We start from the raw sequence: 72089 nt of genomic DNA, 5'->3' as shown, positions 1-72089 counted from the left end.
AAGGACTAGTTTATTCTGCTGTTATTCCACTGTTAGTCCAGCATTATTTTGTTAAAACTATTCATTTGTATCCAAGTGTAAATTTAGTCAAGTGTAAAAGCAGTGGTTTAGACTGCTTTTTATTCCACTGTTATTCTGCAATTATTCTACTGTTATTGCAGATTTATTCTGCATAATTAGCGATTATTATCTTTGTTATTGCACTATTATTAATGCAAAGACTTCATTATTCCAACATTACTTAAACATAGTAGTAAATAGTAGTTAAAGATAGTAATTACATAATAAACATTAACGATCTAAAATATTAAAGTCATTTTTTTAAAAGCAATAAATATTTTAAACATATTTAAAAGCAGCAGTCATGGCCCATCATCGTTAGATTTTTATATCTTTATTCTATTCTCTGACGCCTGCGCGCCGGTCCTTGGACAGTGCTCTCAACTTCCACCGACTCATCCTCAAAAGGGTTTTTGTATGCTTCCATAAGTTCCATGGCTTTCAGAACTGGTGTCCAATCGCCAGAGATTGAAATATCGGCTTCAGTGTAATACTTCCTCAGAGCATTCACACCAGCAATGAATTGATTGTCCATGTCGGCTTCCGTGTAGTTCGTATTTTTCTTTTCCTTCAACTGTCTACGCATACGTTCATTTTGAAGTTCAGCAACCTTCAATTGTGCCTTAACACTGTCGACCTCTCTTATTAAGGCCTCTTCATGGTTTTCTGCTGCCTCTAAATTTGTCCTTGTGTCGATCAACTCTATTGTGAGGGACTCTATCGTCCGTTTGGCTTCATCGATTTCCTCCTTTGTCGGGGACCTTCGGCTATCGTCGATTCGTCACTCATCCTGCAAAGATTGGAAGTATGAAACTTTTTGCATTATAAAAAAATGTTTAAAATATTTCAACCAAATTAAAAGCAAACCAAAGCAGAAGAAAGAGAATTACCTTTTCTGCAGCATCGAGTATATTGTTGACAGATAAGAAAAATAAACATCAAAGAAAAATAAAGAATAGAAAGATAAGAAATTACCTTTTTTGCAGAGGAGATAAAGTTTTTTTTTGGAATGGACTTTTTCAGTGTGTGTGTTTGTTTTTTTACTCGAAGTAGTAGTATTTATAGGGGCTTGGGGAATAGAAACAGTTTTTCTGTAATAAAGTATAGAAAGATAAGAAATTACCTGTCTACCAACAAAAAAAAAAAGATAAGAAATTACCTTTTGCAGAGGAGATGCAGAGTTTTTCCTGGAATACAAACAGTTTTTCTGTACTTATTTAGTGTGTGTGTGTTTTTTTTTTAAAACCACGCAATAGCAGTATTTATAGGGGCTTGGAGAATACAAACAGTTTTCCTGTAATTATATTAGATTAGGTTAGGTAACTGTTTTTAATAAAAACTGAAAAGTGGAACTGCTTTTTATAAATATTACTAATCTGTTATTATTCAACTATTATTGTAGTGTGTAATTGCAGTTTTATTTTTGTGGGTGGTTTGTGAAAAAACAGTCAGATAATATTAACAAAAAAAAGTAAAGTAACTAGTATTAATTCTCATATAATGTAGGTCTCACTTTATTATCTAGAAGATACATTTTTAGGTTAAAATGTAATTCAAACAATGACAAATAGTAAAAGTTTTTGACATTTTTAGGCGAGGTCTTCATGGTACCCGCTGTCTTTTGCGTCTCTTTTGTCTTTGTTAGTTCATGCATCTGATTCATATTCCTGCAATTTTTGCTTAGTATTTAGCAGCTACATTAATAGCAGAATAGCAGTAGAATAACATTAATAGCAGTAGAATAACAACACATTAATAGCGGAATAGCAAGAAATCTAAATTTAGCGACTACTCTGCTGTTATTGCAGACACTATCCATTTCCACAAAGAATATCCATTTTCTATTCAAAAATAACAACACATTAATAGCAGAATAGCAGTAGAATAACACAACAGCAGCAGAATAGCAGAGTTACACAGGAATAATAGGGGAATAACAGTAGAATAAGAGGATAACATATTCCTGCAATTTTTGTTAGTTCATGCATCTGATTCATATTGCAGCAATTTTTGCTTAGTATTTAGCAGCTACATTAATAGCAGAATAGCAGTAGAATAACATTAATAGCAGTAAAATAAAAACACTTTAATAGCAGAATAGCAGTAGACTAAATTTAGCAGCTACTCTGCTGTTATTGCAGACACTATCCATTTCCACAAAGAATATTCATTTTCTATTCAAAAATAACAACACATTAATAGCAGAATAGCAGTAGAATAACACAACAGCAGCAGAATAGCAGAGTAACACAAGAATAATAGAGGAATAATAGTAGAATAATAGGAGAGTATTAGTCCAGATTCATACCTCTTCAGTTTCTGATTCTTCTTCATCATCGTCATCAGAAGGGGGACTTTCAGCAAATGGAAGATTACAAGTTCTACTGTTGTGGTTCACCCACTTCTTGCAGTTACCGCATCTTCGCTTCCTCTTTTGTGGCTTGCTCTTGGCCTTTTCTTTCGACGACCTTAATCTTTTACCACTGCCCTTATTCTTGGCCTTGTTTGGCGGTCGAAGGTCAATATCATTTGAAGCTGTGATGCCGAGAAGAGCCTTGATTTCCTGGTTTTTAGTTTTCGGTTCAGTTGGTCCTTTGATGTTCTCCCTGAACTGTGTCAGGGTTTTCTGCAGTTGCTTCATCTGTTTAACCGTAGTATAACTGTCCATCACCCCGACAGTTGCATAAATCTCAGACCAAACCTTTGACATCTCAGCTTTCTTGATGTCAGCTTCATCAATCTCTTCTATCACCTTTCCATTTTCATCTCGGACAATTGGCCTGTAGGATTTCTTTGTCCATCGAGCAAGGATATAAGGGTCAGGTATCCTGTGGACCTGCCTACCATTCCACACCCACAATATATGGCGACAGACAATGCCATGCCTCTCAAACAGCTTACATGCACATTTTCTCTCGTTAGTTTTGGTGTTAAATTCAACTCGGAAGCTCCTGTGCTTCAGTCCATCACGAACGTCATGGTACTCCACTGCCCCTACTGTTGTCAACCCCCCGACCCCCATGCTGCATATCGCATGTTTGACTTCATTCTGAAAGTCCCCATGGTACATGAGATGGTAGGGCAGATTAAGCTGATCAGGGAGAGGATGAGAGCGGCCCAGGATAGACAAAAGAGTTATGCAGATCTACATCGACGGGATATAGAGTTTCAGGTTAGGGACAAGATTCTTTTGAAAGTGTCTCCTATGCGTGAGGTCATGAGATTTGGTAAGAAAGGGAAGCTGAGTCGGAAGTTCATAGGGCCGATCTTAGACCGTGTTGGAGAGGTTGCTTATCGGTTGGCTTTACCGTCTGCTTTGGATAGGGTACATAATGTGTTTCATGTGTCTCAGCTGCGGAAGTATGTTAGTGATCCGTCATATATGTTAGAGGTGGAGAACATAGAGCTGGATGAGTCTTTATCCTATCTTGAGGTGCCTAAACAGATCCTTGACCGGAAGGTTAGGAATGTGACACCCCCATATACCAAGAAGCCTTAATTAGACCTTCCCTAGCATATAAGGATCTCACCATCTCGGTTGCCCGAGGAAAGTAATCATCAAAGGTCAATAAAAGAACATTTATAAATATTTTACAAGTGATATAACCCAACTAATAAAGCAAAAGATACAACTCGTCAAAACTATATAAACTACTCCTATCATTACTCGTGAAGACTCAACCCGCCAAGACTCCAGCTACCATCCAAGACAGCACCTGCTAAGACAGACTGCTCACCATAAGGGATCACGACAGACACAACAGAAACAAACAAAAGACAAACCACACAAGGTCAGCAACTGAGGTAAGACACAACATCAACTACCAATAGATTACAAACACAACCAATCACACACACCAGATACAACCACTCCAACCAATCACCGTCCGCGACTGTCCACTGGATCAGCCCTGCCAGTGGGGGACCGCGGCCGTTCCCACCTAAGCCCCACTCATCATACTGAGCGATAACCCTGTCCCATTAATATACACATCCCCTCCCGTGGCAGGTTCCACGGAGGGCGAAACTAGGGCGTGATGCCACTCCCGCAAGTGACTCCACTCAGCCGAGGACGCACCTCGAGAACCAAAGACAATCAATCACAGACAGCTTCACCATAACAACAACCAATAAAACAACACACACCAACCACTTACTATACACAACCAGCCACACGGTCACAACAACGATACGACAACGATACAACAACCGACACACTAGACAACCAACAGAAACCGAGTAGGCGAACCTACCTTTAGCCAACCGCAGCAATTCCTCGATCAACCACAAGACATCAACCAAGCAAGCAACCCCTATACAAACAGCATACAAGTCTATTACTACCACTACAACCCTACAAGGAACGACAAGGACAAAGACGATGATGATGACATACCTACAAATCTCACAACGGTGTTAAGACCGCTACCCGACTCAAGCAACTCCTCCTCAAGGCACTAGCATCCTCAAAGGCTCCCATGGAAGGTATTTGGTGAAGGGAAAGGAGGGAGGCGACATCTAGGTCTGAAGGAAGGAGGCGGAAATGATTTGCGGTTTTAACAAAACACGATTATAAACCCTCGCTTTAAAGAAGCTACTCGATCGAGTAACTAACTTACTCGTTCGAGTGGCCCCTACTCGATCGAGTACCCAAGCTACTCGATCGAGTAGCCTCAACTCTATCGAGTACCACTCATCCACACACTCTAACAAGACACTAGGCATCTCTGGCACGCATTCCTAAAGACCATCACCTGCCCCCAAAGGTCGGTCAACGGGTCCCTAAAAGGGCGGGTATTACAGTCTTCCCTCCTTAAAAAGAACTTCGTCCCCGAAGTTCGACTCATCCTCCCCCAAACGACACGACAAGAAACCCAAGGTCGACACCCCCGTTCTCCCGACACAGGTCCACTACTCTCTAGAGGCATTATCCCACTATGTCATCATCACCAACTGTCCAACACACACCACATACACAAGCTTCTGCAAACCACTACTTGAATTACCAAACTTACAACATGCACTAACACGACCAACTCGACTAACGATTATACTACTACGCCGAACTCCTCAGACACGCATTAACGCAACTACGAGACAATACTTTCACTAGCCAACAACTACCAACACAAAACATGTCACACAAACAACTACCAACACAAAACATGTCACACAATGATCCTATTACAGATTCACACAATGCATGATTCATAGTCGCACAACTCCGCTACTGTTCTTGACACCCTTACCACTTTATGACTATCTTCTCATAGTAAATTACTCAACTTTTACTTAAACATACAAATTACTCATCAAAATTGTAAAACAATTATAGCTCCGTGCTTGAAATGTAACAGAGACCATATAAAACATTACAAACATACGGTAAAACATTACAAACATACGGTAAGAATTATTATAATTTCGGCTTTTTCTTTTGCGACATTACTCTTCCCTCTAAAAAGGAACTTCGTCCCCGAAATTCACCATCAAACAATTTTCCTGCCACTTAACCTAACACATATTGTACCTTGTCGACATTACTCACTAATCACGACTAACATTAACTTATATACACCTGCTACCTTATGATAATGATTATCAACAACTATAAAAGACGTGCATGTACCAATTTGTATATAATGGAATTATGGAAATTCCGTGAAATAAGTAACGAGTCTTTTCGACAATAAATAAGTTAGGCTTTCTTGTAGACGTTGAGGATGTAAAATGAATGCAATAAAATAAACCTTTGTGTCACATCTATTCCCACAAAATGTCATTTATAAGTCAAGCACGGACCCAAGTATAACTAATAAGTCGACCCAAACATGTTGATAATCTTTAATAACCATGATAATGATCGAAATATGCAAAAATAGAAACATTCGAACAATTTAATCCTCGAAAAGTACCTGTAACAGTGCTACTCGATCGAGTGGGTTGGGCACTCGATCGAGCTGGCTCTACTCGATCGAGTATCTTAGCTACTCGATCGAGTAGCCCGAGATCAGAATACCCCCTAATTGTCACACCTGCAGCTACTCGATCGAGTGAGGGGCACTCGGTCGAGTGGCCACAGGTCAAAATACCTCCATATCAACGAAACACAAAATAGATGATCACATAACTGTGAGTCGGGATGAATATCCGACCCCAAATTCTGTAGAACAAGTTCTAGATAAAGCAAATACGGCCTTATGGCCACCAATACAAACCAAATATGATAAGTACGAATCAAAATAACTAATATCCAACACAACCGATAAACATAACAAGAGAAAAAGGAGTATCACTTCTGCTGCTGCTGCTCATCCATCACCTCATCCTCACCTCCTCCGCCACCTGACGTGCCTGCTCCTGATGTGCCAACACCCGCATCACCACCGGCTCCAGCATCCGGCCTCACATACCAAGGGGTCAAGCCGCCGTAAGGGTAGGACCGAGGTACTCCCCAAGTGGACTCATCCACCCCGTAGCAGTGGAAAACCCCGCTGTAATCCCCAACTCCCCTCCACCAAACTGGATGTGGTCCTGCGGTCCCAATGCCTTGAGTATACGCCATATCATGCATGTTCCGGAGCATCAAGGTATAGGACACTCTCACTGCCAGGTAGCTCTCACGTGTCGCCGGGGTATCAAGGTAAGGGTAACAAGGAAACGGGTGCTGTGGTGGTGCTGGCGGCTGTGGCTGTGTCTCAGCCACCCTCTCTCTCAAACGGCGCGGCCCTCTCCCTAGCCTGGGTCGGTCCTCCTCGGCTCTCACGTTCTCCCCCTTCCTTGGCTCAGGCATAGTTCGGAGGATCTCCGGGGCGATGAAGTACGTCTGCCTCGCAGGACGCGCCTCCTCATCCTCCTCCTCATCAGAATCGGCAGCCACCACTGCTTCGGCTAACGGCTCTGTCGGTGGGAGGTTCTCAGGAGCTAGTATCTTCATCCAACTCATCCCCCACACCCTCCATGCTAAACTACCATCCTCCAAAGTTCTCAACCATTTCAGGTCGAGGAAGTAATCTCTGTCCATGGTAGGGACCGGGGTGGTTAGAGGGGTGTACTCCGAGGAAACCTCAAAAGAAGTTAGCTTCTCAGCTAAACGGGCGGCAATAGCACCACAACTCAGAAACCTAGTGCTAGAGGAGGCCATCAAAGCAAGACTGACACATACCATAGCGGGAGCATTAAAGGTCACTCTCTCAGTCCTCTCGAGGTTGAGGTACGCCATCAAAAGCAACAACTCGTGGGAGTTCAACTTGCTCATATCCGACCTCTCGTAAAGGAGACACGACACAATACGGAGAAAGATCCTTAAGGTGACATGTTGCACATCATTGATCAACATGTTGCTGGCGGTGGAAGCTGATTTCCCGGTGATACAGGGCATGACGCGACAAACTCCACACTCAGACGGTATGTCACGAAGGGATCCCTTGGGAGGCTTAGCCAAGCCAAGGTGAGAGGCAAACAGGTCCATGGTCAAAACAAAACTGGTGTTCATGAGGCGGAACTGCACAGTCTGCTCCACCGGCTCGTATTTAAACGAGCTCATGAACTCAAGGGTCAGAAAAGCATACGAATGCTTCCGTAAACGGTATAGCCCGGTGAACCCCAAGGTCTCAAAAATGTGACGGACATCCGTCTCAATACCCAGATCCTCTAAGATGGTCGTGTCCACACAACGGGTCGGTCTCATTTTACGGGACTGTAAGGCCACAAAATTATCCCGTTGGGTGTAGTCTACAAAGACCACGGACGGATACTTTGGTACAGCTGGAACTACCGGGCCACTCCCCTCCCCAACTTCGGGTTGGGCGGCCCTATCCCTCTTACTTTGCCTGCTTCATAGGTTCAGTCTCGGCATCTGTTTCAACATACAATTTAAATATACCAACACACATATGCACCGAAACGTACAAAGTACACATATTTGATCATAGAAGAGTCATCTAAGTACACACTATCACTAATAATTCCCAAATTACAATTAAAATTCCAATTCTTATAGCTCAGACGGTCTCTACAGCTATGAAAATTTTGACACAATCAACATGAATTAACTCAACCACAACTATTTTTAGAACTCAAACTTTCAAAACATATTCGCATACCACCCCAAATTTGCAATTATATGAGACGAATTTCAGTTTGGGGCACTTTTAGGACGGAGTTTTAAGACAAATTTTGGGGTGAAAATCACAAAATCAACTCCCCACATGATACATACAACATACATTACTCAATTTTCGTCCTTATATATGTAATAGACAACCAAAAATCAATTCAATTTATCAAACCCTAAGAATTTCGGTCACTTTATGCCCAATTTTAATTCGATTTTTACATCATTAACAACAATAATCGTAAAAGGGAAGCATCTAGATCATATAGCAACAATTAAAAGCAAGTTTTCTCACATACAAATCAACTTTTCAGATTTTTCTATCACCCTAGCGCTATGTGACTCTAATTGATTAAAACCATTGAAATAGAAAGAAAATTCATACCTTTAGCAATAAAGAAGCAAGAAGAACGAAATTAGGCAAGAAAAATCACCAATTGGAATACCACAAACACAAGAATTAAAGGGTTTGAGAGGGATTGAGGGATTAGGGTTAGCGAAATTAGGAGGGAGAATAAGAAGAATGAATTAAGAAGGGGTTTATGAACTCGCGGAATTGTCCGGTACTGTAGCCTTACTCGATCGAGTAAGTAGGGTACTCGATCGAGTGGCCTCTACTCGATCGAGTAGGCGCTATTCGGTCGAGTTTCCGTAGGAAATTCCTCCTTCCTCGACGTCATAGCTTCCTAACTAGATCGAATGAGGTCTACTCGGTCTAGTAGGCACTCATACTCGGTCAAGTAAGGTTAGGTACATGATCGGAACTGCGAGATTAACTAAAGGTTCCTGCAAAACAACATTACGTGTCGACTCCAAACCAAGTTCGGAAGTCGTCACAGGTTACCATAATCATTCACATCACGCTATTACTACTCAAATATAACGTAACGGTTTCACCCAACCAAGATACATACCATATCATTCTATAGCGAACTTCACACAACACAAATTACCATGTCATTAAATCATTTACGCATACCATTAACACATTATTTCGTGTCTAATCCTTTGTCTATAACTTCACTAATGAAACTTACAATTACATTACTCTAAACATTCATCTAAAATTGAATTCCCGTGTATCATCCGAGTCTACTAGCAATGCAACTATATTCTCAAAATAAACAAATTAGTCTATTCAAATTAATCATGTCACAAGCGGAAGCTTTCAACCATTCATATATCACGTTCATCTATTACTATTTTGATAATTATCATCACAAATTCACAACTTTTAACTATTATTATTACTATTATAATACTTATAAACTCTTATAGGAATTACCACTACTAACAACTTGAAGCAATCACGACCATCACCACATTCTATACACTACTCCGCACTCCTAAACTTTCACACACCTTTCTTGTCGTGTCCAAACTTTCACATTTTCCATTATCATTACACACACATATTAGCTCCATTAGGAACTTTATCATATATGATTCTAACATAATCATCACACACATGCTAACTTCAGCAGAAACTTTACCACAGATATTTCTAGTACGACCACTATACACATTAGACACATAATTGCCGACTCAACATTCCCATACCTAGTGACTGGCTTAAGCACAATGGGGCCATAATTTTGAAATGAGGGCGCCTACTCACCCAAAATCTAGCATCAGCCGGGGCTCCCAATATACATACACCAGGTTCATTTTATTAGACTCACTACGTTCATTAGGCTCATTTGTTACAGGTTCCAAAATCGTCGCTCTGATACTACTTTGTGACACCCCCATATACCAAGGAGCCTTAATAAGACCTTCCCTAGCATATAAAGACCTCACCATATCGGTTGCCCGAGGAAAGTAATCATCAAAGGTCAATAAAAGAACATTTATAAATATTTTACAAGTGATATAACCCAACTAATAAAGCAAAAGATACAACTCGTCAAAACTATATAAACTACTCCTGTCATTACTCGTGAAGACTCAACCCGTCAACCCATCAAGACTCCAGCTACCATTCAAGACAGCACCTGCTAAGACAGACTGCTCACCATAAGGGATCACGACAGACACAACAGAAACAAATAAAAGACAAACCACACAAGGTCAGCAACTGAGGTAAGACACAACATCAACTACCAATAGATTACAAACAAAACCAAGCATACACACCAGATACAGCCACTCCAACCAATCACCGTCACCGACTGTCCACTGGACCAGCCCTGCCAGTGGGGGACCGCAGCCGTTCCCACCTAAGTCCCGCTCATCATACTGAGCGCTAACCCTGTCCCATTAATGTGCACATCCCCTCCCGTGGCGGGTTCCATGGAGGGCGAAACTAGGGCGTGAAGCCACTCCCGCAAGTGACTCCACTCAGCCGAGGACGCACCTCGAGAACCAAAGACAATCAATCACAGACAGCTGCACCACAACAACAACCAATAAAACAACACACACCAACCACTTACTATACACAACCAGCCACACAGTTACAACAACAATACGACAAGGATACAACAACCGACACACTAGACAACCAACAGAAACTGAGTAGGCGAACCTACCTTTAGCCAACCGTAGCAATTCCTCGATCAATCACAAGGCATCAACTAAGTAAGCAACCCCTATACGAACAACATACAAGTCTATTACTACCACTACAACCCTACAAGGAACGACAAGGATAAAGACGATGATGATGACATACCTACGCATCTCACAACGGTGTTAAGACTGCTACCCGACTCAAGCAACTCCTCCTCAAGGCACTAGCATCCTCAAAGGCTCCCATGGAAGGTATTTGGTGAAGGGAAAGAAGGGAGGCGACATCTAGGTCTGAAGGAAGGAGGCGAAAATGATTTGCGATTTTAACAAAACACGATTATAAACCCTCGCTGTAAAGACGCTACTCGATCGAGTAACTAACTTACTCGATCGAGTGGCCCCTACTCGATCGAGTACCCAAGCTACTCGATCGAGTAGCCTCAACTCTATCGGGTACCACTCATCCACACACTCTAACAAGACACTAGGCATCTCTGGCACGCATTCCTAAAGACCATCACCTGCCCCCAAAGGTCGGTCAATGTCGGTCAACGGGTCCCTAAAAGGGCGGGTATTACAAGGAAGACTAGACATGGTGAGACAGTCTTGCTTAAGATTCTTTGGTCTAATCATGAGGTTGAGGAAGCCACATGGGAGGCGGAGGAAGCCATGAGAGAGCGTTACCCGTTTCTTTTTGATCAGGTATGTATGGTTATGAGGACGTAACCTTGTTTCTTTTAGGGGGGTAGGAGATGGTCGCGAAGAGTTTTTGCATCTTTTATGTTGATTTTAATATAGTTAGTAGTTGTTTGAGTCGGGTTGAGTTTGGTTTGGTACGTATGTTTTGGAGTTTTATGTTGAGTTTTGTTTTGTTGTTGTGTCGGGAGTGTGTTAGTATGTTTTTGTTTTGTTGTGGTTTGAACTTTGGGGATGAAGTTCTTTTTAAGGAGGGAAGACTGTAATACTACGGTTTTATGAGTCTCTGAGTACTCTATCGAGTGGGGCTTACTCTGTCGAGTAAGTATGTTTTGGTTTACGAAACAGTAGTCTGCCTGTAGGGTACTCAATCGAGTAGCTTTGGCACTCGATCGAGTATGTTACTTACTCGATCGAGTAAGTCGGTTATCGGGTAATGTTTGATGGGTTTTGTTAATAATGCGGGATTAATATATATAATAATACTCCGTTATCTTTTCTAAACACTTTTTACAAACCTAATTCACAAAAAGAGAGATTGCAACTACGTTGTTTGATTCATCCGCATTATTGGCAAATCCCGGAGCTAGAGGAGTCGGTTTCAGTTGTTCTTGATATCATTGTGATCCTTGCGTCAAGGGTAAGTCCTACATACTGTTTTTGTAGCATTTGATTGAGATTGGTTAAACCCTAATTTTGGGATTGGGGGTTTTTATGATTATGTTGTATTAGTAGTGATTGTATGATTATGTGTATAGGAGGAGGGTTCGTAGAAGAAAGATTTTGAGACAGCTGCTAGATCGTCTGCTTTTGTGTTTGCATTCCAGGTAGGGTTTCCCTACTCAGTATTAGTCACATGATGTGGTTGGTGATTTGATTATGATTGTTGTTAAAGTATAATGTTGGTGTTGTGACGGTTGCTGTATATTATCATTGTTGTTGTATATGTATGAGTTCTTCGGGGTGCGTCCCTGGCTGAGTTGAGTCACTTGCGGGAGTGGCTTCACGCCCTTGATTCGCCTTCTGTGGAACCCGCCACAGAAGGGATGTGCACATTAATGGACTTGGGTTTATCGCTCGATGAAGATGAGCGGGGCTTAGGTGGGAACGGCTGCGGTCCCTCACTGGCGGTGTGGAGTACCTGTTGCGATGGGTACTCTGGCAGGACTACACACTTTAGTGTGTAGTCAGTGATGTGGAGATTGATTGTGGAGTTTGGGATTGATGTGCGATTGAGCTGTTTGATAATTGTCCTATTGTGATTGTGTTGTGTGATTAGTACTGACCCTGTTGTTTGTTTTGTAAAACTGTGGTGATCCATTCGAGGATAGTGAGCAGTTGTTGAGCAGGTTTGATTTGAGGCAATTGGGCTAGCTGGGATGAGTCACGACGAGCAGTTTAGAGTCTTCCGCTGTCATACTTTAGTTGTTGAGACATTTGGTTTTTGAGAACATGTATCGTATTTTTAACAGCTTTGGATTTGGATATGTAATCACTTTAAACCTTATTGCTATTTAAATAATGTTTCTTTATTGTCATTTGATTATCATTGCCTCGGGAAACCGAGATGGTGACGTTCCTACACCGGAGTGGTCCTGGTAAGGCACTTGGAGTATGGGGGTGTCACAAGGGGAAATAGGTTCTGATATTCAGTTTCTAGAGGAAGACAACCACACATCTCATCCTAGCTTAATCAAACAAGTCAACATTTACGGATGAAGAAATACAACAAATAAAAAAATATCAAACGGTTCAATAATTTAAGCTTACTGAGACAGACTGAGAACAGTAATTGAAAAAATTAACAATAAAATTGCAATCTTAACCTTATCATTTTTTCTCACACACATTTTCTCACACATGTGCTTTTTATGATGTTAACCTTGTCATTTTTTCCCATCTCTCTCCCTCCAAACCAATTACGCACCCCTTCCCTCCGCACCCACCACCCACTGGCCTACCCTGCCCCCGTCTTACACCACCCTCCAACCTCGCCCCTTTACTCTGGCATCCTCTCACCTAGTCCAGCCTCCCTTGCTGGATAGTATCGTAGGCCATTGATCTAGGAACCTCTTGGTTGTTCAACTCTTTAGAGTATGTCATCTAATTTTATCAAATACTCCCTCTATCCCAAAAAAAAGTAAACAACTCTTCCAATCTAATTAGGATTTCTAATATATTCTAATCAAATTAGAATCAATACAATCATTGTAGATTTCAATCAAATTGAATAAATCCCAAAAACCAATTTAAAAAGTCAAAAATCACAATTTTTAACATAAAATGACCTAAAAGTCAATCAAAACGTTCCAATTTGGCTTAAAAATGTCAACCATGCTATTCATTCTTGTTTAAAACGTTGTTTACACTAGAAAACCACTATTTTTGTTTAAAAATCTGAAACCTAGGCCTGATTAGGAAAATTTACGTCTTACGCGTGAACAGTACCCGCAGAACAGTACTAACGCCGGTACTATTTACATGAACAATTTTTTTTATTGTTGATTAATTCAATCCAAATTTAAAAAACGTAATTTATTTTCGCAGTACATTTTTTACTCATTAGAGTAAATTTTGTACAATTATTTCCATTTGATAAAAACACACCAAATCAACTCTCTCAAATTTCAACGATAATTAAACCTCAAATCAACCAAATTCCTTCAACGTGATTCTTAATTTGTATGTAAAACAAAATTTTCAATATGATATTAATTAATTGGTAAAATTTCAACGATAATTAAACCTCAAACCAACCAAATTTTCTAATCTAAAGAAAATTTACCAATCAATTAATATCACTATATTAATTATGCAAAGTATTCCATGTTTAAAGTCTATCCCATAATTGAATTAAAAATAATAATCTAGCATATGACTATGATTATAAAATCTTATGCAAGTGGCTTTGATAGCGCTGTAGGATTATATAGATGTGAAAGCGAAATTTCAGGAAACAATTTCCTAACATCTATCCTAGGAACACATGTATAAGATAATATGCATCATAATAAAAGGCGAAAAGAATATTTATCTCTTGAAGCGTAAATTCGACAAATAGCTTATATATAGGAGAGATCTGAGAGCCCCACTTGTTGGCTTGTTGCCCTCTACCCGATCCACAAGTACAACCCGGAAAACGGAAGAGAAGGATAAATATCACTCTTTTACTTTTTTGGGTGTTTGAGACAGACGGTATATAGGAAGAATAATATGTTTTCTTCCTTATGGTTTATTATTTAAAAGCTTCATCATCCTTTCCCATCACCCTAGAACCCTTTCCTTTCCCATCACCCTAGAACTCTTTACCTTTATATATATACTAGTTTTAAACCCGTGCAAAATTGCACGGGTTTGTATTTAGGACGATATGAATGTTTTTTGATAAATATTTTATTTTTACATTTCTATTGTAATTATCTAATTGTTTTATATCAGTGATCAGTGATCTAACTGGAAATGAACATTCTTCACGTAAATATGATGCGTTAAAACCACAACTACCGAGTGAATGTTCATTTCCAGTTACAGACGGATTAACATCAGTAAGAGTTTCACCATATTCGGCATATAGATCTCTCACTAAGCGCTCAACAACATCGTACTATCTAGTTTTAAAAAATATTTAAGTTATTTAATTTATTCTACTTACCTTATCGTGTTTTTATTATTTAAACAATATTTGTTATAACAATTGTGAATTATTTATTAAAAAAATTATTAAAAAAATTTTACTAAATTTTTTTTAATCACTTGTAAATTAAAATAAAATTTATTTATTTGTTTTTTAGAGTAAAAAAAAAATTAAAAATAGCTTTAAATGCTTGTTGAAGACTGTATTAACTCGGTTTCCTATCATTGTCATCTACCAATTTCGGTGTGCGCGGCTGATAATTAAGATGCCGAGTTTTATATTCCAAGTACATATGCCGTCATTATTGTTTTTTGAAAAAAAAAAAATTTGTACCCTGTAGTTTTAAAAAATTATGTTGTGAATTTGTGGTACAATAATATTAACAAAAATACATGTAATTCATTTTTGTAATTCATTTCCGTTGTGGGTTCGATCCCGTATATAACTGTAATTCCTTCCTGAAATTATGTAATTTTATTGTGTAATTTTGTTTTAAAAATTATGTAATTTAATCACATTTACTCGCATTTGTAATTAATTCTGCGTAAATGTTATGCATTTTCTTTACACGGAATGTATAAAATTTTATCATAATATTAATTCGAAGAAGTATTCCATAAGATTATTTTATATAATCTGTTGCGACACGGAATTTAGCGCATGTTCGAAAAGACGGATATCTGAATAATCAAATACATTGCACACTCATGGGTCCCACCATAACCTGGATTTTCCAAAAAAAAAATGCATTTATGACGTGGCGCGCTGTACAATGAGTATTGTCTTCTGAATTTATATAGATAAGATTATCACCTACCATGATGAAGTGTAGATAGAATAAGAAAACAATTCATATTCCTTTCCTAAAACTGATGCCTCATACGGAGTATTTGTTTTCTTATTGTGATTATTAGACCTGGCAAACAAATCAGGTCATGTCGTGTTCGTGTTCGTGTTCGTGTCAACTTTAAACGGGTCATCACTATCCCAACCCTAACCCGACCCAATTACATAAACGGGTCATTTGTCTCAACCATAACCCAACCCATTTAATTTTTCTATAACCCAACCCGACCTATTTAACCCATTTATCTTTTAGCAGGTCATGTTTAACCCATTTATCTTTTAGCGGGTCATTTTTAACCCACTTAACCCGTTTAACCCAATAAACTAATAAAATAAACTAATCTTTATAAGCCTATTATCCCACAAATGAGAATGAAAATACTTATTTTTAAGTTGTTTTGGTGGATTATTGATTTAACCCAAATATATCATGACACTTTTAAATAAGCGGGTTATTTGTGTCGGGTTCGTGTCAAAAGAGTTCAACCCTAACCCGACCCATTTAAGTTTCGTGTCGTGTCCGTGTCAACCCAATTACTTAAATGGGTCACAACGTCTTGACCGTAACCCGCTAACTTCGTGTCGGGTTCGTGTCGTGTTTTCGGGTCGTGTTAATAATTGCCACCTCTAGTGATTATAGGACTAATATTTCCTAATTGTACGTATATGTGTGATCTCGTAAGATTATATTATTTTAGTCATTAATTCAATCTTATTGTGATTAATTACCATAATTATTCTATAGTAAGCAATTTCATTTACGGAATAATAAAATAACATAATAATTATCTCTATAAAATATTCTATATTATATTTAGTAATTGTCGAAAATGTATTAGGACATATTCCTTCACCAGCATTTCCATGAGCGGCAGCATTATCAATGCATCATCGTCAGCATGATCATGATCATGGGCATGAGTACCAGCATCACCATCAGCATTGCACGGTTGCACCCATATATACATACCATGGAAGTAGAGTTATTCGAGAAAGCAACTTTACCATGTAAAATATAAGAAGGTAAATGGCCTTTCCATCCAAATTAACACCAGCTAATTAAAACGGCAACAGCGTATTGAAACAATTTCCAAGTTTTCATATTTTCAAAACCAAATTAATATCCACCCCAAATATTACAAGACTTCGTCTTCCACTCCTCATATAAGTCATATTAATCATTATTGTTCTTGATCTCCGTTTCCCAAAGATGATATTTACATTTAATGTATTTTGAGAGACGTGGAGACGGAACAAACGATCAATAGAGGGAGTATATTCCGCATATTACTAGCATTTGGACGATGATTAAAGGCAATTAAATCCTCATTGCAATCCTACACTTAAAGAACTGTAACTTTCATGGATCTTTGCCAGTCTATTTTGATTATATTTAAAATACGAGTACAAAAATACTAAACTACCCGTAATTAATGAAATGACATGAATTTCAAAATTTTGGGAGAAAATTGAAAAAAAATGTTGAAATTTACCAAAATACCATCTAATTAACTATCTTCATCCCAACTAACCAAAAAAATCGATAGTGAATGTAAAATAGAGTTCGTAGAACTCTGCCCTACTAAAGAGTCTAATACTAACACAATTTGTCATGTTTATATAGGAGAACTATTTCAATCAATTCAAATTTTTAAGCCGATAATTAAGGAAAGTTTCACTTTTATATATTCGGCTTTCTTGCCAATCATTGATTCTACAGTAGGTGGATTATACATCTGATGTACTACATTAGATGGTATAGTTTTTGAGCATTAAGATAAAGTTTTTGAGTTTTGTTTTAAAAATTATGAGTATTATTAGAAAGTTTTTGAGTTTATTCTTTTAAAAATAAAATTAAAAAAATTACAATATAACTCAACAACATTACATATAAGCTCAGAAAAATTTGAGTTTTAACGTCAAAAACTAACATGTAACTTTTAAACTTTATAAAGCTCGAAAAAAATACACAAAACTCAAATATATATGGAGTCTGATGTAATACATCCGATATATAATCCTTTTTCTCTTGATTCTAAGATCGATGCTCAGCATCACATTCAGATACCATATTATACAATGTGGACCCAGGATTTGAGGTTAGAAGCGAGAGAAATTCCATAACGTAGAATAAACTAGTAACAAAGTCAAAATTTATTGTTCAGCAAGGCTGTGATAACCTTTTTAATTCTTTTATTTTTTGTGTTATAAGTCGGGTGGACACCGCCGAGAACAGTATATATCCTTTTCAATTCTATGATGTGTTTGTTTGCATGGAAAAAAAGAAATATTAAGATCTCGTTTGGTTTCCACTATCTAACTCATGGGAAAGTTAAAATTAAATCCCATGGATTATAAAAAAGGGAGAGTGTTTAATTACATTTTTTTGGCAAAAGATAGGCATTCAAGATTCCTAGGAGTTTTTTTTTTTTTTTTTTTTTTTTTTTTTTTTTGAGAAAAGATTCTTAGGAGTTTTGAATGCCTACATAATGGGGAAGTTGAATTACCTATTCCCTTTAGGTAGTTGACAGCTTCTCTGAAATTCAATTCATATATGCGCAACTAAACGAGTTTTCCTAATTCGTGTGATTTTTTACGTAGAGAAATACACATGAATTAGATTTTCCGGTGTTAATCTAATTCCTTGATGAACCAAACGAGGCTTAAGTAAGATGTGAGAAGTTTCTAACCACGTCATTAGTGAAGTACAACCATCATTAGAGAACCAACAATATTTTTACTCCCCCCATTTTTCAATATATGACGTTTTACATTTACGAGGCAAGCCTTTGACTTTAATATTTAGATATATATATTTGTTCAAAAATTAAAAAAAATATTACCATTAAATTCCTTACAAAAAGCTCTTTCATATGAGTATACATCTCATATTATTTAGTCTTATATTTTAGGGGATATTGAAGAGAGAAGAAAATGTCTCAAAAAGTGAGAAAGTCATATATAAAAAAAACAGAGAGAGTAATACTTTTCTTCGATATAATCCAAATCTCTTTTGCTGGACTAAGGTTGGCAGTTGGCTTATTTATTACGGACTACTTCATAGTTCATGCCCTTTGTGTCTCTATATATGCATGGTTATAACTTATAATTTTTACGCAGCGTTTTATGGTGCAATGCAAAGTTAGAAGCTTTGTTTCCAAATTATTGTACCCAACAAAACTAAGCCTCATCACAAGACATTCTTTCATATTATCACATATATACTCCATAAAAGAAAAACCAAACTAGTTTCATGGCTACAATTACTGCCTCAATCACAAACCCCTACGTAAACCCGTTGTTTGCTCTACCATGTCCCGCCCCAGCGAGCTTAAAGGCTAGAAAACTACCTTATTCATCATATGTCCTTAATACGAGAACAAATGTTACGACAAGGTTTTCGGTGACAGTAGCAAATGTGACACCCAAATCAACATCAAATTCCGGTAGAATTTGGCGATCTGATATCGTAGTGAATAGACCAAAGAATAATGTGTTGATAAGAAGTAAATGGAATTGGTTAGATATTAGGACATTATCTGTGATCATCACAATTCATGGGTTGGCTATGTTTGCGCCATTTTGTTTCAATTGGGGTGCGTTATGGGTAGCTCTTGTTCTATGGTTCATAACGGGCATATTGGGCATTACTTTGTCATATCATCGGAATTTGACTCACAAGAGTTTTAAGCTTCCTAAATGGCTCGAGTACTTGTTTGCTTATTTTGGTAACTTAGCCCTTCAGGTTTATTTTCTTCTCATTTGACTGTTTGATTGCCTCCATAAAAAAATAGTTGAATTGAAAAATCTCATAATTTGGAAAAATGGGAGATGTTTATTTACCCCAAATTATGGGATTTTCTTTTTCCCATGAATTAATAGAGGAGTTTGATTACATATCCCTTAAGTAATTGAGAACTCCTGTGTCAATTCAACTTCAGGATGTCAATCAAACGAATTTTATTTGAGCAATTCACATGAATTAGTCAAATTCATGTGTGTTAAAAAAAAAATAGTATGCCAACCAAACAAGGCCTAAGATTTCAATATTTTTACCTTAAATATTTCTTAAATTTTACCCATTCCAATCAATCCTATACACATCTATTAAACGAATGTATAAAATTGATTGGAATGGAGGGAGTAATAAATTGTCATATAATACTAATATATTTATATTTATATTTACCATTTAAAAGTCTCTCACGAAATTATAGTTTCAACTAAAACAAAAATTTACATATAAATGCACTAAAAACAGAGTCAGTCAAACATTTTAAACCTAATAAACGTTAACTGACCATATCTTTTGGGTACGAGTTCTGAAAGTGATGATTTTTTTTTTCAAATTAGCCATCTTTATCAGATCCTTGGGTTGGGAAAAAAATACTGCATTCGGAACTCGTGGCTCAAAGTTATGGTCAGTCAAATAATGTGTTTTCTGTTCTAAAGGAGGGGTACCGGGTAGACCTCACAAAATAAACCCGAACATGAAAACCGATCGAAAATATCAGAATTGATAACCAATCCATATGACTAACCTAAATATTACCCGAAACCAGACTCTATCTGAATTGAAGCGAAACTGAATCGAATTCAATAATAACCGAATGATACCTGATCCATACCTGAACCGATAAGAACCGAACTGATTCACCTGAAGTAAAAGTATTCATTTTCTCATAATAAACTTATATTTTAGGTGTTTTTTCATTGGATATTTATTTATTAATGGCATTATGAATTATTACCACCTGCTTGGAAACAACACCCCCTCCAGGTCACCAACTACTAGGTTGAAATTAAGAACCCTGATTTTTATTGAATGATTGTGGTCATGTGGGACCCTACACGCTACAATATATTTGTTCCTTACAAAGTATGTAGCTATGAAGTAGTATAACTTGAAAAGTTGACAGAGCAAATCAAACTACAAGATGTTGTAACTATCATTATGAATGCTAAGAGCATCTACAATGGTAAGCTACAACCTTTCATCTCAAATTTCAAGCAACATAACTTGTATAAGTACCTCACAACACCTTTACCATTCAATAGGGAAAAAAAAACAAGTCACCTAATTTTCAAATTAGTATCTTGGTGGAGCAAGTATTGTTTAGAAGCAGACTATATTTTCATTGCTCTAATGACAAGAACTTATTAACAATTTAAATTACGAAAATAAAAAGGGGGTGATTTTATCATTAGAGTTGGTGGTGAATATCATCATTACAACACTGAATTTTAGCCATGAAAAACATGCTCAGAATAGAAATAAAATAATTCTAAGAATAGGCCGAACGTAGAAATGAGGTAACTCCTAAGAATTACTGAGAGTATTAAAAAATAAAACATAAAACATTGAATAATAATTAAAAAAAAAGACATAAACCATTAACATAACATGATTGTGACACCCCACAGTTATACAACAAAATAAACACCTATATTGCAGCTGAAAATGCGAGATTTAAAAAAATTAATAATAAAAACCGTGAAACCACTCAATCATAGAATCAAAACATACGATTATAAGTATCATACCAAATCCCATCAATCGAATCACTTTTTTTCGAGAAATACGAGACAAATATAACGAATATAGATCCCTTAAAAAGCACAAATTCTATACTAAACACGAGACTAAACTAGAATGAGTAGGGTCACTTGTTGTAAGTCCAACGCAAGCTAACTCATTCGTCAAACCCTATGTAAGAACCTACTTCAACATGTTCATTCATTAAAAATAAATGGCACATTCAGTGGGGAGTAATTAATAACTCGAGGTTCTCTCAGCCATATTAATCATCATTATCAAGCAGTGAAATAAAGGACAAGTAAATAACTTAACATGTGAATCATGTGAGAACAATAAGAAAAGAATAAGCGATAATGGACATGAATAAGTCATTCCATGTCAAAAAGGTAACCAATGCAACATGTGAATCATAATCGATAGCACAAGTTTAATCTAATATCCTCATCATTGACATACATAGCAATAGAGTAACACTAATATAATATATATACAAACATATATAAGTGAGTACATGAGAAAGAAGAGCAATATATGGATACTAAGGGGGTGTTTGGTTCACTTAAAAAAGGTATGAGGTATGGGTTTAGAATGATCTAAACCCATACCATGTGTTTGGTTTGCAAATATGAGGGTTTCATACCCATACCTCAAACCCATGAGGTATGAGTTTCTCATACCCAAGGAGGGGGGTGGGTATGAGATTGATACCATGGGAATGAAATTAAATAAGCAAAAATGTGAAATAAAAATTATCGCATAATATAAATCAAATCATCTATATACTTATTTGATTAAATTTTTATTTTCATGATTTTATATTACTAAAATTTTCGATTTATTTTATTTTACTGATTATAACTTTTAATTGAACTCCAAACTCATACCGCTCAGAATTGAAACAAATGCATGGTATGAGGAATCAAGTTCCAACTCCATACCACCCAGGTATGATTCCTGATTCCAAACCCATACCCATGCACGAAACAAACGCCCCCTAAGAGGATTGCATCTCACCCCCTAGTGCTTAATACTAATAAACATATATGAGTCAAGCAAGATAAAATCATATCAAGTCAAATGCCAAATCCTTGGGATATCGTTTCCCAATGCGACACAGTATCGTTCTGAGTCTAAACATGGCAAAAGGCTCAAAAGTGACACATATTACATATAGCACATTCAAGACATTGTACAAGATATTATTCTCACGGTAAATGACACATGTAAAACGGGTATAACTATCAACAAAAACTCAATTTACCTGGTAGGTCGATGGTAGGATTAAAACCGGTGTCGTTAATTCCTAGTGATTAACTACCACATTAGATATTTATAGGACTTAACTAGACTCTAGAGTAACTCAAATTAAAGGTAGTAAGTGATAAGTTAGGGTCGAACCCATGGAAAATCGGTTTAACTAAAGCTAGACTCTTAAACTATCGACTATTTACTAACTAATTAAGACCCTAATAACTGATTAGGATTCACTGATTATGGAAATTTCAAAAAAATAGTTAATTACAATGGTAAACAAGTGGTTGACATGAAAAAGAAAAGTTTTGAGTGGAGTAATTGAAAACATGTGAAATTTCAAATGTTACTTGTTTACCAAGCAAACTATCAAACACTAAAAGTGCAATAAATTTGTCCATTTTTACCCACCTTGAGCATGCAATCTCTAATATCGTTTCTAAATATCTAATTATCTACTCAGCTAATCACAAGAAAGTAGTCTACAACATTAAACAATGAAATATTCCATTCTTAAAATGTCAATACATGTTAAACCACACATAGAAGATTAACGAGAGTGTTGAAATAATTACCAAGTGAGTAAAAGTTAGAATATGTTACAATCTAAAGAGAAATGCATATTTAAATGTAAACCCACATATATTTCCTACTCAAGAAACAATCTTTAAACCATGATTATGCTAATACTAGTTTGCTTCAATCAATCTTGCATTATTTAAATCAACATCACAAGATTTGCACTAGTGAAACAATACAAATGCTAAATTGGCAAAGTCCAACATCATATTATCCGAGAATAACAAGCAAACAAGGAAATCTAATAACTAGAGGAAATAAAAGGGTTCATAGAGACATACAATGCTTAAGATGAGATTTTGGAACAAATTACACCAAGAGAAAGGAACTTAGCCTTCCATAATCCTATTACAATCCACTACATGGAAAAGAATAACATAAAAATGGATAAAGATTAAGTATTTGATTATCTAAATGCAACTTTCCCAAAATATGAACGATTAGAAAATAAATCAAATTAGATGATTCTTTTAGATCTTAAATTTTTGATATTTATATGGTTGTACAAGTATATAGTTTAAACTCGAGATTGGGCCCCATTTGTTGCAAAAGAGGAAATTAAAACCATCTGAAAACATAGAAAACGGCAGACTGCAGGTTTTCCTGCAACACAATCTTGCGAAAGCCATATCTCCCTCATTTTTTGGGTAAATAAGGCATGCTGTCCGAAAGCTAAGATCACAGGCTTTCACCTCCAATTGGCTTTGCAACAATGCGAGCTCTAGAACTTGAGATATACCCTTTTAAAGTTGACCCTCTTGAAACCGAGATTTAATTTTTCATATTGGCTCTTGTTTGTGCATACCAAAGCTTCAAACTTCCTTTTGCTTTCTTTTCTTAACTTTGCACTTGTTCATTTGCCTTACCTTTGTCTCTCCTCCTTTGCCTTGGTGTAGGAAAGATGGAGACCGAGTTTCCAATTAAAAAATACAACTAAAGTCCGAAATTACAAAAGTTTACAAAGTTACAAGTCTAAATTAAGTAATACTTCCTCCGTTTTCATATGATCTACCTATTGTATTAAAATACTACACTCATATATTCAATAAATGGGTAGATCATATAAAAATGGAAGAAGTAGCTATTATCATTGATGGAGAAATTTGTGAGTGCATCCACCGCTAGATTTGCCGACCTCTTCTCAAAATTAATCTTCAAATGAGGTGAGTCCTTCAATTGTTCCTTACACTCAAGGACAATATTAGCGTAAGGACCGCAAGGGGGGTCCTTTCTTGTAAGAGCATTGACAACATTAAGACAATACGAAGCAATCAAAACATTATTCGTGGACAAAATAAAACAACGCAATAACTCTTCTCTAATAGGGAGCACTTCAAAAATGAAAGGGATAGGGGCAAAGAAACGGGTAGACCATCCCCGAACCCAAGAGCCAATACTATTCCTAACAATACATGTAATACTAGCAAAAGAGGAGGAGGAGGGCAAAGTCGCGTCAACATTGACTTTGAGCCAATTCTGCGGGGGAGGGACCAAGCTAATCGGGTAGCAAGAGGCAGAGGGACGGACAACATAAGGCGGGGAGGGATGAGAATTACAGTGATTGTCAACAACCCAAGATAATGCTTGAGAGGAAATGACACTAAAGAAGTGAGATCGAGGAACAAGGGAAGAAGAAGAGAATGTGAAATCACATCGTCTTATCGAAAGACGCCAAACGACAAAAGTGAAAACGGTGGTCCACAAAGAATCTGCGGAAGTACAATTCTATTGAATTCAAACTTGCAGGTTAAAGGAGTAAAAACAATGGTCACAATAAAGTGGGCCTACACCTTAGTAGCAAGACTACAGTGCCAAAGGATGTGGAAAGAGGATTTCTGGAGAGAGGGGCTCATGCAGAGATTGCATGAAGAAGAAGGGGGATGGTTCTTTTGAAGAGAGTGATATTGTAGGGGAGGTTGTCCCACCACGAAAACCAAATGAATAACTTAATCCTAGGTCGCGTAGACAGGTCCCATAACCGCAACAAATCAATCGATTAGAAGGGAGGGCGACAACAGAGGTTAAAGAAGGAGGCATAATAAGATCCTAGAGAAAATTTGTAGTTAAGGGCAAGTGAAGTAGTAAGTATGTCATATCCTCTAGAGGATGAGAGGGGTATAGCAAGGATATAATCAAGGATAGGGGCCCGAAGGATGAAATCAAGATTATCAAGGTTTCACCTCTCACTAGAAATATTGAAGCTACGCTTAGCACTAACAAAAAGAGAGCTAAGAAGGTGGGAGATGATATTCTTAAGGGGATCGAAGCTAGACCAAGTGTCATTCTAGAAGAAAATAGAGGATCCATCATCGATGGTTCAGATAACGTAATTTCTCAAGGTAGTTCAACCAATTCCTACATTCCTCCAAATATAAGAACCCAAGAGGAACGAAAAAAGAGAAAGGAGTCAAGTGTTTACTTCTAATGACATGAGAAGCTAAAGATTCTTTGTGAAGTAATAGCCTTCATTCGTGCCAACTTAGTACCAAACACATTATTAAGAGGCAGAGCAGCTTTGATTTCAAGGCTTCCAAGAGTAAGAAGTTGGGTAACCAAATTCCAATTGGAGAGATGGAGTTTTTTTTAGGAGCGGCCAGACAAGAGGAAGGAACAAACGAGTTTATCAATGTCACCTTATATAGAGGAGGGGAGACGTATCCATTTCATGGTGTGAGAGGGGATGATATTCAAAGTACACTTGATCAAACAGAGTCTACCCTCTCTAAATAGAAAACAGGTTTTGCTGTTATCAAGTTTTGATTGGATGGTATCAATGATGAAGCAATGATCTGATCTCTTTGACTTATTCTAATTAAGGTGAGAACCAAGGTATGTACTACGATTTTTAGGGGTCTTAGTCCCTAAGGAGGCCTCGAACATGCTGATATCCTCGGCCAGTGTAAGCTTAGAGAAGATAATCTTGCTCTTAAAGCAGTTAATCTTTTGACCCGATGAAGAACAAAAGGAGAGAAGGGTATCTTGGAGGTCACACAAATTATTTTTGAAAGATCGCCGAAACAGAAGGATGTCATCAACAAAAGGGAGGTGAGAGAAGATGGCTCCACCTTTCCCTAGAGGGAAATGAGTCCAATAATTATTGGAGCTGGATTGGTGAAAGAGTAGAAAGGGACCTTCTATGTAGATAATAAAGATGTAGGGAAAAAGAGGCCGCCTTGACTAATACCCCTAGACGGGTAAACCTCAGGCGACAACGTCCCATTAAAGATGACATGGGTATAAGCAGAGGAAATTCAACTCGTAATAAGGGAAATGGTATCAGTATCATTATTGGAGAGAGAAAGCCAAGAAAGGAATAAATCCCATTCGAGGTGATCAAAGGCCTTCTCGAGGTCACGCTTAAGGGCGAACCATCCTACCTTGCCTTTTGAAACATGCATAGGGTGAAGGATTTCAGAAACAATGATTAAATTAGTATCCGTACCCCTTCCGGGGATCAAACTACCATGGTTGGAGGACATGATATTGGACATGAAGGGCTTGGGATGGTTAATAATAATTTTTGTAACCATCTTATAAGTTGTGTTATAAAGGCTAATGGCGCATAAGTTAAAGATTGATTGAGGATGAGGGATTTTAGGAATGAGGTATATATAAGTTTTGTTAATGGACTCTAGGATGCGCCTATTAATAAATATGGTTTGGATGAATGGGACAATATCAGAATTAACTATGTGCCAACACCTTTTTTTAAAACCCGCGTGGGACCCATCAGACCCCGGGGCTTTATTTCAGCCAAAGAAGAAGAGAGCCAAAAAAACCTCTTCCTCAAGTGGGATAGAAAATGAGGTGATAGCGGGAGGGGGGGGGGGGGGGGGGGGCTTTAAACAATTGACATAGAGTTTATCAGAGGCATAGAGTTTAGCAAAGAATAGGGAGACATTGGAGATGAGATCAACATCCCCAGAGATAGTATTGCCCACACCATCGACAAGAGAAAGGATATGGTTAAAGCTACAATGGAGGGTCATAGATTTTTAAAAAAAAAGTAGTGTTCTTATCCCTATCAACCAATTAATTGATGCGGGATCGGTCTTTTCAATACAGATACTCAAAGTTAAGGACATTATTGAGTTGATGAAGAAGGGAGTCATTGAGGCTAAGAAGGAACTGTGAGTTAGGGTGAATACAAAGCTCGTGTTCAATGCTAACAAACCTAGAATTAAGAGAATTCTTATTTTTAACAAGGTTCCCAAAATTCTAAAGAGCCTAGTTATAGAGGACGAAGCTAGGAGAGGCGAGTTTAGAAGTGCCGCAATCATCAAAGGCAAACCATGTCAAGGCGACAGTGGAAAGGAAACTCGAATTATTGGCCTATAAGGACTCAAACTGAAAGGATTTGGGTTGGGGTTTGAAAATGAGGGAAGACCTAAGAAGGGTACGACAATGGTCAAATGATAGACGGGTGATATGGTAGTTGTGCGAGTTAGGGAAATAGCCAACCCACGATTGATTAACCCACACCTGTTCAAGGCGCTCTAGAATAAGGCTGGAATGTCGTATATTAGTCCATATAAATTTCTGGCCAGAAGAACCAATGACAATCAGGTTACAAGAATCCATAATCAACTTAAAAAGTGTGACTCTATTCCACTTATTACCACAACCCCCAATTTTTCTGAGGCACAAGTAACATCATTAACGTCACCGACACAAACCCACGGATTACTAAGGTTTTGGGAGAGGGTATCAAGTTGATTCCAGAGGTCCAATCGGTACCTAGACTTAGGTTGGCATAAATAGCAGATAAAAAAGAAAAATGGAGCTCTTAAAAGTTACCTGAGCCACCACATTGATAATTTGATCACCTTTGTTGACAATAGTAACAATAACATCTCTTGCATTCCACATGTTGATGATACCACCAGTGTCCCCAACTGGATCCAAAACATCACAGGAGTCAAATGAGAGTCTGTGCACAATGGGAGTCTGTGCACACGTGACACGACATCCCATGAAATTTAGGACACCGGACACGTTACATAAATTTAATAAAATATATATTTTATAGTTATAAACATTCGATTTTATTTTTATAAAAGTATTTGATATTAAATTTAAATAACTAAAGGAAAAACTTGTCTATGATTATAACTTATTTTCATTTTTCATCAAAATCCATCTTCTAATCACGCTATTTCAACAACTCATATCTCGTCTAAAGAACATCATTGACCCCAAATGATACCCAAATGTTATGGACATGCGTCGGACACGACCCAAATACCATGGATACGCGTCTGACACGTGCCCAAATAAATGTTGAAAGTTAGACACTGCTTTATAGGCATTCAACACGTTTTGGCGTGTGTCCGAGGAGTGTCGGTGTCCGACACGGTGTCGGACACAGGACGACTGATTAAGAGAAGTGTCTGTGCTACCTAGAATCAGGGTTGAATTGGGGTTTATCCATCACTCGGCCTCACTTTATCTCTCTTCTCTCACATCTCTCTTCATGTTTGTTTTCTATCTTGAATTGTTTATATTTACTTGTCCATTTTTTCTACTTACAATTCCATCATTACAAGTACTGTACCAAGAGTTCAATAAAAATCGTTATATATATGCAACTACCTTATGTAGTACTTAAATTTAACACATCCTTTAATCTTAATCTCAATAACTATCTTATATGTATAATTGTATATACTCCGCTCTAATAATACAAGTCCTACTAACTATGTTATATGTATAAATGTATATATACTGCAGTCTAATAATATAAGACCTACTAACCAAATGATGATGTTGTTGTTATATTTTTGCTTAATCTTATGTAATTTTTTGAAAAAAACAAAAAAATTAGGATGATCCAATTACATGGGTGAGCACACATAGATGGCATCACAAGTTTTGTGATACTAAACAAGATCCGCATAGTCCCCTTGAAGGATTTTGGTTCAGCCACATCAACTGGCTCTTTGATAACACAAGTATCCTTAAAAAGGTAATGAATTATGGTACCTTCCCTAATCTATATGCTTTTATTACAAAGTCCATACTTTTATTTTGTTGTTTTCACTAACTGTGTTAATGTTAGCGTCTCGTATCTAAATATACCATGTTAAGTTAGTTAAATAAAAATACAATATCATACTTATTTTTAGAGTCCAACCCGTAGTGGGGTGTCTTGGAGGGTACTCCAAAAATATTCCTAAAATATGTTAGAGCATATTACGATACCCATAATATACTCTTATCTAATATAATTATTCTCCTAATAATTAATACCACATTTGTGTAAAATGACATGCTAAACTATCAGCAACAATACAACCTAGTTTCCGAGCTTGTTATAAACTTGGCTTGAGATTATCTCGGGTTTCTTTGGCAAAGATGATGCATTGAAATAGATTAAGAAACCAATTTAGTACAAATCATGAGAGGTTGGGTTTGTGAGTAGAGGGGTTCCAAGACCCAAATCAAAAGTACATAATACGTTTACAAAACAAGGAGTATAGAGAGTGTTTTTGCGGTTGAAAAACGGGATTTCAAGAAATATAGAATGCTAATTGACTTTCATAAAATAGATGAATAGGTAAGTTAAGCGAAACACGGAACGTGGGGAGCAGTCTATGAAGCCCTTTGAGTTTACAGATAATGTAGGCCGTGGAACGATACTCAGTCTGTGCTGAAGATTTTGAAAAAAGTTTTTTCTTCTTTCATTTTCAAAGAAGAAATAGGATAATTACCGAGAAAAATAATACATGCATTGATCACAATACGCTAGGAGTTGTAAATACCAATTGAAAAAAAAAGTAAAATACCTTAACCCGAACTTGATTTTAAATATCAAATCACCTAAAGAGCCGCACCCCAGCATTGATCTTCTTTTGGAGCATGGATAAAATTGAGCACAAATATGAACACAATATTTTAATTCGGGCGAGTAATTGTGAGGCAGATAAAACTGACTGTAGGAGCATTAAGAAATTATGCTAATAATCATTCCCTCCGTTCCGGTCATTTGTTGTCCTTTTTCATTTTGGGATGTCTCAGTCTTTTTTTGTCCTTTATATTTTAGGAATGCATTTGATGAACACTTTACTCATTCACACTTAATTTGGTACACATGTCATTTAGTAATTGACTCTCTTCTCTTTTCTTGATCTTTGTGTCAAAATAAAATGACAACAAATGACCGGGACTGAGGAAGTATATGCTAAATTCTATAGCCAATAGTGTGCACAATGACAAAACGCTAAGCTAGCTGTTCACTTACTCTCCCACCATATTTATCTCCGGTTAATGGACAAGTTCAGTACCTTTTTAACAAAAGAAGGTGGGAATCAAAAGGTGTTGAAATTACCTAACTTATCCCTCCTTTGTCTGTTAAGAAAGTACTGGGCCTTTTCAGTTTCTGATAGCGCTGACAAGTCTGACCCGATCCGAACCTGAGCAAACCAAACTCGATAGGACCTGAAAATATTGCGACGCGAAACCGACTCGACCCTATGATGACTCATAACCCGATTAAGTGTGACCCGAAACTGAACCAGACTTGACCCGAGATGATCTGTGACCCAAGTCAACCCATTTATGTACTGACCCGACCCTGTCCAACCAAACTATTAACCCGTTTCGATTAATAACCCGAAAGTAACCCGAAAGCTGACTCGAAAGTTGACCTGACTCGAAAGATAACCCGAAATAAAACAACAATTAAATCATTGGCAAGAAAAAAAAAGTAATTTAAAAAAAATCCATCATTTTTGTACCTCTTGTTCCTTTTTTTCTCACCACTTAATAATTTTTTTTTTTTTATTTTTTCCGACTTTTTGTAAGTAAATCGTTATTATTAAAACCATGCGTGAAAATCAACAATAAAAAAATAGTAAAATAAACTAACATTACAGTTGAATTTAAAACTTGGGGCCAAAATAAAATATTTGAAATATTTGAAAATTAGACTTGGAGTTAAGACGAATTTTCAATTTTGACGTGGTTTCCAGACGAATTTTCAATTTTTGATTTGGCTCCAATGCTTGAAATTCAATTCTCTACCTTGGTGCCAACTTTGAAAATTCAAATTTCGGTTTTTTGAAACTCAAATACGTCTAAACTGGATAATTAAATGTGAAAATATTATGTTTTATTACTCAAAATTTAAACTTTATATTTTTAAACTACTGTTTTAATGTTTTTGGAATATGGTTATTCACCAAAACAAATAAATAGTCGACAAAAGTATTTGTTCTTGGTCATACTCTACCAATTACATAATCTCACATTGAAATCTCTAACTATGAACAACAAGGTTCACGTAAAGAACTATTTCGATATTATTAAACGTTACATTCTAAAACTGTTTCTGACTAGGGATGGCAATGAATCGAGTTGGATCAGGTTTTGCAAGATCCAAACCCGATCCACTTACTTATTGGATCACCGATCCATATCCAAACCCGATCCATATCAAAAATATTGAAATCCATACCCGATCCATTATACTCCCTCCACATTTTAATGTTCTTCCCATTTCTCCATTTTATGTGAGTAGTATATAATGAAATGGGAAGAACATAGAAATGTGGAGGGAATACCTTTTTCAAATCCATATCGGCTCCAAATCCATACCCGATCCACCATATAGTCCAAAACTGGATCCAAAACTTGCTTTTGCCATATAAAAAATTCCTCTAATATGACAAATTTGAAATTTCAAGCTTAATAAAGCCTAAATTTTCAAAAAAAATTGAATGGATCGGGTCCATCGATTTGGTTCGAGTTTTCCAGTGGTGGGTTTGAATATAGGTATTTAAATAGTGGATTGGGTATGGGTTTTCAAAAGTTGTATTTGGATCGAACATTTTCCTTTGGTTTAGTTCGGTTTCAGTTCGGTGTGGGCCACTATTCCCATCCCTACTTCTGACTCGTATGCTCTACACAACCTTGCAAGACGACTTATTAACAATCCTCAATACTAATGTAACACCCCATTTATTCAGGAGCCTTTAGCTAGGCCTCCCAAGTAAATAGGAGTATTACCATCTTAGTTGCTTGAGGTAGTAAATATAAAAGACAAACAGATACAAAAGTAATTTAAAATAAATAATATTTAAATGAATAACTCAAGAGGTTCTACTAAAAACTCAACTGAACTGTTTAAGATAACTTGAATTACAAAGCAGCGGAAATATAAATAAAGTTCTTAAGACGCTAAGTTAAGGTCATCTCGTCCCAAGCTCCCTGATGCAGGAGCAGAGTCGAAGAAGGAAGCAAATGAGGTCTTACTTAGTTGGGACATTTTTCTCATCCAAGAAAGACTTAAAATGAGGCTCGCATCAAATAATGAAGCTAATTTAGGACGGAAATTAAGAAGCTTGGACAACAATAAGCTAAATTGTATCAATCAAATCAACTAGCTAACACGAAATCCTAGACCGTGTAGGAGCAGCCGTGAAAGAGAAGGCACAGTTTCCTAGTCCTAAACCGTGTTGGATTACCTATTAGTTTATTTTACTGTTTTCGAATAAAATTAGGAAACTCTGCATTTCCTAATTCTAGTTTTATTTAGCTTCTTCAAATCTGATTTTTAGTAGTTAATTATTAAAATAAGTTTCCTAGTTAGTTTAGGAAGAATTAGATAGAAGGAATTAGAGTTATAGTCAGATTGTTGACTTCAAGTAGGACTATAAATAAGGACCGGTTGTGACTTTATTTTTAAGATTACAATCAGATTTCAATAAATTTTACAATTAAGTAATGTTTTAAATTGAGTAGTTTAAAGAAAATAGTTTTTATATGAAGCTGATCATTTTATTATATTTTTCTAATAGTATAAAGGTTTTTTTTCTTTTTTTTTTTCAATCAGAACTACTTTCATAAATAGTGAATGGATTTTTCATCAGAAAATGTCTAGATATACACAAATCTTCTGTACAGATTGTGAATTCTAGAATTTTAAGGGCTTAATTTAAGAGAATTAGCTTAATTGTATCCCAAAACATCTATACAATAGAATACAAAAATAGGCTTAATTCTAATATGAAGTATTTAGGTGGGAAAATTTAGATATTTTTTTAATCTCTTAGTAGATAGGGGATGTGGTTGAGCTAGGGAGTTTTATACGTTGTTAAACAGTAAACACTATTGGCCTTCTTTAATATTAAAAATAACCGAGTTGAGTATACTGTAGGAATTACAAATCTAATTTGTAAATGAGATACATGATAATCGTGTATTCCGTGACACTCCCTCCATTTTGTTTATACACGATATACGTGTATTCCGTGATACTATTAATCCTTGTCATTTAATTTGTCAATTTAGCTTTTCAATGATGTTTTCCCTCCAATTACAAGTAATCATACAATGTTTTAGAATCTAAAGTTAATATATACGGTCAAAATAAGACTTGATACAAATATACATGTTTTTTGTTTTCCATTTCAAGAGGTATTTATTATGCTAAACTACTACGGTAACATCTTCAATAATTTTTTTTAATTCTAGTAAAAAAATCCTCGAACAACATATTAAATTAAACCAAATGCATGGAGAGAATATTAGATTTTTATAATTCACATTGTATTACAAAATAAAATGACTCTTGTTTATCCTTATGTATGACTAATTTTTCAGTGCGGAGAAACAAACAATGTAGAAGATTTGGAGAGGCAACCATTTTACAGGTTTTTGAAGAGTACAACCTTGTTGCATTCATTCGGCCTTGGATTACTCTTGTATGCTCTAGGAGGATTTCCTTATCTTGTGTGGGGGATGGTGAGTTCCACTTTAAGAACTTGTCCATATTCCGTCTTTTTCTATAATCTAACGTTTAACTTATTTTGGTTAAAGTTCTAAATATTTAATCTTGGATATTTTAAATGTTTAACTTATAATACTCCTTATGAAATTAAATTTTATTTGTTCAATTATTTGTTTACCTTATTTATTCTTTATAACATGTATTTTAATCAACGAAAAAAATTATAACACCGGGTGAATTGTCATACATGTACTTTTTTTTTTGGTTTATCAGTCAATAATTATTTACTTTTGATTTTGGTAACTTTTGGTTGAAAAAAACATATGTACAAGTGGGTAAAATCCTCTAACTCCATACTTTTATTATATCACACTCTATTCCAATCCATTGATTCAAATGATCCCTAAGAGAATAAGCATTTTCAATTGGTTTTCCTCCCAATGCATTTACCTATATATAAGGAAACAAATAAGACATTTTTCATTAAAATATTATCATTTTATTAAAATATAATCATATACATAAATTATAATCTTTTCATCAAACTCAAAATTATGATTTTATAAGTTAAATAAAATAAAATGGTATAAAAATATAAAATATAATTGCTAAATCTTTCATTAATGCAATTTATTACTTTAGATAAGGACTTGAGTAGTTGACACCTATTTACTATTACCTTCACGACAAAAAAAAAGTATTAAAATAACTGAAGAAATTTTTTAACATGAAATCATTGATTTGTTTAATGGTAATTTTTTTTTTTAAATAAATATTTCATAACTTTACTCAATTCACTTTGATTTGTTTTCCATTTCAATTTTTTTTTTGTTACATATCAAAATATAATGGGATGAAATATTAAAATTTAATGAGGTATCGATTTAAAATCTATAAGTTGTACCCTAAAAAATAAAAACTATATGTATACCGCCTAGATCTATAACATTAATATAAACAATTGATCTATTTTGCCAAAATTAATAGATAATTATTAACAGGGAAGAAAGAAAATAAAACAAATTCACAAAATAATATTTTCAATATTTGTATACTATATAATATGAGAAAATATGGTTAAGATATTGCCCGAGAGATTCCAAAGTCAAATATAAATGTAATAGATTTTGGTTTCACGCCGATTTTATGTCCTCATTAAATCATTTACGTTACAATCATGCAGGGTGTAAGAACTACATGTCTTTATCATTGCACATTTTTCGTGAATTCTGTGTGCCATATTTGGGGAAAACAAGCTTGGAATACGGGTGATTTGTCTAAAAATAATTGGTATGTGTTCAATTTTTCAATAGCAGTTTATTTATTAAAGATGTTAATAAGAGAAGGATTTCCAAGAATAAAGCTTCAGGTATGGTAATTGTAAGTTCATATTTCAATTTATGATGATAGATCTTGCAAATCCTTCCCTTATTAGTAAAGAGTACACATTAGAAAAACTCGTGTATAAATAGAGGAAAAAAATATAAATATTGATTTTTTTTCTTAAATATAACTGAAAACCAAAGTAATTACGAAAATAAGACTATCTTCAAACTATTTACATAAAATGAGTTCACAACATCATTTATTTATGTTTTGGTACGTTAAGTAATCAATCGCTACTTTACACAACGATGGGTTCTCATAATATCTTTTTAGGATTTCAAACTAGCTGTTATTTAAGATAAGCGGCTTGTTCGAAAATCATACTAATCAATGTCTCAAACATCGACTAGCTTTAAACAATCAGCCGAATGTTGTGTGCCAGGGCTTATGTCCACACACCAATACAACTTGCACAAAGTGACAGATATAGCAACACTTTAGACCAACACAAACCAATGCCAATTCAACACATAGAAACGTAAATATGACAGCAAGATTCATTCACAAGTGTTATATATGTGTCATGTGACTCTTTGAGTCGCATTAGGATATGTGGGAGTTTGATTAAAGATGGAAGTTTGATTTGTTTTAGGAAAACTCAGTTTAGGAAATTGTATAGGTTTTATATTAGTCTTATTTCTTAATCTTGATAGGTTTTTTAATTTATTTTAATGTGGAATAACACTAGGGGTTGTTTGGTTGCCCATGGAAAAATATGGGACGTGGAACTTCCCATTTCCCATGAATTAGTAAAAAGTGGAGTTGTATGGTTGCCACTTTTTTTTTTTGTAAAAATGGGTGAAGTCGCACTTGCCATGGAATTGACTTCCTACAAAAATGTAGGAAGTTGTTTATCAACAAGCCCATTGGTAAGTTGAAGTTCTGTGAAAGTAAATTCCCACATTGACAACCACAAAATTTTGAGAAATTCCCATGAATTGGTTGAGGGAGTTTATTTCCCATGATATTGTATTTCACGTGATCTTGCGATTCCCGCATCAACCAAACAACCCCTAGTAATACTCCCTTCATAGTGAAACTTTTCCATGGACGTAGCTGTCATATTGATAATGAACCAAGAAAATTCTTGTATTCTTTATTTTGCTATTGTTTTTGCATCATCTCAACAGTTTCCGCCACAACAATTGGTATCAGAGCCCAAGGTCGAGTAGGGCTAAACTCAAGAAGAAGATCGAGTCAAGACTTGAAGGTGACATATACTGTAAGGCGTGGAATCCCTATAGCTCGAGGGACAACTATTATGTTCGCGAAAGGCGACATTGGTCTCACAACGATTAGACATGCCATCCAAGAGAAATCCATCATCAACCCGACGAAATGGTCTGGGGCTTAATGGAGGCAACAAAAAAACAGTTTATGGTAACTCCAAAGGCGATCAGCGGTGGCTTGCTAAGGCAATGGATGCAGACCCAGTTCAGGTTATATTGGATGCAGAGAAGTTTGGTACGCAAGTATAACTCAAGTGCCATGAATGGACATATAGGCCCCCGGTGAGGCACATGGTGTGTCGGTTAAGAGGAGTTTATCAAGACTTGATGATGATAAGTGTAACAACCCCATTTACCTAGGAGCCTTTAGAAAGACATTACCTAGTAAAGGAGAGTGTTACCATCTCATTAGAGGTAGTACTTATAAAATTAACAATAAGGACAATTTAATAAACTTTATTAATTAGATGCGAAATAAATAGGGATTAAAATATAATACAAAATCCCAAATCTCAAAATGGAGAACAAATGTGCTACTACTCAAAGACCTCTAAGTGTCCTATATGCGCTCATTAACCGCGTCCAACCAACCCAACCAGCACCCAAAGCCATAAACAAGTCTACATGTCAGAACTCTCTGCTCACCATTTTATGGAAATATTAAATAGCTACATGTAGTTTTAAAGGCAACAACAAAGGAAAAGAACCTGGAAATCATAGCCAACATAAATCATCATGTTCATAAAGTAATAACATCATTAACTATCTGATCTTATCACATCCAACACCAATAGCAATCACAACTGAGGCACTCTGCTCACAGGGCGCACCTGCGTGGCCTCAGTGATACTATACTAGTCTACTCCAGGGCGCCACTTGCTCGGTTACCCAACAATCACTGGCTCTCCACTAACAAAGGGCACCAACTCAACCGTCCTGAAACCAGATCATTAATGTGTACATCCTTCTTGTGGGTCAAAAACCACAAGAAAGGACCTTGGGCGGAGCCAATAACAGAATTGGACGCCTCAGTACAAACAACATACACAATGTAATAAACATTCATCATCATATCAATATTACGACCATCGTCAACAATAATCATTACAAGTAGCATGGCATAATCATTCATTTAACCACAACTGAGTAGGGAAACCCTATCTTAGCAATAGTCCGCGAAATCCCTACAAGAATCTTGAATCTCTCCTTTACGAACTCTTCACTTACATAATATCATTATATACAATTATAAAAAAACCCAACAATAATCCAATTAACCATAACCCACCAAAATCCCCAATTACTAGGGTTAGTCATAATATGCATAATCATAAAAAAAGACTTACAGAATCCCGGTGATAAGAAATGCTGAGGAATGGCGCTTAATACACCAACAACGATTCATCTCCTTACTAGATGCTTAGAAGGCTTAGAAATATGATTAGGGAAGGGCTTAAAAATGTTTCAGGGTTGTAAATGATGTTTAGAAACTGATTAATCAAAATATAAACCCCTTCCTTAAGCACGAAAATAAACTGGCTCACCTGGTCGAGTGCCAAACGCCTACTCGACGAGTAGCACCTACTCGATCGAGTGCCTCATTCGCTCGGTCGAGAGCCACCAAGTCAGAACCAGGTCTAAAACACAATCCTACTCGGTCACCTACTACTCGAGCGAGTACAACCCACTCGGTTCAGTACTCCACCCTACTCGACCGAGTGAACCTCCTGAACCTAACGATTGATATCTTTAATCACAAAAGTTAATCGGCGAACTAATCTCAAAACGGCTCACTCGGTCGAGTGTCAAAGGCCTACTCAATCGAGTACGACTTACTCGACCGAGTGCCTCATCTGCTAGGTCGAGTGCCACCACATCACAACTAGGTCTAAAACACAAACCCACTCGGTCACCTACTACTAGACCAAGTATAGCCCACTCGGCGAGTGCAACACCCCCATATACCAAGGTGCCTAACCAAGGACCACCCTAGCATATAATGGTGCTAGTATCTCGGTTACTTGAGGCAAATATATCAACAGAGACCATCAAAGATCAATTATTAAAGTATAAAGTTAACTTATTACATGTCTCAAAAGCCAAAACCAAAGTATAAGAAATTTAAGCCGACTACAGTTCATAAAGTATCAAAAGACTCATGACAGCAGAAGTTAAGACTCTAGGTGATGACACTCCCTTCCTCGATCCTGCAGCTACCATAAGATCATCACTTGTGAATAGCTGCTCACCATCCCCGAATGGATCACCACAGTTTTGTAAAACAACAACAGGGCCAGTTCACTGAATAATCAAAATAAGAGAGGTAGCAAAACAACATCCAAGCAACTCAATCACATTTCTCCAAACTCCCCCAGTAACCAGTAATCGACTACACACCGAAGTGTGCAGCCCTGTCGAGTTCCCATCGCAACAGGAGACCCACACCGCCAGTGGGGGACTGCAGCCTTGCCCAACTAAACCCCGCTCATCGCAACGAGCAAATAACCCATGTCTATTAGTGTACACATTCCCCTTGTGACGTGAACCACAAGCGGCGAATTAAGGGCGTGAAGCCATTCCCGATGATGACTCCACTCAGCCGAGGGCGCACCTCGCAAACCACAGACAATCAAACAACCTAGCTCACAATACTAATACAGACATGCCAAATCCAATGTAACAATCTCAACAATAAAAGTAATCATGCCAGTAAAACAATCACCATTTTATATTTAATTTCATAGTGAACTGAGTATGGAAATCCTACCTTTTGCAATCCAAGCACACACAAGCAATCAATAGAAATTCTTCATGACACCGTCACCTACACACAATAATCACATACCAATACTATTAACCATTTCCCCAAATTAACCCAAATTAAGGTTTGCACTAATTCTAACATCCCCCTACTACTAAGAGAATAAAAATTCTCTTAGTTTTCCCTCCAAAAAACATCTAGCTAAATAAGGTAATAAATAAATTTTTCTTTCATTACATTATTATCTTTTTAATGATTAAATTCTTATAAATAAACTCTAATTTTTTAAATAAATTCAAACTTATGATTTTTTCATTAAAACAAAACTGATATTAAATTATAAAGTATAAGTTGCTAAATTTTTCAATAATGCAATAATTATTACTGTATAGAATAACTTGACACATGCTTACTATTAGCTTCGTGACAAAAAACATTCACTAAAAAAATTCACAACTTAAATAAATTTTTTTATTAGTTTTCCATTTAAATTTTTTTGTTTCATATCAAAATACAATGGAGTGAACTGATAAATATTATTGAGGTGCAAATTTTAAAAGTATAAATCCTCCTATATACTAATAGAATACAACTTTTCTAAAGTTTCTCTCCAAAGTGCTCAAACTTATATATGGAAATAAATTAGATTTTCATTTATTAAACTAATTTTCATTTAAAATAATCTATACATAAAAACTGTATCTCCTATTATTAACTTCGTGACGAAAAAAGTTTTTTTAAAAAACTTTGATGCAGTTAAAATATTTTCATAAAAAACACAGTTCATGGAATTATTCAATTCTTTTGATTTATTTTAATATTAGTTATTTTTTATAAAAATTCGCGAGATATAAATCTAAAATATATAACTAATACACTAAAAATTAAAAGGCTTATATTTACCGCGCATTTGCGCGGGATCTACACTAGTTAATAATAATAAACTGATTAGGAATACTAGAGACTTACAAACACAATCGACACGGAAAACGAGATCCAAAAGCTCACAATCGATCAACCTTCGCTTAGGAAATGATGAAGATGATTGGAGTTTAGAACATCGTTAGGTTTTGTAAAATAATGATATAGAAACTGACTAGAAACTGCTCAACACGCTATTTATACTTCTTTAATCATTTTAATCAAAATCGCGGAAATTAACGTGTCAGACCGGGTACTCGGCCGAGTACGACCAACTCGGTCGAGTATCTCACTACTCAGCCGACGTGTTCTTGGAGATTAACCTAACCAGAAGTCACACGGCGATTTACCGAGTAATTAAGGACCAGAAACCCGTAGTATCACAGTCTTCCCTCCTTAAAACGGACTTCTTCCTCGAAGTTCACACCCATACCTACATAGCACACTCACATACCACTCCACCCACCAACAACACTCAACTCTCATCCTACAACCTTGACATTAACTCATCCAACAACGCCTACCTCAACAACGCAGTTCACAACATAGCATCAACCATAGAATAGCCCTCCTAATTCCATAGTATTATCGAATACCAACAACACCAGCGCCACCAATTTTGTCTTACTTCCATACCGATCACTATAAAATCAAATACTAATACAATCCACCAAGCGAGATGTTACATTCTACCACCCTTAAAATGAACTTCGTCCTTGAAGTTTACTCACACTCATAAACGTCACCACCAAAACCATGAACACTATCGCCACCATACTACCTACAACCTTAGTCCATAACCATACATATAAAATACATACTACTGCAAACATAACCTTTACTTTTAATAATATCAACCACAAGCCCATCCTTATTCTAAACTAAAAATACACTGCATCCTGCATAGCCATCAAACTTCCTCTGTCACATCCTACCACTCTTAAGATAAACATTACGTCCTCGTAACCCAACTAGTACTATATTCTTAGCTATTTCTTCGCATTATCACCATTTCATATCACCGATCACCGACTATGACCTCAACACCCACACCTATTTCCATATCCAAGGCTCTCTTTCTCTAACAGTTACATACCGCTAAACACTCCGCACACCACCTAACATATACAACAAAATCCTCGACATAACCACCAGTTCAACTCTTCCACATTACCGCACCATCACATACTTCCCTATTCTTGCACCTATCCCCACAACATCACCCACGATCCATAAATTGTTACACACTCACTAGGTCCTCAAATTTTCCTTTTTCTGCCGCCAACCTCGTCCATAATCTAACATGATACTATTTCCAAACACTCCAAACTTACTGGCCCCACAAAGATTATGAACCACCTACAACTTCCAGCTCAGTATACATATGCTCTCCCAATTACTTGACAAAACTATGTCAACGATGCCTCATCTAAAACAATATCGAAAGTATTCCCACAAAATCCCACAACTATGTCCCATCAGAAAAGTATCACTATTCTATAACAACAATAACCACATGCGCAACTCCCTTCCATATGATACTCTACTCTCACCCACAAGCCGAAAATCACAGGAAACAGCACTAAACAGAATAAGATTTTATATGCTCATAATAGGCTGACATATACTTTCAGAAGTTCATCTCACAAGTATCCCGTCTGCTCCACCACAATCGATTACGGCATCGCAACACCGCCACCAACAACCACACCGCACCGCGAAAATACTCGCATCGCAACACAGAGTACCATGCCCGAATCGCAACCCAGAACACAACAACCAAATTAGTAATAAATAGTGTCCTGACACAACGATCATCTCACGACTCATCCAACCACGCAACATGTTACATGGAATAACCGGATAACAACTTTTTGAATATCGTACCATACCACTACTCATGAGGTCAAAACCTCAGACAATTACTTACACACATCATAGACCCATAATCAAATCTAACTAGCCAATCTTAATCATGTAAGTTACCACTTGCTTAAATACATCTTTCACACGAGGTTAAACTCATATGCCCCTTCATAACACATTCTTGCAATTCACGTAGCTACTACCACCCGACCAAAGTAACCATAACCTTAATGCTCAATCACTAGCAACCGCCTCCTATATTCACATCTTATAAACCTTCGCACCCTGACATACTGATCCAGTCCCCACAAAAAAAACCAATCTCTTTTGAACGGCTCACTTCCTTTTTTAATATCATCCGTAACCACTAGTGACAACACCATGACACCATCATATTTCATATCACTACTCTTTTAGAATCACCTCTAAATATAACAATTCATTTCCTCTCTTTGGTTATCATCCCAAATAACGAACATCAAATCAATCAACGAAAATTACCTCAATAACTATTCAAATTTTATCCTTGATTATATCGTCACCTAGCTCACCACCATAGTCTCATACCATGCAAATACTCTACCAACTTCTTACTCCTTTAATTCCTCAAAACTTATGACTAACAAGTCATCCTTCAATTTATATATATATATATCCCTTAACTCACACCCTCATGATAGTATCACACAACTCAATGATTCCTTACTTTCGTGTCCCCTAATTCTTGTGAACATTCACTCAACTTACCATCATCCTTCTCTTCCCATTACATCAAAAAATCAAATTCCATTAGCCTATTTCATTATCTTTCATTCGTTTCTTATCAACAATTCGTCTCATAATGCTTCTCACTCATACTCCCTACCGATAGATCCACCCACTCAATGATTTCTCCTTAATTGATTACATCTTCTTTTAATAGTTCTAGAAAACCAAGATTAACTTCATCCTGTGACCTCCTAAAAGATTTTACACTAGGCTCACCTTCTAGTAATACAAATTTCCATAACGATTACTACATACAAATATTCATTGCGGCATCCCTCGTTCTAAGCTCCCTGGACACAAATCTTTTCCATTTTTTTTATCAAGACAACCTTCCATTACACATCTCCTCACCCAACATCGTCATAATCAACTCTCTCCAGAAATCACTATTTACCCAAATTACCAAATTTTCACATCTCTCATTTCAACTTTTCTTTCTCACATTCCTCGAATTTACATTACCACTCTCATCACCACTCGACCATATACGGTCATCACTACACGACTTAAGCCAACGACTAATTCTCTCACCATAGCTCACAGAATATGCTCCTTATATCACTAACTCGTCAAGTTCGCTTATTCTTTCCACTATCCATCACAATCGCGTGTACTCATGTCCTCCCTACCAAACACATATCCTTTATAAGCTGGTATTCTCCACATCATAGTATCTGGTAACTTACGTATCAGGACCGTCACATATGTAAAAGAATGCTTTAAGACCCAAGACATACGTGTGCACATAACCTATGTCTCAAAACAAATGTAAGAACATATCCGTCGACTCAAAAAAACCACCCAAAGAGGTACTCAGTTGAGTACATGACATACTCGGTCGAGTACATGACATTCGGTCGATTAACTATACAACTCGTCCGAGTTCTCGACTCCAGAAGCTGATCGAAATTATCACAGAAAGTTTACCCGGTTGAATACGGGTTACTCAGCCGAAGACGCAAGTTACTCGGTCAAGTTCCCGCACAGTTCTCAGCAACGTCTAGTTTTCGTAAAAAAGTCGTATCTCACTCGTTTCTTGGTCGATTTGGGCGTGTGACCTATCTTGGAATCGTAAGAGGACAAACTATCACTTCAAATTAGAATAATCACATTAATATAATTCCTAGAACTCAACTTATGACCATATAAAAACAACTTTCCCAAAATCGGACTTCTTACAAATCAATCTTTCTTACCCAAACAACTTAAACAACAACAACACAGACAATAACAACTCAATACCTCTAAAACGAGTGTACTAGATGAGCTCTCATCATACCAACATGTAAATCAACCACAACGTATAATATACAGGCATGCTATAAGTCATGTTCACCTTTATGCCATATTACACCATATCCTTCATCGTTTCCATATCATATAAACTTTTCAAGGAAACAATCACATCCACTCTATCACGCAAAAACAACGCATTACACATAACGTGTGATACCCCTATATACTTAGGAGCCTTAACCAGACCTTACCTAGCATATAAGGGCGTCACCATCTCGGTTGCCGGAGGACAGTAAATATCAATTGTCGATAAAAGAACAATTAAGTTATTTACAAGTGATTAACAACACTAAAGATATACAAAAGGTACAACTCAACCACTAACTACTATGTGAACTACAGCTGTCGTGACTCGTGAAAGACTCGTCCCGCCAAGCACCAAGCTAACATCCAGATCACAACCTGTTAAGACTGACTGCTCACCATAAGGGATCACGACAGACACAACAGAAACAAACAACAAGACAAAACCACACAAGTTAAGTAACTGAAGAAATACACCAACAACCACAGAAACAACACAAGCACAACAGAACATACACACAACACATCTCCTCCAATCGATCAGCATCGACTGCCCACTGGACCAGCCATACCATTGGGGGACCACAGCCGTTCCCACCTAAGCCCCGCTCATTAAAACTGAGCGATAAATCCATGTCCATTAATGTGCACATCCCCTTCCGTGGCAGGTTCCACGGAGGGCGAACTACGGGCGTGAAGCCACTCCCGCAAGTGACTCCACTCAGCCAATGACGCACCTCGAGAACCAGAGACACACAATCACAATCAGTTGTACCACAACCACGACAATCAAACAATACAACACCAACTAATTACCACAACCAGTCAGCCATACCGACACAACAACAATCAGACCACATCAAAAGACACACTAGACAACCAACAGTACTAAGTAGGCGAACCTACCTTTAGCGCACCGCAACAATTCCACTTCCGATCACAAGATACCAATCAACCACGCAACATACCTATACCAACAGTACAATCACCTATTACTATTACTACAACCCTAACTGAAAACAACAACGACAATGATGATGACGATGACATACCTACGCATAACAATCCGGCGTCAAGACCGCTACCCGACTCAAGCAACACATCCCCATGGCATAAGCATCCTCAAGGACCTCAAAAGAAGGAACTATGGTGAAGGGAAGAAGAAGAAGAGGCGGCATCTAGGTTTAGGGAAGAAAGGCGGAAATGATTTGCGGTTTCACAAAACATGATTTATAATTCCCCGCTGCAAATCCATTATTCGATCGAGTTACTGACTTACTCGATCGAGTGACCCCTACTCGATCGAGCTCCCAAGCTACTGGATCGAGTAGCCTCAGCTAGACCGAGTCACACACAAGCCAATGCTCATATCGTCACCAAACATCACTCGTAAGGCTTCCGAAGGTCAAGACATGTCTCTAAGATCGGTCAACGTCGGTCAACGGGTCCCTAAAAGGACGGGTATTACAGTCTTCCCCCCTTAAAAAGAACTTCGTCCCCAAAGTTCGACTCATCCTCTCCTGCAACACACAACAAGGAAACTAAGGTCATCACCACCGTTTACCCGACACTGGTCAACACAACCGTTTAGAAATGCCATCCCGCTACGTATGTTCATCAGACATCATCATCATCCACCTTAGCACACAATACACAACACGACCCTCAACGAATCGCTAACTTCCTTTTGAATCACTGAACACATACTAATCACAAGAACGACTAACTCAATCATCGCTTGCACTTACTACATAATACTACTCAAACGTACACCACACGACTATCAAACTATACTTTCATCCATCACTTGTCGACGACTACCAACTACGGAACACACAAAACAACAGTCCTACCATTGATTCACAACGAGACATTGTTCATTCCACTCTATTACTTTAGCCACACAACACAATTCCACTAATGGCAACCCCATTACTGCTAATAACATCATATTCTCATGACAACATAACGAATAATTACTGAAAATAAAGTATAACGACATGCTATTTTGTTCAACTATTATAAACTCTCACTCAATTATACAATACCCACAATAAAACTATTCAAACAATTATAAACTCATACTTTAAATGTCACGGAGATACTATAAAATATCACGAAAATACTGTAAAATTGTTATAATTACGTCATTTTTGCTTGGCGACATTACTCTTCCTCTCTTAAAAGGAACTTCGTCCCCGAAGTTCACCATCAAACGACTTCCTAGTCCCTCAAACCGATACACATTATACCATATTGACATTACTCACAAACCACAAGGCAACCTTGACTCATGATAACCCAACTTACCTTTTTGACATTACACAAATTAACTCGCATAAATGTAAAACCACCGAAAGCGTGTATCACCCTACAAGATATACCATTACCAACTAGCAGCCAAGTCATTCATTACTTTGATATATGATCACATCAATTATGCACAAATTCACAATCATTGTACACTACTTTTCTAAGGTAGCTTGATATAAAATACAAATTATGTAAGTACCACTGGGAGTTGTACAAAATAACCAATATGCAGGTTTGACCCATGACAGCCACGACACTCCCTTGACATTAAGCAAACATGACTCACATGATATATATATATATATATATATATATATATATATATATATAACTAGTAAGAAAATGAACAACATCGCCGAACATCCAATTATCAACTATCAAACCTGTCATGAATAACTCCCTTATAAGATCATACCCACATACAACAAGAGTTACAACCGTCAAATATTACGTTACCTGGAGCAATATGCTTTATCATTTTAACCGATATACATATAGCATTAAAAATTGTATATATCGCACGACCACGCACAATTATATAACTATCTTTGAGGCTAAACAATGATATAAAACACACCCAATAAGAAATGATATAACAACATGTAACAATATGATGATTCAATCAAGTATTAAAACGAAAAGTAGCTGTAACAGTGCTACTCGATCGAGTTGGTTAGGCACTCGATCGAGCTGGGCTTTCTCGATCGAGTTCATCAGCTACTCGATCGAGTAGGCTGAGATCAGAACACTGCTCAAGTCTCACACTTGCAGTTACTCGATCGAGTGAGGGGCACTCGATCGAGTAGCCACAGGTCAAGAATCCCTTCTAAAACACCATGTTAGGCTCAAACGATCATATAAACACGAGTCGGGACGTTTCCCCGACTCAAAGTCCTGCAAAAACAGTCTAAAAGTATCCAAAATACGGCCTTATGGCCAACATACAAAACGAAGTCTAACAAAGTGCTAAACAAGACAAGTACTATCAACTACAAATCCATGACACGATATATATAAAAAGAAGAAGAGGAGTGTCATCACTCCAAATCCTGCTCGTCCATCCCCTGGTCACCACCATCACCACCTGACGTTCCCGCTCCTGCTGCATCATGACCGGCGACACCACCAACACCCGTATCTGCTCCCATCCGCCATGGGGCCAAGCAACCATAGGGATATGACTGGGGTACTCCCCAAGTAGACCTCTCCATGCCGAAAGAGTGAAAAACTCCACTGCTGTCCCCAACGCCTCTCCACCACACGGGCTGCGCTACCTCAGTCTCGATGCCCTGCACATACGCCATCTCATGGAGATTTCGGAGTGTCTCGCTCACTCTCATCTCAGGGCTATAGAAGGAAGGAGAACCGGGAAACTGGTACTGTAGGGGTATAGGCTGCTCCGGCTGAGTCTCACCCACCCTCTCTCTCTCTCTCACTCGGCGTGGTCCTCTCCCTACCCTGGGCTGGGCATCCTTAGGTCTCACACGATCCCCTTTCCTCGGCTCGGGCATCACCTCTAAGATATCTGGGTCAATGAGGTACACCTGCCTCAGGAACCTGCTCCTCCTCATCGTCAGCCACTACTGCCGTTGGTAAAGGCTCGGTCACTGGAAGGTGCTCAGGATCGGGTATCTTCATCCAACTCATTCCCCAAACCCTCCAAGCTAACCCACCACCCTCCAAAGTTCTCAACCATTTCTGGTCAAGGAAATACTCACGGTCCAAGGTCGGTACCTAGTGGGCCAAGGGTGTATAGGCCAAGGACGCCTCAAAAGAGGTAAGCCTCTCTGCCAACCGGGTCGCATTGGCACCACAGCTCAGAAAACGCGAGTCAGAAGAAGCCATTAAGGCTAAGCTGGCACACACAATGTCCGGGGCACAAAAGGTGACTCTCTGAGATCGGGTGGGGTTAAGGTAGGCCGCAAGCAACATCACCTCGTGTGAGTTTAACTTACTCACATCCTTCCTCTCATAAAGCAGACAGGTCAAAGCACGGAGAAAGATTTTTAAGGTGACATGTTGAACATCAATCAACATGTTGCTGGAGGTTGGGGCGGGTTTGACGGTAAAGCAAGGCATCAAACTACTAGCCCCACACTCAGTCGGGATGTTCCTAAGAGCTCCCTTTGTGGGTCTAGCCAAACCGAGGTGGGTAGAAAACATATCGATGGTAAGGAAGAAGCTAGTATTCATGAGGCGGAACTCAACAGTCTGTTCCACCGCATCATACTTAAATGAACTCATGAACTCACGGGTCAAGAAAGCATAAGAGTGCTTCCGGAGGCGATATAACCCAGTCATCCCCAAGGTCTCGAAGATATGTCTAACATCAGTCTCAATCCCCAAGTCAGTCAAGAGAGTTGTGTCAATACAACAGGTGGGTCTCATCCGTCATCTCTGCAAGGCAACAAAGTTCTCTCTTTGTGTGAAATCCACAAAGACAACCGAGGGGTAATCAGGTATTGCTGGGACCGTAGGTCCCCCACTCCCCTCTCCTACCTCGGGCTCAGAAGCCCCCCCCCCCCCTCTTATTCTGACGGGTGGCAACAGTTGGTCTCGGCATCTGTTTTCAACACATGTCTTAGATACACAAACCACATATATTTGAAAACATGTAGACTTTCATATAAGGACCTTCAAAAGACTTACTAAGTACACACTTTCACCAAATAATCCAGAAATTATAAGTATAACTCTCAATTTTTATCATCGGACGGTCTCTATAGCTGTTACAATTGTAGTAAGTATGGCATCCATTTACATCACCACTACCAATTTTGAAAATTAAACCTTCAAAATAGCTTTATAAACAGACAAATTTCACAATAATGCAAGACGAATTTCAGTCTGGGGCACTTCTAAGACGGAGTTTTAAGGCAAAATTTTGAGTAAAAACCATCAAAAACAACTCTACATATGATACCCATAACAAAAATCACTTAAATTTCCCCCTTTTTACATCAAAAGACAACCAAAATCCAAATTAAAATCTCAAACCCTAGAAATTTCGAGACACACAAACCCCCCCAATTTGATTCGATTTTTGCATAACCAACATCAATACCAATCAATGTATAGCAAATCTATCATGTTACAACAATTACAAGCAAGATTTATGTATATAAATCGATTTTTCAGCAAACACCAACATCCTACATGCTTCTAATTAATCAAAAACATAAAAATAGGATAAATATTCTTACCTTGATTGATTGGCAAGAAAAGAGAACGAATTAAGCAAGGAAAACACAAGATTCAAGCACTAAAATCACAAGGTTGGGAGTAACTTGAGAGAGATTAGGAGATTTAGGGTTTTGGATGAATGAAGAATAAGAAAGAAAGAAGATGGAAAAGGGTATAAGAATCCCGTAATCCATCCGGGTACTGTTCACTTACTCGATCGAGTAAGTAGGTTACTTGATCGAGTGGCCTCTATTCGATCGAGTTGGAGCTACTCGGTCGAGTTTTCGCTGGCAAATCCAACTTTCTCGAGGTTATAGCTTCCTAACTAGATCGAATGAGGTCTACTCGATGGAGTAGATACTCTTACTCGGTCGGGAAAGATTAAGAACGGGGTCAAAAGTTACGAATTTGAGTAGCAATTCCTGCAAAACAATAACTCTTGTCGATTCCAAAGTAAATTCGGAAATCGGCACAAATTACTATATTCATTCACAACATATTACTATTACTTAAATACAACTCAACGATTTCATTCAACTAGGTTACACATTACTTCACTTTATAACAAATATTACGCAAACAACAGACAATACTATTGGCTTTCTCATGCATACATCCAACATATTATTTCACTTCCAATCATGCATTTGCAAATTCAATAATACAACTAACAGTTATATTACTATAAACATTCATCCAACATCATACCATTACTTATCACCAAGCTCGTGAATAATTCAATCAAGTCACCACGAGTTATCAACTACGTTACTCAACTTAACTATGTCATATTATGAAAGCATTCAACCATTCATCCATCACACTTATCAAGTACTACTTGCCAAACGTTACAACTAATTCAAAACTTGCTATCCACCATCATCACCATATACAAGACTCACAATTCTTTTATATGAATGCACTAAGAACGGCTTAGAACACGCTACCATCACTATATCACACCACGCTGCACGTGTTATAATCATTCCACCACTTCCACTAATTTCATACACACTTCTACTCAACCACAGAATTTCACAGTTTCTCATCACAATTACACACACTAGCATCTACAAGGCTTCATCACAAACATTCCTAACATAACCATTACGCACTAGGCACATAATTCCCGACTCAATATCCCATAACTGGTGACTGGCTTAAGCATAATGGGGCCATGATTTTGAAATGAGGGCGCCTACTCACCCAAAATATAGCATCAGCCGGGGCTCCCAATACACATACACCATGTTCATTTTATTAGACTCACTATATTCATTAGGCTCATTTGTTACAGGTTCCAAAATTGTCGCTCTGATACCACTTTGTGACACCCCCATATACTAAGGAGCCTTAACCAGACCTTCCCTAGCATATAAGGGCATCACCATCTCGGTTGCCCGGAGGATAGTAAATATCAAATATCGATAAAAGAACAATTAAGTTATTTACAAGTGATTAACAACACTAAAGATATACAAAAGGTACATCTCAACCACTAACTAATATGTGAACTACAGCTGTCGTGACTCGTGAAAGATTCGTCCCACCAAGCACCCAGCTAGCATCCAGATCACAACCTGCTAAGACAGACTGCTCACCATAAGGGATCACGGCAGACACAACAAAAACAAACAACAAGACAAAACCACACAAGGTCAGTAACTGAAGAAATACACCAACAACCACAGATACAACACAAGCACAACAGAACATACACACAACACATCTCCTACAACCAATCACCGTCGACTGTCCACTGGACCAGCTCTGCCAGTGGGGGACCGCAGCCGTTCCCACCTAAGCCCCGCTCATCAAAACTGAGCGATAAACCCATGTCCATTAATGTGCACCACAGTGATTCCACTTCCGATCACAAGATACCAATCAACCAAGGAACACACCTATACCAAGAGTACAATCGCCTATTACTATTACTACAATCCTAACTGAAAACAACAACGACAATGATGATGACGATGACATACCTACGCATAGCAATCTGGCGTCAAGACCGCTGCCCGACTCAAGCAACCCATCTCCATGGCATAAGCATCCTTAAGGACCTCAAAAGAAGGAATTATGGTGAAGGGAAGAAGAAGAGGGGACATCTAGGTTTAGGGAAGGAAGGCGGAAATGATTTGCGGTTTCATAAAACACGATTTATAATTCCCCGCTGCAAACCCGTTACTCGATCGAGTAACTGACTTAATCGATCGAGTGACCCCTGTTCGATCGAGCTCCCAAGCTACTCGATCAAGTAGCCTCAACGAGACCGAGTCACACACAAGCCAAAGCTCACATCGTCACCAGACATCACTCGTAAGGCTTCCGAAGGTCAAGACTTGTCTCTAAGGTCAGTCAACGGGTCCCTAAAAGGATGGGTATTATATAACGAATCTCAAGACATCCCTGTAGTGACCAACTCGAAATTGTATGGGTAATTTGAGATATTAGGACGTCTCCCAAACCTTTGCGGTAGCTCCAAAAAATTCCTATCCGGGTTTATTTTATTTAAACTCCCTATATTCATTTGGTTCATTTGTTTTAGGTTCAAAAATTATCACTCTGATGCCACTTTGTAACACCTCCATATACCAAGGTGTCAACCAAGGAACACCCTAGCATATAATGGTGCTACCAACTCGGTTACCCGAGGCAAGTATATCAATAGAGACCTTCAAAGATAAATTATAAAGTATAAAGTTAACTTATTACATGTCTGTAAAATCAAAACCAAAGTATAAGAAATTTAAACCGACTAAAGTTCATAAAGTATCAAAAGACTCATGACAGCGGAAGCTAAGACTCTAGGTGATGACACTCCCTTCCTTGATCCCGCAGCTACCATAAGATCATCATTTGTGAATATCTGTTCACCATCCCCGAATGGATCACCACAATTTTGTAAAACAACAACGGGATCAGTTCACTTAATAATCAAACTAAGAGAGGTAACAAAACAACAGCCAAGCCACTCAATACACATTCCTCCAAACTCCATCAGTAACCAGTAATCGACTACACACCAGTGGGGGACCGCAGCCTTGCCCACGTAAGCCCCGCTCATCGCAACGAGTGAATAACCCATGCCTATTAATGTGCACATTCCCCATGTTAAGGGAACCACAAGGGGCGAATTAAGGGCGTGAAGCCATTCTCGATGATGACTCCACTCAGCCGAGGGCGCACCTCGCGAACCACAAACAATCAAACAACGAAGTTCACAATACCAATATAGATATGCCAAATCCAAGGTAACAATCTCAACAATAAAAGTAATCATACCCGTAAAACAATCACCATCTTATACTTAATTACACAGTCAACTAAGTAGGGAAACCCTACCTTTTGCAATCCAAGCACACACAAGCGATCAATAGCAATTTTCCATTACACCGTCACCTACACACAATAATCACATACCAACACCGTAAACTATTTCTCCAAATTAACCCAAATTAGGGTTTGCACTAATTCTAACATTAATAATAATAAACTGATTAGGAATACTAGAGACTTACAAACACAATCGACACGAAAAACGAGATCCAAAATCTCACAATTGATCAATCTTGGCTTAGGAAATGATGAAGATGATTAGAGGAGCTTAGAGCGTCGTTAGACTTTGTAAAATAATGATTTAGAAACTGCTCAACACGCTATTTATACTTCTCTTATCATTTTAATCAAAATCGCGGAAATTAACGTGTCAGGCCGGGCACTTGGTCGAGTACCTAGGGTACTCTTCCGAGTACGACCAACTCGGCCGAGTATCTTACTACTCGGCTGAGTGCTCCTGGACAGTAACCTGACCAGAAGTCACACGACGACTTACTCGGTCGAGTACTACCTTCTCTATCGAGTGCCTAACGATCAGAAAACAGTAGTATCATAGCGAGTACTCCACCTTACTTGACCGAGTGAACCTCCTGAATTAAATATTATTAAACTAAGAGTGTCTAAAAGTTGGGGATGTAGGGTGTGGAGACTTCTCCGTAGAGGTTAAGGTCCGAGTTACGATGATGGTCCTTGGTTTGAGAGAAGGATCGTTAGGGTACAAACTCATGTCCCACGTTGGTGGTGTTAAGATAGAAGATCATCTTTATAAATCATCACAAAATATAATAGTACGGCGTTTTTTTGGAAGGAGCTCAAGACGAAATCAGTGAATGCTTGGCCCGAAGCGTACAATATCGTACTATTATGAATAGTGGACAGTGGTGGAGCACAGGCCTGACAAAAAGTAACAATACGCTTTGGCGCTTAAAACAAGAAACCAAATTTCATAATCAATTTTAAAACTAACTTCACAAACTTTCATTCATACATACCCACTTTTACTACTACCTTAACCTGCCTTACGATTTTTCCCTTCTCGCGTGTTCTTTGAGATAGTTACGCTTATTTCCTCTCTTGAGTTGTGGCATGTTGTCGCCGGTGTTTTACGGCAGCGAAAGCCGTATCTTGGCGGAGATTCTCGTCTCGTCGTATTGAACTAAATGTCCTTGTCTTGTATTTTGTAATGCATGGAGTGACACCATTTACATCCTTTCTAACACATTGTATTGAGCCAGAAGGATGTCATCGGATATGTTGGAAATCATTTCTGTTGTATTGTATGTGAAAATATTTGCTCGAGTTTGCATCATGAAAACTATATTAGTATAAAACTTAAGATAAAGCAAAATAGGACATAAGAGATGATAAGTGATCGAACACTTACTAAGTGTCTGGAAATCGGTTGCGGCCTAGTACTAGTAGTATGATTTTCATAGTCTTCATAGAAATTTAGGCTTAGGAGACTAATGAGGTGCGTGGGGACTAATGACCTGATATCATTCCAAGTAATCATCATCATCGCTAATTATATTAAGCCTCGGTAAGGATTCCTCAACTCAACCGTATTCTCCAAGCCGTTGTGTCGTAATTTAATTCACTCCTTATGCACAGTCTTATAATTTGTTTGACTATCGCTCTTCTTAGTAATATTATGCGAATCGATAAATATATTGCACGGAGGTGGGATTTTTTTATGTCTCCGAAATTGACGCACAGTTCTTAGCAGAAAATGTCACTCCACAATCTCAAAGAAAATGAGTAGTATGGTACTATGGATCATAAATGATGTCGTATTGGGCGAACACTGTATTTCTAAATGTTAAAACGAAAATCATACTTTTAGGTGATATATGAACAATTTACAAGGAAGTACTATGTTACTATGGCGTATTTAAGTAATTATTACCTCTTCCTCTCATATAGCTAAACTCCTATTAATTTTTCAAATGTGAAGAATGCTCTCATCATTTAGTCTCGATTCCATATAATCCAATAATACAAATCTAACATACAACAACATAAATTACTATCTCACCATTAGAATAACCTCAAATCTAACATTACAACAACCTAAATTACTAAGACATACAAACGAAATAATAAACCAAAAATTTCAGTAGGTAATCTAGTTTATTAACAAAATAAGAAGATTTTAATGATACTAGTAAAAGTTGGTTGCTTTTGAGATATTAAAGGTAAAATGGGATAATGGATTTGGGTTTATTTTGGAAAGAAATTGATTTCGAGGGTGATTTAAGGTTAGAGGGATGATTTGGGTGTTTTTTTTTCGAGTATGTAAATGAAGAAACTAGTCGATTTGTTTTAGTGTTTTATTTACGCTAGGTAATTAGTCGCTATGTGAGATATCGACTAGTTCCACACTTCAAACTAGTCGTTGTTTCACGCACAAATATTGATTCCAAAGAGAAACTTAAGTCGGAATGCCGCTCTTTAATGGGTGCTTGTTTTTCACTGCTCCAGCTATCATAGTCCCTGTCTCATACAACGCCTGCCTTTAAATCTTTACAAAATAATATAATCGTTGTTTCACACACGACAAGTATTGATTCCAAGAGGAAACTTAAGGCGAAATGCCACTCTTTAATGGGTGCTTGATTTTCAATGTTGCAGCTAAAATACTCGTTGTCTCAAACAATGCCTGCTTTTAAATCTTTACAATATATGTATATATATGTATATATGTATATATATATATATGTATATATATATATATATATATATGTATATATAAAGTGCAACAGAGGTTGTGTAAAGTAGCGACTGACTACTCAACCTAGCAAAAAAATAAACAAATGATGGACGTGGACCAATTGATGTAAATAGTTTTGAAGCAGCCCATTTCCGTAATTACTTAGGCTTAGCAAAAAGAAAAAATTCTAATAATTTGGGAGTATTGTTTACCTAGTATAGAGTATTACAACTCTTTTACAAGTCAACTACAAGTTAATCTAATATAATGATTAATTTTTTTCAAATGCTACTAAATCGGGCGAAGGAGTATCGTGGGGTTGGGATTTCTCGACCACCCATTTATTTATCATCACATATAAGATGTGAAATTATGTAAAAAATTATGTATAAAACCAAAATAATTGTATGATTCTTGAATTTTGGTTTACAATATTTTCACACTGATGATTTTGGAATTTTGCATTGTACCTCTTCTAACAACTTGAATGCTTCTAACATACGGAGTATAAACTAACATACTTGTAAATGTTTTTCAGGTGGGTGGCGGTGATAACAGGCGGAGAAGGGTGGCATAACAACCACCATGCGTTTGAGTACTCAGCTAGACATGGCTTGGAATGGTGGCAAATTGATTATACATGGTACATTATCGCGCTTCTTGAATTTATTGGCTTAGCTAAGGATGTTAAGCTTCCAACAGAGGCTCACAAACAACATTTGGCTTTTAAACTCAAGGACGTGAAAGGTTGATAAAGATTGCAGTGCCAATTAATGTATATTTTAAAGACAAAATATATTTGAAATTACTGATCCTACAAAGTTTATATTTATCATCAAAAATATTTTACAAATTCTATCTTGAAAAAAAAAATGGTATAGAGTAATATAAAAATGTTAAAGGATATGTTGTATTATCTTGAAAATTACGTATTGTCAAATGATGAGTGTTTTGCGACTAAGACCCTATTCTTGGCTAGATTCGTCGTGATCCTCTAAATTAGATATTTATAAACCTTTACTCATAAAATAAAATATAGTATTTATCTAGTAAGTTAAGGGTCGGAACCCTATATAAGGTTTTGTTTAGCAAGTGTTTTAGATGGTTTCGAATAAAGGGGTTTTGATTTTATTGAATCTATCATTGATGATGACGTTGAATGAAATCTAATCAAATCAGTAATAAAAAAAGATTCTCTCTGAACCCGCGTGGTTATACAACGAGATAAACATAACTACAACGGAAAATGCGAAAATTTTTAATAATAAGAATCGCGAAGTCACTAAGTCATAAAATCAAAACATAAGGTTAAAATGCTTTGATACAAAATACAACTTATATGAATATATGGTATCTCGATCCCTCAATAACGTACAAATATAATACTAGACACGGGTCTAAAGTACAATGTGCAAGGTTAATCATTGTAAATAAAACGCTCGTTAGCTCACTCGTCAAAACCCCTTGTAAACACTAACCTGCAACTTGTTCGCTCAATAAAAATTAATGCCCCAGTCTGTGAGGAGTAACTCAGGGGTTTTCCATCCATATTACATCATTATTAAGCAATAAAGTAAGAAACAAATAAACAAATTTACACCTGAATCACGTATGAATGATAAGAAAAGAGTAAACGAAAAAAAGACACAACCATGTTATTCTATGCCAAGAAGGCAACCAACCCTACATGTGATCCGAATCGAAAGCACAACTTTAATCTGATATCATGATGTGACATTTTCAGCAATAGGACAATAATATAATACATGTGGATTAAACCGTAATCATTTCCTTTGAAAACATTTTATTAGTTGACAAACAATGCACGGGCCATGACTATTAATGTAACATGCATACTTAAGACTTGAATCTCAACATAAATAGAATGCGAACATCAATCTCCCCAATCATATTGGTACTAGGAAGCTTGTGACTCACCCCTAGTGCTCAATATGATCAATTGTCTCTTACGGTAAATAACACGTGCAAAGCAAACACAAATAACAAGACAAGATTCAAATTCTCAGGGTAGGACGATGACTACATACGGTACTAGAGGCCGACCAAACCCAAATCCAGCCACATGGCACAAATAACTTTACCATAGAATCAATAGAGGTAGAAGAGAAGGTCAAATTAACGAATCAATGCAAAATGACACCACCTTGCACAAGTACAACATTTGACGGTCTGGTCAATCAACGCTAAGCATCCACCTCCCAAAAACATCGTCATACTCACACTAACACAATAATAGATAAATAACCAGCTCGATACTTAGATCAGTGGCATACTTAACATATCCGAGGCACTATGTACAAGTGCCCGTATCAGAGGTATTCAACTGGTCCGAGACACTAGTTACAAGTACGTACATGGCTCATAGGAATCAGAACATGATGATTGAGGCAATGTCAATACTCATCTATTCAACTACACTATATAGGACTCACCCATAATGAATCCAACACGAGGTATGCAAGGAATGAAAAAGTGTAAGAGACATGACAAGTCAGTACTACTAAAACGAGCATGATTCAATGACTATTCAATGCACACATGTCAAGACTCAAAGCCATTGTTAATCATGGAAAGAACAAAAATCCAAGTGTTCTAATGTTAAGGGTTAATACATCATACATAAGCATTTAAAAACAAGGGTTTAGAAGCAAACACAACAAGAACATAAACCCCACCCGAAATAACAACTTTGGAACCTGCCTACAAAAATAGAAAACTTTAAATAATCATAACTTAAGTTCTATATAAGATAATGGAGTAATTTAAGTTGGAGGTGATAGTTTATTCTTAAGTTTATACGAAAGGTCACACGCCCATATCAAACAATAAACATGGGAGATATGGTCGTTACATGACAACATCTCACTGAAGGAGTTTTGCACGGCAAAATGGGAAACACGCAGCCAGAAACGCACAATCCCTTCTTATCTAACATAGAAACACACGGTCAATGGACATAAGCACAGTCACTGGGTAAAATGCAACGCCGCTCAATTCTCGCCTAATTTCATTTTATGACTTTCAACCTTAATGCAACTGTTTCCTCAAGCCAATACACAAACAACACCATCCAATCAACATGTACTCATTCATCCATGAACAACTCATAGGTCTCGCGAATGCATCCAGTTACTCAAACACCGATTGGTTTGTGCGATTCTTATAAACACAATTCCTCAACTTCACCCAAAGTTTAAAGATCAATGTTTGGCATAATAAATCTAAACCGTCTTTAAAATCAGTGAACAATTGAGACACATGTATCATACAACACTTATATGCAAGAGTTCATGGAAAAATTATACATGACACTCATTAAGATAGCAAATATATCGATAAAACATCAATCCAAAACATGCAAGACCTCTAAATTGTCTGATGAGTAAAATATAGGTAGGGTCAAGTCTCTTATCACCAACAATAATTTTAACTCAATTTAGTGTGTAAATCGGGGTCGAACCACGAGGATGGAGGGGTTTCTACTTAGCTTAATTAGGAGTCTAGTCTAGTCAAAAATGAAAGGAAGGGAGTTGATTTAAACTACTAGATGTAACTAATGCAAGCAATTGAGAGGAAATGTATACGATTGATTAAAAGTTAGGGCTTTCGGGTTCATCTAAATGGTTTAAGGGACAACATGATGATTTAAAGGGTCTATGGTGAGAGTTTATCCTAGGATGATGAATCAATGTCTTGATTATCCTAAGGGTGACCAATAACTTTCATTAAGAATCACACCTCTCTTAAGCAAACAACAAGACCACCACAAACTTTCATTCAATGGAGGAATTAAGCAACAATGAAAAAAGGCACAAGCTTTCACTCATGCAAATCATCAAACACCTTGTGTGCAAGATTAAGAAAGATAAACAATTTCACCAAAAACTCAAATAATCACACAATCATGCCCATTAATTCCATTTAGACTCCCTCTAAACCCTAGAAAGATTACAACTCACTCATGTTCAAATTGTTCAAACAAATAAATGAAAAAGAACAAACAATCAAAAGAGATGGCATGGTAAGGATTCCAACAATTATAAAAGACAAGTTAAAATGTAAACAATTGATTAAGCAAGTAAATAAGAGAAGAGATGTACCAACAAAGAGTAAAGATGATTGCTTTGGTAGAATTAATGAAGAGAATCCATCAATATCTCCCAATACAATCCAAATACCAAATGTAAACTATTGATAATAACTACTACTAAGCTAATTTTACTAAAGGATTAATATTAATTATGGAAAGATTAGTGCTTTGATTAAGGAAAGATTACATAAATTAGGAAAAGTTTTCAGATCTAGGGTTGTCTTTACCACTGATTAGGGAAGGGGTATTTATAGTGTTTCATTGGATTAAAGAAAGAAATGAGATAAAGCCCATTTGCGTGTTGTGTCATCCTGTGCCGACCAGCCGGCTGCCGGCTGCTTCTACCAGTAGCGACATCTTCAAATTCTGGGGAAAAATAGACCTGGTGTATTCCCTGCCGGTGGACCGGCTGCCGGTAGCGAGTCCTTTAAAACTTGGCCCAAAATTCAACTTGAAAATGGCCAAGTATTGGGCGTGTGTTCCTTGCCGGTGGACCGGCCTGCCGGCAGAGAATACCTCTCAGCTACTTTTCTTCCTTTTCTCCACAAAGCAATGTCCCATGCCGGTGGGCCGGTTGCCGGCCAGTCGACAGAAAACTACGCTTCAGCTCCTCATCTCCCTTTTCTTCATGCTTAGGCTTTGAAACGCCTTCCTTGCCCCAATTCCTCTATAATCGCCTTGATTCTTGCAAGAGGGGTACACCTAATCACAGATACGGGAATCGGGCACAAAATGCAAGGCAAAGCACACAAAACCGACTTGATATGAGTCGGAATGCATAAAAGAAGAAGGGAAATTCGGTGCAAATAAATCATATATCAAACCTCCCCACACTTGAACATTACTCGCTCTCGAGTAAGTCCAAAATCAATGCACAAGCGACTACTATGGTGAGCATCAAGAGTGCATGCACAATATAAGCATCACTCATTTATTCTACTACCTAAGCCGATTGAGTATTAGCGTACTCAACACCCCTTCAACTCACAATTTGACACTCATGAGGGAAAAGTGCTCTATTTCAAGGCAAGTTGGGTCTTGTTAAAAAATTGCGATGCATCCATCATGAGAGCACATAATCAAGCAATAGAATGCATCTAACAAAATGGTCCACTTTCCTCATCTAAGTGGCCAGATTTTCAAGCAACAAAACGTGGTCTTGGTCGGGAATACCGTCTCAGAAGTTCCAACGGAGGTGCCAAGCCCCTAAGCATGGCTAAAGCAACCCTAGTGTGACCAATACTTAAGAAACACATTCAAGAGCGGAGTAAGGGGAAGTAGGCAAGTCCGCCGAGAATTAAAAAACCGACACGAGATTCAACCAAAAGACCCATGACTAAGGGGACATAGGCCAACGACATCCTCACGGTTTTCACTCGCCACTCAATGAAAGAACAAGGTGATTTTTGTGACAAATAGTAACCAAAGTAACTCTCCTAACTCGACTAGCGAAAACGTGCCCGCAATCTAATGTGTAAGACCGTCCTATGTCCAATGAAAGGCAAACAATGGTACAATGCACACAATATGAAACAAGGTTTGTAACGGGGCTAGGGAGTAGGACAAAACGAGATTGGTGCAAGCACCGTTTGGATATGTGGAGTTCAAATCAAGAATAGTCAACACATCACATCCCATTTCTTATTGCAACACATGAGACACGTCTATGCCCTAACATAGAATTGGCTACCAACACTATGCAAAAATTGCATAAACCCAACTCAAATTGGAAAAATTTTAAAGTACTCCTCTTATTTCAACAAATGGTAACGTCTACATCCTAACAAAAACTCGGTTTCCCAAGCCATGCAAAAATTGTGTAAACCCGACTTATTTTGGAAAAACATCAAATTGCCCTTTATTTAGCAACGACTTTTTCTACCCCGTTTAATGATGAGGAGGGGTGTTGCTTGCCTTTTTCTTTTCTTGACAATATATATACATAACACGACTCATTTTTTTTATTTTTCAAAACCTTTTCACTTTTCTATTTTGTTTTTCATTTCAATATTTCAACCTCTTATGTATATATAACACCGAATGTAGACTAATTTTCGACCCAATGGACTTGTACTTCGTCCATCACTAAATTCTGACTCCATCACCTTGTGGACGCGGGCCCACGGGGGCAAAAAGCGAAGCAAGCTTTTCTTTTGTTTTGCATTTGTGGAGTCGCCACCAGTTTATTGTGGAAAATTGGAAACCGTTCGAATACCTCGTGCCATGTCAAGACACAAAGTAGTGACATGAACACCAAGAACTCGTTACCTTTAGCATTCTATGTCTAGAATGACTCTCGTGGATGCCAATGAACACGGATGTTCATAGAGATCTGGAGTAAGGGGTGAGGGTACGTATTAGGAAGCTCTTTTGATCGAACACCTAATCCCGCCCGCCTCGATAGCGGCCTCTACTAATGATTAGGGAAATTATCTATACTCGATATATTGTCGATTTATATGCATGCAATGCAACATCCAACGTTTTAATCCTAACAAGTGAATTAATACTAAGTCGGTTATCACATAATTAACATACAATTGAGTCGATGTAGGGTTTAAGATTGATTACATGTGAAGCCATACAAACAATGCGATAAAAAAAATACAATAACAATACAATAAAGAAAATTACAATAATTACATCGGTTTTATTGATTTATGTCGAAAATATATTTAAAACGAACGGTTTTAGAAAAGAAAGAATAAACAAATAAACGAACATGAATTAAGGTGATAATACGAAGAATAGTTAATTAAATACGTAATTAATAAACTAAGTCGAGGCAAAACGGGAGTCCAGAGACAGAACTCAACCAGGAACAGGCGCAGCAGAGCTGCGTCCCTTGGAAGAGGCGCAGCAGTCGTTGCGTTTGTTCCTTGGCTCAGTTCTGGCTGTGAAGCCGGAATTGCAAATTGTTAATATTCATTGGTGATTTAATGCTTGATTATGTTATTTGACTTGGATGAAAGTGATTTACAGATTATTTACATGTGATTGAGGTGATAAAACATGAATAAAACTAATCCGAACGAATTATTTACAAGATACAAGGTTAATTAATGAATGAAACAAACTAAACAAATTAATTAGGTTAAACAAGTTACTAATGACGAACTAATGATGGTGACGATAAATAACAGATGCAAATATATCAAAGAATGAATTCCAAAGATTCAATATGGATGAATCGAACCTCTAAAACCCGAATCTGATTTTAATGACGAAAACCCGCAAATATTAATTATAAGGGATTTAAGTCGGGATTTAATGATGAATTAAATCCTAATGATGATGAATAATTTACAGATCAAATTATTATGTTCAGATTGTTATATTAAAGAAACAAAGAACAAATGAAAACAAAAGAAAAACAAACGAATTAACAAAAGACGAAGGAAGAAGAAAGGAAGCAGGAACTGCGGCAGCCTCACGAAGAGGCGCAGCAGGTGGTGTGTTCCTTCGAAGAGGCGCAACAGTTGTTGCGTCCTTTCTTGACGTCTGTCTCCTGATAATTCGTAAAAAAAAGGGTTTAAAACATGGTTTTACAAATCGGTTTGAAACGTATTTTCGACATAAACCATACATTAATGATTACAATAATAAAGAACGATAAATAAAAGAAGGATTTACACCCTCAGACTTACATGTTTGACGAAAAGAGATGAACTAAGTTAACATTTAGTGATGCTCGACTCGAATGTACGACGAAAGTGAAGGAAATGTAGATTCATATACATGTTAACATACTCATATATGTCTAAACTAATTTGTCATAAAATTAAAACGGATCTTATGCATGCAAACAAAATAACAAAGAGAAGAAATCATGTTCTTACAATCAATATTTCGGCTATATTGGGCACAAGAGAGATCACCTTTCTCTCTCTTTGTCTTGAGCTTATCCTTATGGAAGAACAAAGATCTAAGTATAAGATCTCTCCCCAAGCTTTATACCCAAGGCTTTCACTTAATCTAATTAATATTATAAGTACTAGTATAATATTAATCTTAGTAGAAAATTGAACCAAAACTCTTTAAATCACATAAAAGTTTCGGTTTTTAAGAGAGAAGAAGAGAGGATTTTTCTTCTCACTAGAACTTGTATTTTGGATGAGTTGTTAGAATGAATAATACACACATTACATTATGGTGTATATCAAAAATAAGAAGAAAAACCAAGTGGTTTTTCTTCTCTAAAAATCCGGCCAAGAGGAGGTGGAAAGGAGCCAATGCATGGGCTCATTTGTCTTCACAAGGTGAGTAGGCATGCATGGCTACTTTAGCTTTTCATCATTATGTTTTCTATTTAAAATATCAACACAATTTAACCCTAAAACTCCTCTAATATTTCGGCACTTATACTTAATATGGAGTCCATATTATTTTTGTCAATTGTCAATATGTCACATGTCACATGTCACATAAATTTGTTATGTATTTTTAACGCATTAAAAATCAACGTATTAATAAAAATACGTCACATACAAAAATCGACTTAGTAATTTCATAATTACTTGTGCCAAAATATTTTACCAATTTATAAATCACAACAGATTGTATTTATAATAATTCATTCAATTCCGATTGTTTCTTTAAACAATAATTTCATCCGAGTAACAATACAATTCAATTACTCAGACCGTATCTCATTTAATCACATTTCAATTTGATACGTAAATTTTATTTCCAAAATCGTCCGTCAATTTTCAAGTAATTTAATTAACTCGCAACGTTTATACGATTAATTAAATAATCAATTAAGAGTATTGCCCTTTAGGTATGACCTAGGGGTCAACTGATCACCACCGTCACACGACAAGAATGTCAAACTCTAGTCACCAATCATTACCTATATATGTTGACCAGTTGACAGTAACAATATTACTTCCCAATTGTATTCTTAAAATGAGATTTAATAATGATATTTAAATCATGTGATCGCACTATTGTTGAGGACACATTTCCCAACAATCTCCCACTTGTCCTCGACAAGTGTGCGTCACCAATTCTCTTGTCCTATTACTATCTCCCACTCAATGCAAGGTGTCTTTCGGTCGTACTTGCAAGTGATCATATCGAGAGTGGTTTCCTCGATCCGGAGAATAACGATTGACCGGATTTATCCACTCGGATACCTTCCGAGCGTGGCCACGCATTTCCGATTAATTACTCCTCGAGTGGCCCCGAGATATTGTTTTAACCCGACAAGGGGTGGACAATTCCTATCGCACTCATTCCCTTCGACTAGCCACACCATCATAACCCAAAATATGCCCATTTGACCCCATTTACGAAGGTCGTAGTAACACAAATCAAAGTTAATCTGAAACTGTGCCATCTTAGGTGAATAGTCTTTAGTCAAAAGAATCGACTCATTAGAATACTATAGCAGCTCTCGCCACGACCAGGCTATATAAATTTGCCAGAACTCTATAAGCGGTCATAAGGCCCGACAAAATGTTCCTAACAGTCTGCCTATGTGATCGACTAGTCATCTCACATGACTGTATGGCACTTGAACTTGCCATCAATCGCATCACACTCTAGTCACTTCGAGACGTCACCTCATATAAGTGACTATGGGCGAATACAATGTTAATCCGTGTTCACTTTAACGGGGTTCAATTGTCACTACAACCCGTTTGGATGTAACAAAGTATAAAAGGAGTTTTTAAAGAAAAACTCGAACGACAAATGCGATTATCACATATGAATAGTCAATGCCTGATTACTATTCCATATTCTATAATCTAATTTGATCTTGCATGTAGTTGTTCATTTCAATTCAATTGAAATGACATGACTCATCATGTTTAGCCTATGAGAAGGCTTTGGTTAGTAGGTTTTATCAACTTCTTGTACCTTACTCAACCTCACTACATACTCGTTTTCCTTTGTAATGTATACATTTGCATTACAAAACTTTCTGAGTACGTGTCGAGATCCAATCAAGACATAGGCCCTCTAGCCTAAGAATAGCTCCCACTGTTTTCACAGTGTGCGGGACTCATCCTTTTGCACATCTCATGATTGCAAGTGTACTCAATTTCCGTTGTAAATATCTCTCATTGTTCTTTATTGCCTAGAACGATTCTAGAAAATCTACTTCTTAATTATCATAGCCACAATGGTATCTTAACCATCCTAATGTGTTTTGATTATGGTTTTGTCGGAAACCATGCGCAATCTCAATTGTCAATTGTTACTTGTGTAATACCCTTACACAATATTGCATCATAAACACTTTGCTTTACTTCCTTAATGCTTCTGCAAGCACTTAAGGGTAATCTATATGGCTTACTTGGCAAAGATTACTAAAATTCGATTTTGAAAACAATTCATCATACTCGAAGTATATGAAGTGTTATACATCATTACCCATTTAATTGATCCGGCAGCGGAAGCAAATGGAATCAATCAAATATGTTCAATTTAATTGAACTAGTCATGAATCTTATCAACATAAGACTTCTTACTGACGCTAATATCATGTGGATTTATCTTCATAAATCCGGATATTCAAGATGTATTATAATACTCCAAAAGTCTTAAATCATTCTTGATGATCAATATGTCATCCACATATCGGACTAATTAAAATTTCCGTAACTCCCACTAAACTCCATGTATAAACACAACTTCTCGACTTATCGAGAATTGTTTTATCACATGATCCAAAATGTTGATTCCAACTCATTGATGTCCTACTTAAGACCCTCTCTTAAGTTTCACATTATCTTAGGATTGCAAGAATCTACAAAACTCATGACATGTATTGAATACATTCCTTCTATTGAAGAAGTGTGTTTTAGATTCACTTGCTATGTATTTCATAACCTCATAATGAAACACAATCCCTAAGAAGATCCAAATAGACTTAAGCATTTCAATTAGTGCAAAACCCTTTGCAACCAATCTTGCTTTGAAATATCTCTTTATTAGTGCAAGACCCTTTGTCACTAATCAAGCCTTTTATATTGGATTTTCATGGTTCTAAGCCTTATAATGAGTTGTGACGTTAAACACTCTTATGTAAGTCATATGTTTATTACTTTCTAGAAGTAATCAACTTGAATCAAACAATTTCTTTGTAAGTTATAAGCTCTTTACTTTCTTAAAAGTAGCATGAATCCATCATTTTTAACAAGTGACGAATTTAACCTCCTAGGTTTTGAAGAAACAACGTCTTACACAAAACGTCTCATGTGGCCAAGAAAGACCAGTTTCTTGCAACATAACATTCTTTGTGGCTCTTAAATAATTTCTCCCACTCTGTCTTCAAAAAATAAACTTGTATTTTAGAAAGACAGCTTCACGAGCCACAAACCCGTCGTACTCGTGATAATTGAAAGGGAAAAATTGAGTATTTGTTTCTTGTGAAAACTTACAAACATGGTACCCTTACCATTTCATATCTCATATGATTCGATTTAGTGGAAAATAAATTAGACAAAATGATAAAATCCCCAAGAAGATCAAGTAACTCAAAGTAACTTGATTGAAGTCCAAACCATATCGAATAGCGTTTGATTTCTTATCCAACCACACATTAATCCATAATGCGTGCTAAGAGAGATTAATTTGTGATAATATATCACATTTCCTTTGGCTTATATCAAAGTCTTCACTTTGATAATCCCATCACGACTAAATCGTGATTCCTTGAACTCTTGAACTTCTTCAAAGATTTCTCTATTTACCTTATTAAGTGAACACACTAGTGTCAACTTAAATTGTTGGTAAAAGAAAATGATCAACTTATTTTGGATAAATGATTTACAATCTCGATCTCCTTTTTCAACCAAAAGGCACGAGATATCTTGCTTTGAATACAAGATACGCATATACCATTAACAATCTAATGGTTTCAAGAGTACTCGATAACTCTTTGCGTTCATCATTCCAAAATTTAAGGTTTAATCTTGGGTTACCAATTTGAGTCTTACATCATCTACATGATTTATCATTCTAGTTTTGGTTTAGAATATAATCACCTTGATAATGGGCTAGCCATACATCAAATCGTGGTGTATAGGGTCACAAAAGTGAAAACCTCTTTTTGTATCTTAACAAGTTTATATTCTTATTTAGAATTTATGTAATTAATAGTCACAATTAAGTACAACTCCAAACCCAAAAACTAGATTGAGTACACAATTACTCTATCTCTCGATATTGTTGTTGCTAGTCGTCATATTCTAATCATCCTATGTATCAAGTACAATGATGAAAACCTCCACTGGTTTCTAATATTGACGAAGTGGTACTAGCAAAATTTATGTTTAATTAAATAAACATTTAAAGAAGAAGGTCCCATTAGATGTCCCACAACTAACTTGTTGATTCTTCAATAATTTGGGGTAGTTTCCTTTCTTGTGTCCAACATTTAAGACAATGGAAACTTTATCGGTCGGGATTGATAGGTTTAGTATTGTCATTCTCAACAACTTTACCTTTAACATTACCTTGTATCAATTCCATTATAATCTTTACTTCTTGAACCTCGTCCTCATCTTAACGGTTTAAGAAAATGCTCCCACTCATTTCAATGAGTCTTTGCTTTGAGTAGCAAAATTGAATTCATGAAGAACACTCTTCATTTGTTCGTTTTAGTCTTAAAACTTTCATTGAAGTGGTTGCGTTATTTTGGTCAATTACGAATTCTGAAAATTTAATCACCAAAACAATTTATCGCTTCAAGGTACTTAATTCAATTAAGCATATGAAACATAGTCCATTGTAAGTAGAAGTGTTAGTCAAGAATCAAAAACCTGTTTGATAATGAATAACTTTAATCTATACTCTTTACAAGAGATCCTTAGCAATGGTTTGTTTGAGGTTTTAGAAGCAAATTCAAATTTTGTCTTTAGTTACGATGTTTTAATGAAGATTTGAATCAAAAACGAAATGATATCGTATATGAATTGTGGTAAAGAAATAGAACAATATGATAACGGAATAGTGGAAAACTCAACATTTATCGTTTTAATAAATACTTGTAAACAAGTATAGCATTTACATAGTGACCTCTACCCAACTATGATAAATGATTCCAAGACCCAAATTCATATCAACTTAGGCACGGGGTAGCCGATGCAACCTTCATTAATATAACTCGGTGGATTAACCTTTTAATCGATTCTACTTTTAGAACTCTTGGTCGATAAAATTACGCTAATGTTTATCTATAGCCCAAAACACATCAACAAGGGCACGGGGTAGCCGATGCAACCCTTATCAATTACTTTTGTTGAGTTCAATCCAAATTTCGAATAAATGTGTCCATTATCCAAACCCACATCAACTTGGGCACGGGGTAGCCGATACATCCCTTATCAACATGAATTCGGTGGATTAACATTCATCACCCACTTCCCCTACGTAACAAGGTTTGTACCCCGGGGTAGCCGAGCGCACTCCCTCGCGAAATAGGTTTTCATGGTTTCTACTATTTGGTAAGGCTATGTCTCAATTAATTGTTTTAGCGAGAGGTCATGTCAATTTATTATCTATCACGTTTTAAGTGAACTAAAGCGGTGAACTACGATAATTCTAATTGACACGGTCGATAAACTCGATAAAAGAAGATGCATGTTTAGTTATGGCGATTTAGCGATGCATGTGACATAAAATAAAATGCAAGCATAAAATAAATAAATCCTAGTATGGCCTTTCCTAAAATAGAAAAACTCTTTAACTATTACATATTCGGAAACCAACTCCATTGGTCCCTTGAACTTCGGTTGTGGCACGCATCTCGAGGTAACACCGTCTTTATGTATCGCCATTCTTGAAGAATCCGTCTTTGGGAACTCCGGAATGAATAAAATTACATAATAAATTACATAATTTCCTATTATACATTTGTAACTAAAATAAAATAAATCTATTAAATTACAAAACGGTGATACGAGATCACAATAAAAATTACAACCGAATCGATATTCCCATACATTTCGGGCAATACCAATTAAAATCTAAGGCCATACTAAGTAAAATTACATAATTCAAAATTACATAAATTAAAATTATGACAATCATAAATTAAAAATGCAGCATTATAATATGTATGAACATGCTTCATTTTATGCTAAATCGCCTTTAATTAGCCAATATCGTATATTACTCGGTTTTTACGGATTTGCGTGATTTCAACATTTTATAATCACAAAAATACATAAACTCATATTTATGTATAAGTTAATTACCCTAACCTCTTAGGACTCAAAATATAGTCTTCACTAATAATTTGACCATAATTAATCTTTATTTACAAAATTGTTCATAAATGGACCAAAAATTACAAAAATAAGCTATTAAACTTCAAATAAATCCAAAATTTCAAATAAATTTGAAATTTGAAATTTAAATTCATGAACATTCTGGAAAAATTCCATGACACTCATAATGTTCAAAATCTTAGGTTAAAAATTTCGAAAATTTTCCGGAAAAACAATGTTGCGGTTTATCGGTTTTTAACTAAATAATCATAAAAACATGTGAAAAATTATATTTATAAACTTTTCAATTTTAGATCTGAAAAAGACAATAAAATGCAACATTAGACGTTTTTCCTAAGTCATAGATTATGTTTTATTAATTTTACACTAATAATGTCACTATTTATGCTAATTTTTCTTCAAAAATTCATAAATCATGCTAAAAGACTTCTTTATAGCCAATTATTTTACACACATCTTGTAAAATTGCATGTGACAACATATTAATTTTCTATGACCAGATTCGAAATTTAACTCATATTAACCTATTTTTCTCTTAAATCCGAATTTAATAATGAAAAATTCATTTTTCGAGCATAACAAGTGCAAAAATTATGAAAATTTACAGGTTATCTCAAAATAATATATGTAACAACATATCCAAAAACCAAGTGAAAATTCGAAGTATAGCTAATTTTCGACCAAAAATGACATTTTTACTCATAAAATCACATTTAAATGCCATTATTGTAAATTATGAACAATAAAAATCCGAAAAATTAACCAAAATATCCTAAAACACTTTAGGACCAGAAATATTAACATGCATGTAATTAATTCGTGATATATCATAATAACACAAATTTTACAAGTTTTATTTGTTATTCATATAACTCGGAAAAACTTTTAACCAATTTGCATGCAAACAACCGTGGCTCTTGATACCGATTGAAGGAAATGTAGATTCATATACATGTTAACATACTCATATATGTCTAAACTAATTTGTCATAAAATTAAAACGGATCTTATGCATGCAAACAAAATAACAAAGAGAAGAAATCATGTTCTTACAATCAATATTTCGGCTATATTGGGCACAAGAGAGATCACCTTTCTCTCTTGTTCTTGAGCTTATCCTTATGGAAGAACAAAGATCTAAGTATAAGATCTCTCCCCAAGCTTTATACCCAAGGCTTTCACTTAATCTAATTAATATTATAAGTACTAGTATAATATTAATCTTAGTAGAAAATTGAACCAAAACTCTTTAAATCACATAAAAGTTTCGGTTTTTAAGAGAGAAGAAGAGAGGATTTTTCTTCTCACTAGAACTTGTATTTTGGATGAGTTGTTAGAATGAATAATACACACATTACATTATGGTGTATATCAAAAATAAGAAGAAAAACCAAGTGGTTTTTCTTCTCTAAAAATCCGGCCAAGAGGAGGTGGAAAGGAGCCAATGCATGGGCTCATTTGTCTTCACAAGGTGAGTAGGCATGCATGGCTACTTTAGCTTTTCATCATTATGTTTTCTATTTAAAATATCAACACAATTTAACCCTAAAACTCCTCTAATATTTCGGCACTTATACTTAATATGGAGTCCATATTATTTTTGTCAATTGTCAATATGTCACATGTCACATGTCACATAAATTTGTTATGTATTTTTAACGCATTAAAAATCAACGTATTAATAAAAATACGTCACATACAAAAATCGACTTAGTAATTTCATAATTACTTGTGCCAAAATATTTTACCAATTTATAAATCACAACAGATTGTATTTATAATAATTCATTCAATTCCGATTGTTTCTTTAAACAATAATTTCATCCGAGTAACAATACAATTCAATTACTCAGACCGTATCTCATTTAATCACATTTCAATTTGATACGTAAATTTTATTTCCAAAATCGTCCGTCAATTTTCAAGTAATTTAATTAACTCGCAACGTTTATACGATTAATTAAATAATCAATT

The 72089-nt window shown here is 36.6% G+C and overlaps 1 protein-coding gene across 1 annotated transcript; it reads left to right on the top strand.

The window, feature by feature from the left end:
- Positions 1-18983: 18983 nt before the first annotated feature.
- LOC141648088 (acyl-CoA C20 Delta5-desaturase-like) lies at positions 18984-56738 on the top strand. The gene is made up of 6 exons (XM_074456544.1): positions 18984-19047; positions 19113-19608; positions 29057-29197; positions 33835-33975; positions 35145-35251; positions 56299-56738. Exons 2-6 carry the CDS (start codon positions 19117-19119, stop codon positions 56510-56512), a joined length of 1095 nt encoding a protein of 364 aa, XP_074312645.1. The 5' UTR covers positions 18984-19047; positions 19113-19116; the 3' UTR covers positions 56513-56738.
- The last annotated feature ends 15351 nt before the right edge of the window (positions 56739-72089 follow it).

This window comes from Silene latifolia, chromosome 3 (assembly GCF_048544455.1).
Source record: "Silene latifolia isolate original U9 population chromosome 3, ASM4854445v1, whole genome shotgun sequence".
In the NCBI taxonomy this organism is placed as follows: Eukaryota; Viridiplantae; Streptophyta; class Magnoliopsida; order Caryophyllales; family Caryophyllaceae; genus Silene; species Silene latifolia.
The sequence above is the reverse complement of the archived record's forward strand: the minus strand, read 5'-3'. Positions and strand labels throughout refer to the sequence as shown.

What these genes read in the sequence shown, in the direction of transcription:
- LOC141648088 (XM_074456544.1), top strand. Translation starts at nt 19,117, where the DNA reads ATGGCTACAATTACTGCCTCAATCACAAACCCCTACGTAAACCCGTTG. An exon ending in TTGGTAACTTAGCCCTTCAG is followed by an intron (nt 19,609 to 29,056) that starts GTTTATTTTCTT and finishes CAAAAAAATTAG; the next exon opens with GATGATCCAATTACATGGGT. An exon ending in ACACAAGTATCCTTAAAAAG is followed by an intron (nt 29,198 to 33,834) that starts GTAATGAATTAT and finishes CTAATTTTTCAG; the next exon opens with TGCGGAGAAACAAACAATGT.